The sequence below is a fragment of the Pseudopipra pipra genome, chromosome 4, assembly GCF_036250125.1.
Source record: "Pseudopipra pipra isolate bDixPip1 chromosome 4, bDixPip1.hap1, whole genome shotgun sequence".
Lineage (NCBI taxonomy): Eukaryota > Metazoa > Chordata > Aves > Passeriformes > Pipridae > Pseudopipra > Pseudopipra pipra.
Window position 1 is genome coordinate 69,529,880 of NC_087552.1, and position 71,567 is coordinate 69,601,446.

General features: G+C 37.3%; 3 protein-coding genes and 1 long non-coding RNA gene across 6 annotated transcripts; 3 read left to right on the top strand and 1 right to left on the bottom strand.

Annotated features, from left to right (window-relative positions):
* Window positions 1-12,984: 12,984 nt before the first annotated feature.
* SPON2 (spondin 2) lies at window positions 12,985-19,688 on the top strand. 2 transcript variants are annotated; one of them, XM_064653471.1, is made up of 6 exons: window positions 12,985-13,405; window positions 14,192-14,424; window positions 14,788-15,011; window positions 15,278-15,469; window positions 16,477-16,651; window positions 18,665-19,688. In XM_064653471.1, the coding sequence occupies exons 1-6, from the start codon at window positions 13,245-13,247 to the stop codon at window positions 18,841-18,843; spliced, it is 1,164 nt and encodes a 387-aa protein (XP_064509541.1). In that variant the 5' UTR covers window positions 12,985-13,244; the 3' UTR covers window positions 18,844-19,688. The 2 variants fall into 2 exon arrangements, with proteins under 2 accessions (XP_064509541.1, XP_064509540.1); XM_064653470.1 differs by having other exon boundaries at window positions 13,306-13,411; window positions 14,199-14,424.
* A 543-nt stretch (window positions 19,689-20,231) lies between these two features.
* Window positions 20,232-33,370, bottom strand: LOC135413575 (uncharacterized). Of its 2 annotated transcripts, XR_010430298.1 has the most exons (4): window positions 33,076-33,370; window positions 32,436-32,538; window positions 22,398-22,576; window positions 20,232-21,215 (listed from the first exon to the last, which is right to left on the bottom strand). It is a non-coding gene; the product is annotated as an uncharacterized LOC135413575 (long non-coding RNA). The 2 variants fall into 2 exon arrangements; XR_010430299.1 differs by lacking the exons at window positions 20,232-21,215; window positions 22,398-22,576; window positions 33,076-33,370 and adding an exon at window positions 30,962-31,917 and having other exon boundaries at window positions 32,436-32,686.
* LOC135413574 (transmembrane emp24 domain-containing protein 11-like) lies at window positions 23,919-30,870 on the top strand. Its single transcript, XM_064653473.1, has 5 exons — window positions 23,919-24,172; window positions 25,057-25,157; window positions 25,892-26,017; window positions 28,214-28,360; window positions 29,243-30,870. The coding sequence occupies exons 1-5, from the start codon at window positions 24,043-24,045 to the stop codon at window positions 29,390-29,392; spliced, it is 654 nt and encodes a 217-aa protein (XP_064509543.1). The 5' UTR covers window positions 23,919-24,042; the 3' UTR covers window positions 29,393-30,870.
* Window positions 32,803-52,240, top strand: RNF212 (ring finger protein 212). The gene is made up of 12 exons (XM_064653472.1): window positions 32,803-33,029; window positions 34,740-34,801; window positions 38,657-38,731; window positions 41,342-41,398; window positions 44,372-44,430; window positions 45,100-45,164; window positions 45,254-45,323; window positions 46,137-46,182; window positions 47,435-47,498; window positions 49,067-49,139; window positions 49,786-49,973; window positions 52,093-52,240. Exons 1-12 carry the CDS (start codon window positions 32,918-32,920, stop codon window positions 52,128-52,130), a joined length of 909 nt encoding a protein of 302 aa, XP_064509542.1. The 5' UTR covers window positions 32,803-32,917; the 3' UTR covers window positions 52,131-52,240.
* Window positions 52,241-71,567: the final 19,327 nt, after the last annotated feature.

A 71,567-nucleotide genomic window follows, 5' to 3' on the forward strand; every position in this document is an offset into this window, starting at 1 on the left:
TTTATATTCTCCCACAACATCTGACAGTGGCACATCCCAAAGACTGTTCCTGCTTCAGGAGAGAACTTCAGCTCATACTGATGTCACATTCCTACAAAACCCACATTCAGTAGTAGCCAACTCTTCCACTGAGCTTTGCTGAAGTAGAAACTTTCTAATGTTATGCTTTTTTCTTTCCCACGTGCACATATTGGAGTTAATCTTGTATGTTATTACTTTAGGAGTCAGTCAGATGCCATGGCAACAGGTAGCAGTGTTATAAGCCGGACAGACAATTATTCAACAATTTTGAGAGGTGACTAGAGAGGCAAAACAAAGAGGTGGACACATTTTGTAACATCTATCCATCTGCTTTTTCTGTGCTGCCTAATACAAATACATTCATATCATCCTTGTTCCGGACTATGTTAGTGTGATCCAGACTCTGAAAGCTGAGGATGATCATAAGCCTGAACCATTCTGGCTCATATATTTGCATCTTCCCTCCCCAGAAACCAGGGCCTAAGGAGAGTTGATTAATCCAGGTCTTACCTGAGGCAGAAAAATGAAAAGGCTGCACATCTGAGCCTGAAAACTAGGAAAGGCTTTTCAGTTTAGATGGAGGCACTACAGAGTGCCTCCAATTTCGACTGCTTTTTACCTTTATGACAGATGACAACACTGAATCTTCCCTTCATAGTTTAGTCTCTATTTTATCGTTGTTGGGTTTTCTTTTTCTTCTTGTTTGGTTTAAAAGGGTGTGATAGAAGGGCTGCCTCTGCTTTTCCTGGCTGTGGCAGTCTGTGTCAGGTGGATGGAGGGGGAGGAAAAGGAGGAGATTGCAATGTCTGCATGCAGATGGAAAGACTCCTGACAAAGCACATGGCTTGGTTGTTGCAAAGGAGCAGATCTATGGCCAAGTCTCAGAGGTCAAGGAGAGGATACATTCCTAGAGACCCAGAGGGAGACTGACTGCAACCCAGGAAGGAGTGCAAATTGCTGGACTCCAGAGCATCTGGAAGGAGAGGCTCATTCTGAAAGGAAATCACATACAAGGGGAAGATTTGTTCTCCAAACTTTTGTTTATCTGCATCATCCGCAAGATGTGCATTTGGTGTATTTTAATGGGTTGTCTGTGCTCTAACAAAACACAGAAGTTAGAAAGACTTTGGTGTTTCTGGGGGCTTGGGGGGTTGTGTTCATACTGCAGATAAAATCAGTTAGTACTACCTCGAGGCTCAGACCTCCTGAGAGTCACATCGAAACCCCACAAAGGCAAATATTTTTATATAATCTTTCTGGGATGGAGGGTCTCTCTTCCTTTTTTGGCAATTACTACAACAACATTAGTAAATTATGTCTGGTGTAATTTATTTGGCCATTTGGCTGGTAGAAGAAGACAAATAGCTACCATAATGGACTAGAAACCATGGAAAAATAAGCTTGGTGTTTAATCTGTTGAAGCTGATCTAATTAGTGATGACAACTTGTCTTTAGTTAGTACAAGAGATTTAAGAGCACAGTCTAATGACGATTTCTGTTTCCCTCAATTTTTGCCTGCTTTTTCTATCTCTAGGTGCTAAAATCAAACATTTCAGTTTTCCAAGAAAGCAGTTATCATATAATATGCACTGCAAACAAATTATACTTGCTATTCTGTTTAAAACATCATTTATCTACAAAATATGTGGCTTGACATTAAAAATTCGTGGACGTGTGGGCTCCAATACAGTCAGCCAAACTCTCTGCTGTCCTCTCAAGCTATCCCAGGACAATCCAGGAAAATAAATGCATAAGTTATAGGACCTAACTATCAACAAAAGATATTGATCCCTCTGTAAACTGAACATAAAACATTATGCATTTTTTTATATTGGCAGTGTCACAGAACATGAACAGAAATCCAAATAGCACATGCTTTGTAGAAGCATTGTAACCTAAATAATATCCACATAATATTGAGCAAGTCTGCACCATGCTTTGCTTTGTTAATGTGTTGTATTACACTAGCTAGCTGAGATGCTAATGGATTGGTGTAAGAGATTAATGGTTGACCATAGATATAAATCTGATCATCTGATTTGCTGTATTTGATGGGACTTTGTTGATGTATACAACAAAGCAAGTGTGTAAAAAGTCTGATACCATGAAATGATGAGATACCTGTTAATAGTTTGATAACAACTGATAAGAGTATGAGGTTTGTGATATAACATATGCATATAACATAACATTACCCTCAGAAATTACTATGAATTGCACAGTAGATTTTACAAGCTGCTGTTATCAGAAATATGTTATTTTATTATCATGGGGAAAAAGGCAGGTCAGACAATACTGTCACCATTGGTAGCATCTGTAAAGGTAGCATCTCATGCTAAGAATCAGGAAAGACATACTTACCTGTAGATGTAATGAAATGACTGCTTGTATTTCTATGAGGTTTTATAACACTGTGATAGTTATTAAAGGAAAAATATTTATATTGTTGCAGAGGATGATCAAAGTTTGACAGCTAGATGCTTCTGACAATTCTTTCACTGTTGGAATCACTGTATCTCTGACCATTTCACTCACAAGTTGTAAGCTGCTTCCACACCTAATTTGACAAAAGTTGGGTAACCAAGAGAAGAGTCAAAATCACTCTTAAGATAAAGACATATGCTTCTGCTTTAGAACAAAAGGGATAGCAAATGCTGATGTAGTTTTCAAATTTGTGAACATGAAAATAAGGAGATGCCTGTTAAAAGAAGTTCCAGAGAAAGACTTCAGGAAAAGGGAGAGGATCCACACTTGAAAAAAGATAAAAGTATTTTCTTTATATCATACTACAGTGTGCTATAAACATATAGCACTTGATGAAACAAGGAACTGTTGGCAAATTTATGACAATTCTAAATCAGCAGAGTGACCAACAAGGTATACAATGAATCTACTCTTCAGGCAAGTCTTCATAACCTGAAGGAGGCAGCCAGCATCAAAAACTTCAACAAGGAATACACAGTTCTTTCCCTGGGGCAAAACAACTCCAAGCATCAACTCAGGATGGGAACTGACTGGCTAAATAGCAGCAATACTGAAAAGAATCTGGGAACTGTTGTGAATACCAAGTTCTATGAGAGCAATTGGTGCGTCCTCATCATGAGTAAAGCAAAATGCATATGGGGCTGCACAGGAGCTGCAAGGCCAGCACACTGAGGGGAGTTCTTTTCTTATACCCAGGACTCACCACTGGTGAGGCCACACTGAACACTGTATTCAGTTCCAGGATTCCCAAATCAAGAGGGATATTGAGAGACTGGAAAGGGTCCAATGGAGGGCTATTGAGACAAACTAGACTAAAGGATATTATTACATGAGGAGAGGCTGACAGATCTAAGCTTACTTAGTCTAGTGAAAGGAGGGCAAGGGCAACCTAAGGGCAGCCTGCAATCCCTCAAAGCATGTTTTCTGTCAAAGACAGCAAATCCAGAACTCCACTTGGTAATGGCAGATGACGTAGTAAGGGACAAGAGCCATATATTGCACCTTGGGAGGCTGAGTCTGCTAAAGAGGAAAACTTCCACATGGAATGTGGTGTGGCACCGGAACTGGTTGCCCATGGAGGTGGTGGGAATCTCCCCCCTGTGCTTTTCATGACTCAGCCAGACAAAGGTAGAGCTGGCCTGCCTTAGTTAGGTGATAGCCCTGCTTTGGATAAGAGGCTGGACAAGAGATCTCCAAAGGCCCCTCCTAACTCGTGTTTCTATTAATCTAGAAAGTAAATTGATATGTATTATTGAATATGTAGTGAATGTAATTGAATATTGTTCACAAAACACTCAGGAATAAATTCACTCCTTACAGAATATTGTGCCTATTATTGACATGAGTAAATCAATGCTTTTTAATTTCTGGTTTTGATTGTTCTGGCTTTTCCTATTATAGCAATTCTAGAGACAGTTAGAAATGTGCCATGTTATAATGATCATGTAGGGCTATTACTACTCATATAGTGAACTAAGTGTGGGGACAATGAAGAAAAGTATGTAAATGATTACTGAGGTCTTTCCCCAGTTCTGTTCTTATTTATCCTTAGTTTTAAAGATAACTGTAACATGTTAATGTAAATTCCTTTTTTCCCCCATTCTTCTAATCATGCATTTTATTCATAATTATGAAAGGTTATTCAAACAACTGCTAGAACAGTTTCTCAGGACCCATAATTTATAATATATTCAGTAAACTGCACTGTAACTTTGAAGAACAGGTTAGGACAAGAAGTGAAGAATATCTTTCCTTAATTGAATCTGCAAACAGAATTTAGGGTAGTTAATTAAAATGTGATCTGGGAAAAGGCTTTTCTATTGACAAAAGGAATTACAATATGAGCTTTACATCTTTCAAAAGAATAGGTGAGATTTCGATTATGTTCACATCAACATAATTGTAGAGTGTTTCTATTGGTGCTAATTCATATTTATACCAGTGCTTCAGAATTAAAAATCTGTTCGAGCATTTCTAGCAGTACAGTGTGTCCCAGCATGATGCTTGACACTGATATAGTTTTAGAAGTAAAAGAAGCAAATGAGCAGCACAACTCCCTGAGATATAAATTGATATCAATTTATCCTTAATTTGTAGTTAGTGCAGAATATAATGGAGAAAAATTAAATTTTTCATCTCTTTGTAGAGTTCACTTTTTCACTGTAATAATTGATAAATAAAATTCGCACTCGGGTATTATATTTATTAATAATGCAGAGATTTGAAATACCAATAAAAATTGCAAGAAATTATATAACCCATTATTTAACCAGCAGCTTTCTTCAATTTCAAAACAGTAAACTCATTTTTTAACATAATTTCACTTTCTTCAATGTTGGCAAAAATACTGACTTAGAAAATATTTGTTCTTACAGTTCACATTCCCCTGACTTTTGTTGAGAACCAAAGGGTGAATAGAGCATTTTATTTCATTCATTATTTCTGGAGAAGACCAAGTTTTTTGTTGTAGACAAGTGATATTGGCCTGTGGTCAGAAACAATAATGTCTTACATAATAATACTCTTGTTTCTTGTGTTCAGTACTACTTTTAAAATCTTCGGTGCTCTCGGGTATGTGTGTCATGAAAGATACTTTTTTTCTGCTGTCAGGGTGGGTAATTCTGTTGAAAGTTTCTTTCTGTGCACTGGGGCATAGAGGTATAGACAAGTAATAAAATGAATATTTCTATATGCAACACAATATATCTATGATAACCTTCCAAATGGTTTAAATGAGGATGGCTGACAGCATAATGATAGGAGTATTGTTAATTAAGATTACCCATTTGATGGGAGTTGATTTCACAACATTTATAAAAGACTGTAAAAAGAAAAGCCTGGTTGCTTAATGTGAGGAGGTCATAAAAGACTTGAAAGTTCCCGTAATAAACTCTCTGTGGCCATGAATTTAGTGTTATTTGTGTTTCAACCAGAGATCCTCTACAAGCACACCAACACTTCTGTGGAAGCTGCTGTCATTGAACAATGTGCAGATGATGAAAGGGCTTTCCTCAGAACCCAAAAGAAACATAACTGTGTTTGTAACCCTCTGTTTTCGAATCTATAGATCCCATCTCTCAGTCAGCTCCATATTCTCCATGTTCATTTAACTGTAGTATCTTGAGTTTTGGAGAGAGATTGGTTCATGCTAACTCAAGGAATTCTGCACTGAATTTCATTGTATGGCATAGTCGCATTCATGTCATCAGCTCTACATTCCCCTCCTCTGCAAACCTTAATTTTGCAATTATATTCCCTTTATTACTTATGAAAGAGAAATCCCATATGTGGGCAGGGCCTATGAGATTATTAGACAGGTGAGAATTTCTTGCCATTACCCGAAGCATTGAAATACTATCAGAAACAAATTTTCTTCATCATATAAGATCACAGGATAGTTAAGGTTACGAGGGACATCAGGAGGTCTCTCATCCAATCTCCTACTCAAAGCATGGTCAGCTTTGAGATTCAGTCAGTCTGCTCATGGCTTTATCCAATCTCATCTTAAAGCCTCCAAGGAGGGAGACTGCTCTGCATCTTTGGGCCAACTGTCCCACTACTTGACTGTTATGATGGTAAAAACATTTTTCCTTATATCCTGTTTGAACCTCTCTTGCCTCACTGTATGCCCATTGCCACTTATCCTCCCAGTGTCCACCACTGTGAAGCATCCACCTTCCTTCTGGTGATCTCCTTACAGGCACTGGAAGGCTCCTATCAGGCTCCTTTGATCACCTTCCCTTCTCCAGGCTGAACAAAACTTGCTTACTATCCAATGAACTCACTCAAGTTTATCAGTGTCTTTCTTGCATGGAGTTTAAGTGGGGTTGGAATACTAGAGACAAAATTCTAGATGAGGTCTAACAAATGCTGAAGGCAACACTGCCAGTGCTTGAGGTCTGTACTATAAGATCTTCTTATGCCCTTGAACGACATAACCTATTATTTATCATCTGTCATTAAATTGGAAATTCCTAGTTTTTCTTAGTGTCATTAGATCCTATTTATAATCAGCCTTAGGAATGATGACAGAATTATATCTATAAACAGGAAAGTTTTACTGATTTTCCTATATAATTTCCATGGCAGAAGGTAAAAAATTGTATCTTGGTCTCAAAAATGTGGTACCACTCTGCCAGTGGACCACAACTCTTCGTTCCAATGTGACCCCTATTCTACATTGACTCCTCACCAGTCTTGGGGTGGGAAAAAGATATTGTGCTATGGTGGCAATTAATAGATCTTTTACTGAATTAGAGCTATGTGCAAACTGTGATATATGGATAACTTCCCAGAAAAGACCAATTCATTTTTTCAGTACCTCATTATTCACATGAATTAAAGATGCAACTCTAACAATTCCACAGCAAGCATTTAATAAATTTAAGACCTCTGGAAAAAAATACAAGATAAATCAACAAAACTGACTGTGAAGCAGGACATAATATAAGCAAAGAGAGGCCTTGATGGCAATTATTTTAGAAATATAATTTGGTGCCCTTCTGCAGTGTTGCCAAGAGATAAAGGACTGACATTTCTACAAGGCAAACAAAGCATCAAATTTGTCAACACTTTGAAAAGTAACTTTGTAGTGTTTAAATCTTTTTCCAGTAGAAATTCAATGGCAAACAGAGTACAAATGTTAATGGCACAGGTTCATTTCACTTTAGAAATGAAGTGAATGACATAATAGGAAGATTGGACTTGTCGGAAGATGCAATCCATATTTTTCACAACAGTGAGAATTAATTTTTATTCTTTTAATTATGCTGCTTAGTTTTGTTCCTTGTTTCCATAGCCAGTTCTCAGCTTATTCTTAAACCTTTGTATAGATAGCTATATTAAATATTCTCTATGATATAGTAGAAAACTATTGAATTTATTAACAACTGAGGTTTAGAAGTAATGACAATTCCACTAGCAACAAAAACATCTGAAAAGAATGAAGCCCAATCAAAAAATCCTACAATCCTTTACATTAGAAACAGTGGAATAAGAAACTAAAACTGGTAAAATGCCATGTTGAAATAACCACAGGGATTTCTACACAGGCTGTCTACTCAATCTTACTGAAGAATGATGGAATGAAATGCTATGGTAAACAAAACATTTTTCTATTTTGTTTACATTGTGTGTGTGTGTGTGTGTGTGAAATTCCATAAAAATATTCTGCCTTCTACTCTGATGAAACTATAGTGCAATACATACTAGATTCTTTATTTCAGTTAGAGGTTTTCCTGCAAATATCTGAAGCAAATTTAAAAGCAGGGATTCCTTCAAGTGTCCAGCTCAGGTCTGCAAGATTTGCCTGCGGCATCTTATAAACATTCAGCTTGTTTCAGAGTTTTGTTAAGTCATGCAGGTTGTACAGTCCAGTTAGCTAAAACTGCTGGTGCAGGCATGCCACAGGTTAGCACAGTGCTCTGAAAGCTGACCCTCATCCACGGCTCAGAATATCTCATTAACAAGTCAAAGAAGCTGTTTTTTTTCCCTCAGATCTGTGGAGTTTTGGCGGATTAAAATACAGCATGAATTCCTTCTCCAATATCCTGCTGCAAAACCCTCTGGAAACAAGAAGAGGCAGTGGCACTACCAGCTGGCTGTTGCAGGTATGCAGTGAAGGATGATGAAGTCCAGGATAAAGGAGCTGCCTGAGTGTGTAATCCTTGTGAGTTTGCTTCATACCTACTCTAAGCATTAGCCATAGTATAGGCATGAGGCTCCCAATTTGTGATTTAGCTGCCGAGCTGGCAGAGAGGATTTAAATTACTTGTTTCCAGATGAGTTCATTGCTGCCAAGATAACTCTTACTTACACATAAAGGAGCTTACAAGATTTCATGGTTTCTGCTACAGATGAATTGGATAGATAACCTTGATGGTTAGGGCATCAGGATGCACTTGGGAGAGCCAAGAATGACCAGCTTTACATATTGTGCCTGGAGGACTGTTGTGAAACAGGAGAAAATGGCTCTGTAGTTGATTTCTGAAGGATACTGATACAGTGGAAGACAACTTCTATGTTCGTATGATAAATGATAGATTGGGAAACCAAAAGTGTTGGTGAAGGTGACTATCCAGAAAAGTCAAACACATTGGGTACTAGAGAGCTCAGCAACCTGCAGTAGCCAAAGAACCTTCAGGTTATGGATACACTGACAGATCCCTAGTCTCACTGACAGATGCAATGCCTAGTCTCACTAACTAATGTATAAATCACATTCTCATGTGTGAAACACTTTCATGTCAATTGAAACCCGTATAATGTGTGCTCCCATCTTCTTTTCTGTTGGGAGCTACTTGTTCTAGTCTCTTCCTTGTGTCTAACAGTGAGTCAAGTGCAGGAACTAATTTGGCTGAAAGCTAAGTTAGAGAGATTTGCTATTAACTGGGTCAGTTCTACAGTTTGTCTCACTGTGTGGACAACTTTTACTGGTGTAAAGGAGGAGAAAATAAGAAGCTGTGATGCAGAAATGGGTGATATTCCAGGATCTTCCTGAAAAATGTTTTTGAAAGGAGAAAAGATGATATGTTTGCTATTTTTGCACAGGTTGGGTGAACCCAAGCTGTGGGTAGGGGAAGAAGCTGAAAGAGAAGCATAATCTCTGGTCCTTGTCATAGGGAACCTTGACTTGGTTAGCTAGGGCTGGCCTAGGTTTTTTGGTACAAGAAGTTACTCGAATACAACTGACAGAAGAATGCAGAGGATGACTGAAGGGCTTTTTGTTGCTGATCAGTGTCATTGTGGTCAAGAAGACTGGTGTTTTTCCTTGTCCTTTTCCTTATCTTGGCTTGAATTCTCAGCGAGCCCTGAATAAAGATAGAGATGCCTGAATTTGTTACTTAGGTGCAGATGCTTTCATGAGAGCTAGGATCAATGGAGACCTTATCAATACAGTTACTGGAGACCAGAGGAGCTATTAATTTGGTCAAGTATTGGTATGGATTAAAGGGTGAGCTGAACAGTTCTCTAGATTCTATAGACTAAAATGATCGAATTTCCATTACCTATAGTGGCAGTTTACATATCTAGTTTGCATGTTTGTACTTACTTTAGGTGCCTTAATCTGCAAACTAAATTTTTATTCCAAAAGGGTAATTAAAATTAAAGCTGCCCTCACTACTGTTGTACAATCCAATATCAGGAATACTTTATTCTCCTATGTAAAATTCATTATTTTATGAACACTTCCAAACCAGCACCACAATTTCTCCATCATAAAATATTCTGCTGTTTGCCACTCTGGTGCTGAGATTTTACAACTTAGTGCTCAGAGGGTTTTGACTGAATGTAAACCTTTGGCATTGCCATGGCAACTACAGGAGAGAAAGTATGGCTGTATAATCCTTCCTAAGTAATACAATGTTGTGTTTTTCTTGGTAGACAAAGAGATTCTAGGTAGTCATAAGCATATTAAACAGCCTGTGAATATCAAAGTTGCACATATACTCCTTTTCAGAAAAATGGAAATTGTTTTAGCAAAATTGTAATGTGTGGTAATACCTCAGGAATATAAATACAAAATTTCTGGAGCTTCTGTTTTGAGTAAAGGTGGGCAAACTAACTTCAGGACAATCATTTTGGTAAAATTTCCTTTGCCTTAGTCCTACAGTTTAATAGAAAAGTAACAAGTAATCATGGCAATCTGGTTGCTTACCAGAAAAAGGGCTAAATTATTCTCTTACTAATCAAAATGGAATTTACACCTTTTAATGTGATATATTCCTGTGTGATAGCCTAAACATGTTCATGTAAGTGTTTTTGTACAGTGCAAATGATACCAGAACCAACATGATATTGATGATACTGCTGTATTTTTAAGTAGATTTTTTTCTCTAGTTTTCTCGTTTCTTTAATTATTTTTGTTAGAAAAATACAGAATATTGTAGACAAGGTTATGACTGTTATTTAAAACCCAAAAATATCTGAACATCCTTTTTGTTCTATGCTTTCCAGCTTTCATCCTCTGAATCTTGGTAAAGACTGCAGGAACTGTAAAACTGTTGTCTTATTGACAAGAAACAGCAGAAGTTGCACACTTCTGCAAGCAAAACTAAACCCAAGGTACATTTTGGCACAGTTGCTTAAGTAAAACAAGTTTTATATGCCTAATCCCTGCAGCATCCGGGGTCTGTAGAGGTACATATGTGGATAGAAAACATCTATACCTGAAGAGACACAAACTTGAAAAACAAAAGCTATTTTCCTGTAAAAGAGAAAGAAAAAATATGTTCTGAATGGAAAGGGGTTTTTTCCAGTTTTCCATGAGTTTTCAGCAGCTTCCTAATGGGACATACAAACTGAAGAAGGAATGCAAGCATAGGTTCTGATCCCTCAGAAATTTTTTTCTCTAACTGCTGGCCCACAGAAATTTGGCATCTGTGATTCTCAGTCATGAAAGTAATCCATTAAGTGGAAATTTTTTTCTGTTTTTTTTTTTCCTTCCCATCTATGAGATACATTTGGTGTTTTGATGTCCTTCACAATGTCAGAGACTGATTACACTTAGCACAGTTTCTATTTAAAGAAACAAGATTGTGAATCCTCAAATTAATATTTTCTGACAACATTACTCTGCATACTGTCTTTTTTTTCCTCTTCTTTCCTCTCTCCCTCACCCATGGGAGGTAAGGAGAGAGGATAACTAAATAAATTTACACTATTTTGTCCAACAATTTCATTAGAAATCCCACAAAGACAAGAGTGGGGCTCTAGGTCCTGAAGAATTTAATCCTGAGAAATCTGTCATAGTAAAGCCCTCACTGTAAACAAGGAAAAGTCCAGTGCCAAATCATGCAGTCTGCATGTATTGTCCTGTTCCTGGGTACATTCATAACACATAGCCATGGAACCAGAATAATCTAGTTTGGTGATGTGCCTTTTGCCAGAAATTTATCTTTGAAAGGAAAAGGCCGGTCTGATATATTACATAATTCTGTGCCAGATCCAGAGCCAGTTGCTTTGTTCCCATCCTGGCAGTGCCACATTTCTCATGTTTCAGCATGAGAAATTCATTGGCTCAGTAATTGTGATGATAAACAACAAAGCCTACTGAAGTTTACAGCTGCTTAGTAATATATATGTAAGCCTTAAGTATTTCTAATAGTGCTCTGAGCAATGTACTTTTAAACCTTCGTATAATTCTCCTAGAGACTGCATGGGCTGGAAAGATCACCCCCTTCTTATTTTATTAAATTAAAATCTCTAAGAAACCTGTGGATCTGGAATGCTGTGCGTAGGAGGGAGTGAGATGGATGTGATTCAAATATCATCCTTCAAAAAACACTCAAATAACTTGTATAAAAGTATACATGAAGGCTCTTTGCTCTTTTTCTTAGTGGAGTCTGGCTCCTGGAACAGAAATCAATTATGGAAAACATAGCATTAACATAGGATGGAGGAAGAGACCTTGGAAATAAGGGCATGTCCCTTCCTAGATGGCTTAACGTCCTACAGGATTCCCATAAGCCATCCAGATACAGAGGAATTGTGGCTACAGGTGCTGTCTCCATCTATGTTGAAACTTGCAAGAGATTCCATTTTGTCAGCAGAATAATCAATGGAAATTCCATTCAGTAATCCCAGTTTGTTCACCTCCTGGCTTGGATTTACCACGGGTGAGGGGCAGAAGGGAAGTTTCCAGTTAAAGTGCCACAAAGCTCTAACATGTTTGGTAACTCCCTCCTGGTGGACAAATGTGTGTCACTTCATCTATATGCTGTGTGCTTAACCTGTCATGGCCTGGAGGTTTCATCTGAAAAATAACTGGTCTTATTTGTTTTTTTCCCATATGCTGTACCATCATGTTAGAGATCTGTGGAAATACTTAAGTGACATTCCTCACAATTTCTAAAGCAAACTCGATGCAATATTATCTTCATGGTTCACTGTAAAATTTTGAACTTAACTGCCTTTGCTGATCAGCCAAGGACCTTATAGAGATGGCACAAAGCCCTTCTTTTCCCTTATTTGAAAGGTGATGGGGAAAACAACTTAAAATAAAGATTAAACATTATTTTTAATTGGGTCACTATATAATGCATATTTTTTCATAGACAATTTAAATAGTTTTAGTGATGTAAGTATATCTACTGTGCTACAGAGGATGTATAATTTAACCGTAATAATAAGATTTTTATTTGGGGTTTTCACTCTGAAGACAGCTAAGAAAAATCTTCAAGCTTCCCAAAACCACTCTTTCCAAAGAAACCACAACGTTACAGAGCCCTTTCATCATCCAGCACACAGTCCTGTACAACACAAAAATGTACACTGTACTACTTTAAATTAATTCATATTTGCAGGAGACACAGTCTGTGTCAGTATGTGCAATTATGAAATGTAACTTTTTTTTTCCTCTTGACATTTTTAGCTGCCTCACCCCTTTTATTTGAACACATACATATGGTGTGTGAGAGTGAGCAAGCTCTCTGTAAATGTTTGGAAGGAGCATCTGTCAGACAATAAAACTTACAAGAAAACATGTTTCTCATTTAAAGTGTATTCACCAGAACTATTTCAGTGTTGGAATCAGTTCATTTGTATAGCTTGGAGGCATTAATAAGAGCAGAGAACTGTAAAGGCACCAGAAAACTCGAACTGTTACTAAGAATCCAAGGTATTTTTTAAAAGCAATTTGTCTTTTCGGTACCCCAGTCTTCTGATAAGGAACCTGAACCAGTTGACAGACAGGAAACCTCTGCTAGTCCTTCCAAAGAGATTGCAAACAAGAAGATGGCATGATTTTTGCAAACCTGGAAAGTCTAAAGATTGCAATAATTGTTGGACCAAAGGGACCCTCTTCAGGCATAAATAGCAAGACTCCTACTGTCTTCTCTTGCAGACCAACTCAGCTGCCAGCAAAAGCAGGTGCTCTCCCACTACCAGTGCTCCAGAAGAATATTTAGTGAGTATTCACAGCTATTTTTACAAATTAATATATTATTAGAGATTTAGTTATGTTTGTATAGTTTTCTCAAAGGTAGAAACATTTAAAAATCATTTTTAAAGGCTGTTATTTTAAACAATTGCTGGAGTTCAACAGTCTGATGCAATTACCATGTTAATTTAAAAACAAAATTTGCACAAGCTATGACAGTAACTTTTAAAAAATATTGGTTTTTAGAACTGTGTAGTTTAGACAATCTAAAGGAATTACAATCTATTTTTAATCCACATTATGACAGCTAAGTAATTTATATAAATATGAAATGCATTTGATTTTAAATGTTATGCTATAAAACAGCCTTTGTAGAACACAAATTTAAAATAAATCATTTCTTTTGGCAAAGTAACCTGCAATTTAATCTTTAGAAGAATAAATACACCACTAATGTTTTCCACAGAAACAGTTGCTACTCTAATTAAATCAAGATGTGACTCTAATCAGATTTCAAAAGAAAATCAGAAACAGATTTTTCTCAGAGGTAGTACTATGGACAAGGATAAGATATTTCTATTTTCATTAGAAACACTTGTCCCAGGTAAAGCTACAGATTTGTTCTATATAGCATGGAAATTACAAATCTGAAAGCATTATAGTAATGCTTTTAGAAGCATAAAAATTTTTATTGTTTCAGATATCTGCTTTCTTTTAGGTTATAACTGATGCTACATTAGATTTTATTAGGTAACTGTTATTAATTTTGAGTTTAGAGTGACTAATATGGCTTTTTTTTCTTTTTGTGTGGAAGGGAATGGAAAACCTGATGTTTGTCTACTGCTCCTGTAAAGTTATCTGGACAGTACTTGTAACTATACTAGGTTATGCCAGCAGCTTGCCTGTGGGGGATGACTCTATTTGCACAGCAGAGGAACTTGCTAAGTACAGGATAATCTTCATAGGGAAATGGAGTCAGACTGCTTTCCCTAAGCAGTATCCACTCTACAGGCCCCCAGCACAGTGGTCATCCCTGCTAGGTAAGTCAAGTATGCACAGTTTTAACAGCAGATAAATCTCTTGACCTCTGTGGTGTTTTTTTTCTTCTTAATAGTCAAATTTAAGATAACTAGTGGAAAAGGAAAAAATTGCCAAAGTTATTAAGAATGAAATTCATAAAATGAAGTATCCACAATATTTTCCAAAAATCTGCAACTGTTTTCAATTGACTTCTGTTTTCAATTGGCCACAGCTGAAACAAACAGTGATAAGCCAAATGTTTTAGTGTTCACTCAATTTTATACACATTTTTTTTTTAACCTCAGAAATAAAACAGAAAAAATGAAGAAATAGGGACATTGTAAATCAGACTTTTATGTCATGCCATGTATTCACTCAAATAGGTGTTACTCATAGTCCTGACTACAGCATGTGGAAAAAAAATGAATATGCCAGCAATGGTGTACGTGATTTTGCTGAAAAGGGTGAAGCATGGGCATTAATGAAAGAAATAGAAGAAGCTGGAGAGAAAATTCAGAGCGTACATGGAATCTTCTCTGCTCCTGCAATTACCAGTGGTACAGGACAAACCTCTACTGAATTAGAAGTGCATCCAAGACATCCCTTAGTAAGTAAACATACATATTAATTTCAAAAGTTTATTTTATGTCATCAGCACCCAAAATTAAATATTTGACTTCTCACTCGTGGGAACAATATAATGCAAAGAGTTATGAAAAGCATGTCACATTGCAGGGAGCACTGTACAGTTTCTATAAAGTAGAAGAGCATAATGAAATTATTCCAAAATTTTTGAGTTAAAATCACTGTAAGCAGGACCGAAGCATTCCAAAACGAGTGATGCAATCCTGATGGATAATTTTGTTTCATTAGGTTTCATTTGTTGTACGAATTGTTCCAAGCCCTGACTGGTTTGTGGGTATTGACAGCCTAAATCTCTGTGAAGGAGACCGCTGGATGGATGAAGTGTCAGTAGATCTATATCCATATGATGCTGGAACTGATAGTGGTTTCACATTTTCCTCCCCAAACTTTGCCACTATTCCACAGGAGACAGTTCAAGAGGTAGGTATATGTTCATAGTTTAGCACTCCAGATTGATATGTTTTGAGATTTCCCTTTAAAAGATAACTATTCTATAATTGTGAAACTGATTTTAGTATTTGGAAGTACTGATGCTCTCTACACATGGATTTATTACACAGCTGATAAACTCACTGGTTTTGTTTATTTTCTGTGTCTTTGAAATTTATTAGGTAGATGCAGATGGTTCACGAAAACTTGTCTCTACATTTTAATTATTTTATAGAAAAACGGTCAGGTTTTAGATGACATTTAACAATCCTTAAAGCACCAGGAAAATAAAAAATACTTGCAAGAGTCCTGACATTACAAAATATGTATCTAAACAGGAAAATTCTTAGTAGTGAATACTGATGTGAGGAGGAGTTTAGTTGAAAGCACTGCTGAAACCTAAAACTTGCATCAGAGGGAAAGGACCTAAAGGAAAGCAAAGAACTTCACTGCTATTGCAATGACCCCAATCTCTTTTGCTCACTTGCCTCATACTTTGCTTTTGCCATTTAAAAATGGAGGGGAACAGAGGATTTTGATTAAAATGTTTTGAATACTATAAGTATTCAGTTAATCCCTTCTTAAAGGTCAGTTTTGCTCGAGACAAATACTGTCCTAATGAGTAATGAGAAAAGGTACAGAGAATCTGGAAAACAATGCATTTGGCCTCCTATATCCATATGACAGCAGACTTAATATTATTATTTAATACTCAGCCAGTTTTTTCCATCAAACCTTCCATACATTACTGTGTTTTCAGTACCTCCCAGCACAGTCTGCTATCCAAAGTGGATGAAATTCATTGTTCCCTGTCTCAAAGCATTCTGCATAAAAGTTCTGGGACTACCAGCACAGTTATGAGAACTGAAGTGCACAGAAACTGGTTCTACTCAATTAACTTGCCAAAAAGTATTAGCATGATGTATAAACATGATTTTACAGATATCTTCCTACTAATACGATGTCATTTGGTTAATATTCCCCTTTTAATTTTGCAGATCACTTGCTCCTCTCCAAGTCACCCAGCAAACTCATTTTATTATCCAAAACTCAAAATTTTGCCACCTATTGCTCAAGTAACAATGGTGAAATTAAAGAAAAGCCAGCTGGGTCTTTCTGCACCTTATATTAATCTTCCAGCCAAAAGCAATGAAATAATAGACTCTGTCTCAGGTAAGTGATTAGTTCATTGATGTTATCAATTCTGTTATTTTCATTCACTCAGAAATATGTGGAAATCTGGCAGGTGATGTGGATGAAACAGGTGATCAGGCAGAATATTCTCCTATCTGCATAGGAAGAGTTTCCAGACTCACACATGGGAAATAAAACAAGCCAGTTGACATAAAAGAGAATTCCTGAAAGAATAAGGGAGGGATTGCATATTTGAGCTGTGGTTCAAAGGATTGGGTTGCATCCACAGTTAGAGCTACTCAAGCCTTTGTATCAGTGTAGGTCAGTGAATTTTATGAGAAACAAATGACACTTGATCAGAATCAGAGTTCCCAAAGTAAATATTCATCCTTAAGTTTTTATATGATGATGAAGCCAAGAACTATTATTGTTGTCTCTTTCTGGGTCACAAGGCTTGACAGTTATGTGCAATAAAAATTGATATAATTCAAATGTTTTGGACGTATTCGCAATAGAAACATAAATCCTGACAACAAAAATCAGGTTCTCATTTTTATTTTCTTAAAAATAGTAGCTAATAACCTTGACCAGGTAGGAAGATACACAAACTACTGACTCAAGTCAGTCTTAAGGGTGATTTCCAAATCCCTGAATTAAAAAATATATGGTTAACACAATATATGCTCCAAGGGAGCAATGCACTCCCAGAAGAGTTGCCATGTTCCAAGAGCTTCTCCAGAATGTCTGAGTATCGCATGGGTCTGTGCTGGACACCTCATAGCCACTAAAATAAAGCTCATTCTCTACACAACTAATGCGTGATTTTTACCTTAATAAAGGTATTTACCTTAATAAATGTATTTCTGTTAGTAAACAAGACACATTCAAAGTGACTGTTACATATCTCATTTGCAGTTATGTCTGTTCCACAGCATTCAAAATGAACATTTGGCCCTCTTTAGGGTATAAATTTAAAACAATGCATTTAAAGTATGGTATTTCAAAATTAATTTTTAATCAAAAATCCCCACTTTATGCTAACCAGTAAATCAATCTGCCTAAAAACGTATTCCAGAATCAAGAGGACAGATTTAATTACCAGAGGTCAAGCTGTGTCCCTCATTCCTTCTAGAAACAGGAATGAGTGATGACAGCAGAAGTGGTGAGTTCACTGTAATGCCAGAAATTTATACCAGGTGTCACACACCTAGTGTGGCATTTAAAGATGGTTTTGTGCACATCCATTTTACCTGCAAATGCTGTAACAGGAAGTGTTGATGCGACTTCCTGTGACAAGCAATATTTTAATGTAACCTGCTAAGGAATACTCAGCCATGCTTTTATGAGAGATATTTTCACCAGAAGCATACACTATGCAAAGTACTTTAGAGTTTCTAATTTCTTTTCCTGAGGCAAATTATACTGAAACCCCTTTTAGTATTAGAAAGCTTACAGTGACAGAGCATGTTTATTGGCAAAAGGGGGAGTAGTATACACACCAAACAATAGTAAGATGATTTAATGTAAGAAATGGGACTTTATTTCTGAAGCAAAATTGCAACAAAATTAAAATGGAATTTGATATGACCAACTATAGGAACAATAGCTAAGAAATATAAATATATCCAAACAAACCAGAGAAAAGCTTTAATCCCAGCATTCTTAGTAAGCCATGAAAAGGCAAATGAGTTATAAAATTGACAGTAAATGTTTTTTAATTCAGTCTTTTGGGTGCAATTATTTTAAGCATAGTTTTCTTTTAAAGGAATTCTGTATTTTCAATTCAATAGATAATATGCTGCACTACTGATATAATATCTCAGACATGCTCTAGATTGCAATAACAATAATATCATTGTCCACGAGCTTAGGAGGTGAAACCAGACCTTTTTTTTAATTTATGAGACAACATATGGATTTTATTATTGTCACATGTATTTTTTGTATAAGAAAGGATGCTATTTGATCAAAATTCCTTAATGCTTTTCCAACTGTGTATTTGACTCAAGTACAGCTTCATGTAAAGTTACGTTTTTGTTGTGTGTATTGCAGAAACACCCCTGGACTGTGAGGTTTCTCAGTGGTCTTCCTGGGGTCTCTGCAGAGGCATTTGCAGAGAAACAGGGACCAAGATCAGAACTCGTTTTGTGCTTCTTCAGCCTGCCAATAATGGAATGCCTTGTCCAAACCTGGATGAAGAGACACCATGTGAACCAGAAAACTGTGTCTGAAACAAAGAAAAGATAATAACTTAGATAATTTAAAAGTAGGATAAGTTTAAATCTAAACTACATGTCAATCAGTGTTCTTTAGAATTTGGATATGCTGCACTATTTTGATGAAAAGGTGTATAAGAGTGGTTTTGAAAGTTTCTATTTATAGTCAACATTTTAGGGGGTTAAATTTCTAAGGTTTAGTCTGACAACAGTACTCGATCACTTACAGACCAAAAACCCCCAAATAAATCCTTCCTACAATACACTGTAAGTTCTTGGAGTACCCTCTAGTGGCAGAAAAGAAGACATTTGGAAACATTGTACTTCACATGAATAAAAATCAATCATAACATCTAAACTAATAGCCTTCTTAAATACTGTAATTTGATTATCTACAGATATTTATACCTAGAAATTAATTTTTTCATCTAAATTATGTTTTTATAATTTATTGGCATTTTTCTTGTCTTTCTAAATATGCTTAACATGCATTTCTTCAGAAACTACTTACATAAGTCAGAGTGACCAGATGTTTGCAGCGTGGTTAAGACAATAGTGGAAGTGAGTAAACTTGTCTTGAGACTTACGAATATATGAAAATGTCTTTTTCTTTTTTTTTTCTCAAAAGCGAGAAGAATAATGAGGACACTCAGCCAACAAAATTACTAGAAAAATATAGAAGTGTGGATACTACTAGAAAACTTCTGAACTGAATTAAATGTGTTAGTTGAGATTCAAAAACTGATTGTTGGTGTGTGTCACTCATGAGACAACTATCTCAAAATAAATGCTGTTGACCATAACATAAATTATATCATTACCTTTATATATGCAGTAAATATTGTCCATGTTTCTTTAAATGTGTTGCTGCTATTTATTTGCTCTTTTTCCACTTTTTACAGAGAAAATTTAGCAATTTTTAATAGTATCTAAAATTCAGGTATACACAATGATAACAAAACACAACATGTCAGAAAATGTTCCTGACTGCAAGCTTTAATGCTCGAATAACTGTTATAAAATGAATGTAACATATGGCTTATGAAGAGTTGTGGCTACTAACCAGGAAAAGGATTTTGGAATAATACTTACTCAACAGAATAAGTCTGCAGTCAGCTCACAAAACTTTTACAGCACACTGCAATTTTACAAATATACAGTGTAGATATTGAAAAGGAGAGTTGATTTGAGAAGGTTCTTTTAGGAATATGACAAATACAAGAAAATTTCTCATGTCCTTAAAGGAGCACACTGTATTCTCCATAGGGCTGAAACATTCAAAAGGTTCTCTGTATTTCTTTCCAGGAGATAAATCTTGCAAAGACTCAAATAAATTTGAAACTTTATCAGACTAGAATTAGTTGCTCCTCCAAATGCTGTTAAACACACTTTTTAGAGCTCATTGTAGGAATTTCTAATCTCTTATTCTTCAGACTCCCACTCCTGCCCATTGTTCAAAATTGTTTCACTTACTCTTTTTATCATGTCTGGTTGTTTTTTTTCCAGGTTCCCCTGTTTCCACTCTATAATGGGAATAGTGTAACTACACTATTTTGTGTTTAGTTAACTATCAATATTTTTTCTTCTTTTTATGTTAATCATTCTGTGTTTTCTGTTACACCTATCTACTATATTTTTACAGATTTACCATCATCTCAGAAAACCTATGCATGCATCGAAGTATATATTTAAATACTCTCTGAGGACAGGAACTAATTTCAAATGTATTGATTGTTGAGTGACAAATTAGGCTCAATAAAGGCTTTGGGCAGATCTCAGATTCAAGTCTAAATCATGCCTTAGGAAAAATAAACCCACAAACCACAAGGTATCCTTGGAGGTACACTCCTGGAAGTTCTCTTAATATTAGAGTTTTGCTTCTTCACGTGCCCAGAGCAAATAAAGGGCCAGGTCCAGTAAAAGAATACCTGCATTTGCAATTGTATATATGACCTGAATCTGGGATTTCAGTCCTGCAAGAAAAGAACTGAGAGTGGAGTAGACCCAGTGTTTACTCGAACTCCTAGAGCCAAAAGTTTCCCAAAGGACACTGAAGGAGAAAGGATGAGAGGGAGTGGTGGAGTAGAAAGGGAAGTGAATATACAACAAGCCAACACACTTCAGGAAACTCCAGTCAGTGATATATAACTTTGCTACTTTAGACTGTTTACATACATGAATATTCACTGAAGCTTCCTTCAAAAGCAGAACTTTTCTATCCAGCCAGTTACCTGGATATGGGATTTTTTTGTATGCTGTGACTTCAGGAGACCTTGATACACATGACATTCTTTAAGGATGCCCTTGTAGTTATGTAATGTTTGGCCATAGATCATTCCAGGTATTCCCTTTGCAAATCCCAGGCATGGATTCATTACTTGGCAAGACTACGGATACAGTGAGTGAAGCACATTCTAATGATGGAGCATATTTCTCAAAATATATCATTATTAAACTGATTAGTGAGGTACATTATCCCTGTGTGGATACTGCTAGGACCTTGTAGCTTTTACTTTCTGCAATCTTGGAATTCTCTTAAAAGTCTGGGGACAGGGAAGAAGCACAGAGAAGCTCTTCCTTCCTTTTCCTTTACAACTGGTGTTACAAATGGCTGGCAGCCAAGATGCTGTGGTCCTAAACACATGAGATTTAGGGAAGGAAATGGGCAAATTAACTCCTGGGTTAAGCTAATCTCAGAAAGCACTTTGGGAGGAAGCTTGAAACGGATTTGTAAAGACAATTTTTTTCAAGAATGTTTTATAGGAAGGATCAGCTTTGATGATAAGTGTAAGTGTAGTAGTCAAGGTAAGTGTAGTAGTCAAAAATTCACCACAGAATTAAACTGTGGTCCTACAGAAATAATCAACACCAAACTAAATTCCTATAATGGAATAAGGTACCTCATTACTGAGAACAATTTTTTACAATACCTTAAGGAGTTTAAAGATGGTGAACTGTGAACACATGAAAGATTGGAGGATAACTTCTTGAGCCTGGGAATAGACAGCCCTACCAGAGGGGATGTGATACCAGACCAGATGGCCACCAGTTTAAGTGAGTTAATTGGGACATCAACACTGGAGGCAGCCCGGGCTGCAAGGAACATGCAGCATTGGAGATTGCAGACTTGAGGGATATGGGTCAGATAAGGAGTAAAGTTTGGCCCCTGAACTTTAGGGGAGAGAAATTCCAGCTCATCAAGGAGATAGTCAATAGGATCCCCTGGGAAACTGCCCTTAGGGACAAGCAAGCAGAATAGAGTTGGCAGATCCTTAAGGAAGTCTTCCATAGAGTGCAAAAGCTAGCAATCCCCGGGAGCAGGAAATCAGGCAAGGAAGGCAAGAGACCGGCATGGCTGTGTAGGGACCTGCTGATCAAACAAAAGGGAAAGAAGCAAATGCACAGACAGTGGAAACAAGGACAGGTAACCTGGGAGAGTATAGAGATTAAGTTCACTTGTATAGGGATGGGACGTGGAAGGCCAAGATGAAGCTGGAACTGAACCTGACAAAGGACATAAAGAATAACAGGAAGAGCTAGAAAAAAAAGATCAAAGAAGGTTTACTCACCCAGTACACAATGCTGGAAAACAGGTTACAAGGAGAAGGTTGAGGTACTCTTAGATAACTTTTTTCCTCAGTATTCAATGGCAATGTCTCTTCCAGGAAAGGCTGAGAGGATTGGGATTGTTCAGCCTGGAGAAGACTTCAGGGTGACCTAATTGAGCATTCCAGCACCTGAAGAAAGCCTATAAAAAAAGATGGAAAGGGACTTTTTACAAGGATATGTAGTGATAGGAAAGAGGAAGTTGGTTCAAACAGAAAGAAAGCAGGTTTAGATTACATATTTGGAAAAAAATTCTTTACTGTGAACATGGTGTGGCACTTGAACAGGTTTCCCAGAGAAGTTGTGGATGCCCCATACCTGGAAGTGTTCAAAGCCAGGCTGAATGGGGCTCTGAACAACCTGGTCTATATAAAAATAAAACATAAAATAAAATCCAAATTCCACCTTTTCAAGCAAAATAAATGTTGGTAAAATTCCATCAAGGAATGTTTTCTATCTGTGGCACTGTGTCCTACATATATGGCCCATGTGTGTGCAGCTGAGGTAGCGTCATCCCATACCCTGAAGTCAAGATGACAGAACTCAGAAGTCAAGTGAGAGGTTCATCAAAGACACATTCAAGGACATCACTGAACCATTGCCCTGTGAATGCCAGGTGCTGCTGAGGACAATGGCAGGGCTGGCAGTCTGTGATCAAGCTACAGACCCTTCAACAGGAGCTTCTGAAACAAAAAATGAGCTCCCTACTGGAAATGATCCCACAGGTGGGTCCTCCCTGCTGGAAAACGACCACATATCCTCTGACATTGAGGCCAACCTTTCAGACACAGTGATCTCAGTTTATAAGACAAAGAACATTTGAGTGATAGATGAGTTTGTCATCAGGCAAATACATTGGTCTATATTAGTACCAAGGATAAAAATAAAAACCTCAATCTTTGTTCAAGTTACTCTATAGCTTTCTCTAGAGAATTTATTAGGCAGTGACTAAGAAATAGACATTCGTATATTAAAAAATCTTATTCTGAAAGTGTTAAGGTTGTTATTTTTTCCCGAAGTATCATATTCATTAATGTTTCAGGTTCTTTTACTGTTCTTTTGACTTCTTTAAATTTCTTCCAGACCTTTTATGTAGTCCCTGTGGTTTTATGCAGATGCATACATTTGTCCAGTGATTTAGGATGGAAATTACAAGACTTCTTAATAAAAGAGGAGTGAAGCTCTGGAATAATCACCCAGAATAAATAGGAAATACAACTTAATAACTTCATTTAAGTTGAAAATTGAGCAGTTTTTGGAAAGAGATAGCCATTGTGGTTACTTATAATAATCTAGGGAACTGCTCTCAAGTACCTGAGAGGCCCTTTCAGTTTCATGCTCTTAAAAGTGTATAAAATAAAATTTTAATCTAGATGCTGGGAAAGAAAAAAGATTTTACAAGGTGTCTTTTTCATGTTATCTCATTCTCCAGAACATATTGCAGTTATTTATAAATGTGTAACCACCAGCTGCCTTTTCTCACAGTTTTTTTCTCTCTCAAAAATACACCGATAAGAAGCAAACAAGGAACAACCACAGGACTGCAGGGGTTTGTATGTAACTATTTCTCTTCAATAGCAGTACAGCAGGGATATATAAAAAAAAACCATGAAAAGCCAATTAATAGGATTCTTTATGAACTTATGGATTTCTTTTTCACTTGCTTTGTATTTTCACATTGGAGAAAGAGAAGAGAAATGTATAATTGAAGATCTTCCCAGCGACACGTTGGTATTTGGTAGGTACCTGTCAGTGCTCTATGATTATCTAACCTATGCAATAATAAAGATAACTTTTAATGTAACAGGAAATTCTGTGGCTGATGAATATACTAAAACATTAGTGCTAAGGAAAGGGCACACTGAAAATTACTCTCCACAGCAGGGAGTAGGAATAAAGTCCTCACGCATTGTGTGTGTCCATCACTCAAAAAAAGTGCAGGTTTTCAGAGTGCTTTACTGACTAAACAATGTGTTTTAATTCTACAGCTGCAGAACTGCTGCTTCCATGTGTGTTTCTATACATTCTGACTGATGTACTCATTCACAACAGAATTTTTGTAACATGGTTTTCCCCATATGAATGAGAGAGTTACTTTTTTGATTAATGTTGGTCTGGAAAGAAACAATTCAAGATGTACTAAAGTTTCATTTCACCTGGGATACCACAAGCACATTAAATTAATCTACAAGACTGTACATACAAGATTTCAAGGGAATAGCAAAAAAATAATACAGAACAATCTTTTTCTTTAATAAATAATGTGATAAATATGAAAAACAATCTGAAAAATGTAATTTGACTACAGCACATAATGCTTTTGGGGGTCTCAGCATGCCTTCTGGAGGTTAATCTTGCCAGAGTTTTAGGAGTAATCAGAAAGTACTTCTTGTTAATTAACCATTATTTGTAGTACTCTAGAACATTTTCTGGTGTAGTAAAAATTTATTGCATTTCACGGTAATGTAAAGTGCCCCTGAGCACTTTTAATCATAAACACATGAAATACATATATTGTTTTAATGTTAATCATTTATTTTTATATTTTTCCTGAAAAAGCAATGAAGATGTTTAATGTTAAGCTATGTTTTATTTAATGGATTTATCCATGTTCTTATTCAGGGAATTACAAAGTACAACGCTGGGATATACAAAAACACCATTTTCTTGAATCTGCTCCTGGTTTGGGAATGTATGTGACTGTCTCAACTCCTTCTGGTGAGGTAAATATGCTCTATGAATGTTTCTGTAGGATTTATATGTTGACTTCTGGCACTGGCAGGCAGCACTATCTAAAAATAAAAGACACTTCTGGAGAAAAAGTAAATCTACAGTTTACCAGCTGGTTTGGTGTTTTGATGCGGAAAGGTTTAAGAACCTCGTGATTTCTATCAAGGTAAAGAGAAATTACAATATTTGATAATTATGTGCATGGTCAATTTTTGCATTACTATCAGATTTGGGAAAGTGTGTCATTAAGAACAGTGAGCGACAACTGAGGAAACAAGTTAAATGAAAAAAAAAAAAAAGAAAATTCACTGATGAAGTAAAACAGCACAGAATGTACTTGAGCAGCAGAAAGGAAGACTGAAGATAAACAAAACTGTGAAAGTTGAAATCTTCCTGAGGCTGGATGGGGCCCTCGTGTAGAGCAGCTGCCTGTGTTGCCATGAGGTCCTGAACGTTTCCAGCAATGGAGCCTAGATGAGGTCTTAGTTTTCAGACTTTGCAGGCTTTAGAGAGCATTGGCTTTGTACATTGCAGAATTCTATAACATTTCAGTGTTCACTGTGAACTAAAATAGTTTAATTTTCTCTAAATCTACCCTGAAATTCAGATAAATTTAATGTCATGAGGCTAATTGATTCCTTTTTGCATCCAATTCACAGTACTGTCTTGATAGTTTTATTGGTATTTACAATTTACAAACCCAACATATATAAAATTTAAATTGCAGGTACTATTGTCAAAACTGTATGGGCCACAAGGAACATTTTCTTTTACATCCTATCTCTCTGGGGAGCACGTAATCTGTTTCCAGTCAAACTCGACAAGACTTCTGGCAATTGCAGGAAGTAAACTGGTAGGTATATTTCTTAAATATTCTTTGTTGTAACTATAAATTGTTTACAAACCACAGAGACTACAAACTAGTTTAGAAGTTGGACTAACTTCTAGCAGATAATCTGACATTTCCTAGTGATTAAAGAAGACAAAACCAGAATTATGTAGATCAAGAGATAAAAAGACTGTTCTCTTCTATTTAAGAAGTCAGCTTTCAAGAGGCAAGACTAATAATGATAGAGAGACTTAATGTTTTTAAAGTGCTTTGAATGTGATTCTGATCAATAAGAATGACTAATTTGGTTCAAAAAGACTGATATGAATGATTGACTAACACAAACATTTGTCATAAAAGTGTTCCATGTCTTCACTAACTTAGATTGAATTCCTAATGAAAATGTACATTTCAATTTTTGAGAGATATTCAAAGAAGAATATATTAGCATTCTTGTTATTGTCCACTACCAGCAAAGCTGGTCTTAACGCAGATTTTGGGAAGAAAAGAAAAAACCCATCAGAGGTGGTATCATGGTTCTAATCTATTCCAGCAAAAAAATTTATGAATTCTGTTTTGAAAATATATGCCTTAGCCCAAAAGATAGTTGAACAGATGAGAATTACTCTTTAGAGTGTTTGTTTGTTTGTTAACTAAGTTGACTGCAAAAGAGTTAGATAAATGTAAACATCTTGTAAATGTCTTGAGGTAGGTCAAATTTCATACAAGCTGTGTACTTTGGGAACATGTAGATGACACAGAAATGAGAAGAACTAACAGTACAGAAGTGGGATTATTATACTGGAATAACTAGGTGTTCTTACAGACTGATAGAAATGAATGGAAATTTAATGGAAATTTAAGCATACACATTGCAAAAGCACTCGGGTTCTAATAATAAAAACAATTGGTGGAGCTTATCAATTAGAGAGGGTAAGGGTGATAAAGCTTTGGTTGATCCTAGTCAACTACATACCATGAATGTGATTCTGAGGATATGCATGTGATTTTTATCTGGTATAGATGGAGCTGTATTAATATGATTTTACATGATACATGCATTGTAGAGTTCTGGTCATCCTATTTAAAAGAAGTGAACAGATGTGGGGAAGGAGAACATTAACATCACAAATATTAAATGAGGTGGTTTGTTCAGCTTGAGAACACAGAAATTAAAAAGGAAAATACTGCTCTTATAATCATACTTGCAGGAACAAAGGTCACAAAAGAAAAACATCCTTTAGTTAAGTTAAATTTTTCAGTGGTCTTCTGTAAGAACCAGATGGTTATCTGAACTCCTTCAAACCAAAATAAATAAATTAATGGATGATAAGGTTGTGAGATGGATAGTTATACAGTTAGCTAACTCCAAGACAGCTGAAAGATCTGCTCTTCATTTGTGGTTGATGTCTGAGTAGATCCAACTTCTACCATGGTAATATCAAGTTCTAGGTTTTGGCAGATTATTTGCTTGGCTAAAACCTTTTTATTTTCTCTTAGGCACAAATCGGCTTCTAGGAGAAATTCCTCCTGTTAGTTTTAGCAAAATTTTTAATTCATGACAAAATAAGTTGCATAATATTGCAAATTCTGTTCTTCGCTCTTCTTTCTGTGGTTCTGTTGCTGAGCTGGGTTCAGGTATTTTTGCAATAGAAAATACAACAGCTTACAGGATATTGGGAGATACTTCATATTGGATAAATAGTGTGGAGAAAGAAAAAGATACCCTATGGATACCCATGTTAAACTGCAAATAGTGATTCAGCTCATCTCCTTCCAGCCTTACAGTCCCAACAGTTACATGAGGAAACTCAGAAAGGCATCTACAAAAAACTTCCTGCAGTACTATTGAAGAATGTGATTCCTGCAATATTAGAATGGAATGTGAAATATAATGACCATTCCTTATGGTCTTTATTTTTTTAACTATTTTGGACAAAGAAAACATTTTCATGGTGGTTGAATCAATACTAGCAGAAAATAATGCCCTAAGATTAGTGAAGTTTGTAAATATGTATAACTAATTTAAAAATAAAATTAAGAAGCACTTTAAATTTACCACCTGATTCTAATTTTAGGAAGGATTTTTATAAGAAATCAAAACTATTTTCCTGTAATGAGCTTAAAGGGAAATTATCCATTGGTTCATTTTTAATTTGAATTTAGGAATTTTGAAAAAGCAGAAGACACAGAAATGAGCATATATTTTCTGTTTTTCAGCGTATGCATTTGGACATTAGAGTTGGAGAGCATTTTTTTGATGAATCTGCTGTTCAAGCCAAAGAAACAGTGGATGAAGTTAATATCAGACTAGAACATCTAATTGAGCAAATTCACCATGTATCCAAAGAACAAGACTATGAAAGAGTACGTATGTTCCCTAACGTAAACATTAAAAAATACTGTACATAGGCTTATTGATTTATTAAGTATTATGAGGTTTATTATTCAATTGCAGTGTTATTTAACTAACACATAAAAATCTATTGGTATTTAACCAAAATTGTCTCTATTACCTTGCAAAATATTTTTAAGCAGTAACCTAAAAACTAATTAATGACTGAGAACTCACGCTTATAGCAACAGGTGTTATTTTACAGCAGCAGGTGTTATTTTAAAGCAGAGTTTTCCAAATAAGAGTGTTCTTGGCCAGAGTCAGCCCCAGCAGCTGAGCAGGTGGCAGGTACCGCTGTGGGTGATGTCTCCAGGTGTTGTTTCCATGTTAGTCTATGTGCATAAACTTTATTGGAGTGGGGAAGGAAATGACTGAGTGCATATTTATAAATCTCCATGCAGTTAGAAATAAAGCCCTCCTTCAAACAAGCGTATACCCCTTCTCTTCACTTTTCCATTCATACACAGGCATTCAGACTGTGTTTGAAATATATCGACTAGTTACCTAAAAATAGAAATTTGGCTGCAAAAGGGTTCTTGACAGCAATATGTGACTGTAAACCTAAAAAGGTTAAAGCGTGTACTAATGGAACATATTTAGCACAGTATATTTTCTGTGAATAAAGGAAGTTCTGTTTGCCTTTCTGCTTGAGGATACAGTGTGTCTGCTTCTCAGTTTTGATTTGTAAAGATACCCACCATATGGATAAATACAAACTTCCATTTTTATCAACATGAAAAAAAGTGTTTGTTCACCACTATGCAGAAGAGGGACGCCTGTCTAGTTATCTGGATAGCAGCATGAAACAAGTAGATGCCAAAAGGTAATAACTATGCTTTTCCTTTATTCTTCAGGAACGTGAAGAAAAATTTCGAAAGACAAGTGAGGAAACCAACAGCAATATTTTGTGGTGGGCTATACTACAAACACTGATCCTTGTCTCCGTTGGAATCTGGCAAATCAAATCTCTCAGAGATTTCTTTATAGCTAAGAAGCTTGTTTAAATTCTATAAAGTAAATGCACAGATTCAGAAATTGCACATCATGTAACACTGAACATCATAAGAAACCTTGCAACTAAAAGAAAATTGGTTGCATAGAACTCTCGAGCTTCTCTCATCTTCTACTCTGATTCTAACTCTGGTTTCTCCATCTGTGTCACAACCTTTTATACCCCCTTACATTTTATTCCTTTAATCCAATTTTTTATAAGGTTTTTTCCCCCATACAGATGTAAAGCTAAATCTAGAAGAAAGATTCAGTGACTAAGGCAGCATTTAAGTTCAGCTCAGGATCGTTATATCTAAAATAGAAATCTAAAAAAAAAAGTTTCCTAGGATTTAAAATTTCTCTACTTGCTTAGTGATGTTACTTGGTACTACCACAAAGAGTTCAGCACTTCAGACTGACCATGATTCAGACAGTAGGCAGAGAAATAACCCATATCCCCTGTGGTGATTAATTTGGTGAGAGTGTCTTGAACTCAATCTATATATGGGTAACACCTAAATGTAATTGTGACTGCCTTCTTTCAAAATATTCAAAGTTTGAACTGATCAGTGGCAGCAGCAATTATCATGCAAGAGAGAGACCCAGACAAGCAATTTGGAGTTGTACTTACTTTTCACTTCCAGATTAGGCTATAGAATTGTGATCAGACACCTCCCACAGTTGCTCATGTAAATTATAGTCTTTATGAAGTATGCCAAAATAAACCAAATTACAGGGTTTTTTTTGTAAACAATGCCTACATTTTGTTCTAATTCATTCCTGCAGAAAATTCTTCAGTCTGTTTCTGTGTTGAGAATTTTTATTACTTTAATTATTCAGCAACTTCAATATGACAGCCTAAGGAACTTACCAGGTTTTGACTTAATTTTCCATTTCACTTATTGCAGCTTGGTTGCATATATCTTTATGACTTAATTTACCTAGTTTATGTACAACTAGCAGTGTAACTACAGTATCACACAATGAGAAGTCAAAAGCTCTGGTTAAAAATCCAGATAATTAGCTTGACAAAGCAGCAGTAGTGTAAGGAGGAGTTGGAGGTGGTTACATATAAAAACATGAAACTCGAAGAAGTTTCTAGAGCACTGTGATAACAGAATATTATGGTTTGTTTTCCTACTTCTCTTTCCAGACCCTTTGCTTATCTAAAAGGTAGCGAAAGCTGGAATATCTGTAAACAATTACTGTTTTAAAGGCACTGCTTTCTTTCTTTTTTCTATCTTCTCACTTGTTGTTTTCATTAGTGAGGAAATGACAATGCCCTATGAGTTCACTTACATTTCCAGTACAGTAATGAAAATACAGCTGTGAGAATCCATAAAATTGATACAAAGTAGAGACAAAAAGCAACGTTCTACAGACCAAATCAATCAATAAAATCTTGTAAAGCTACTCATTGAGGTGTGTCGTACATTAAAAAATTCTGAGACTTTAGAGTTGTCACTTGGAATAACCAGTAAATAAGTTTTATTAACTTTACTTTCATAGATCAGTCATTCACAACCTGTCTTTTAAAAGTATCTTTGGTGGTGGGAAAGAAGGAAATATGTGTTACAACTATATGAAGTCCAAGAAAAAAGTTTAATAAAGTGTTGCTACAAGCTTGTGTTTCAGACTTTAGCTGATATTTAGTGTAAGGCTTCTAACCACATCCCAATGCCAAACTTAACTCATCTCACAATACACTTAGGCTTTTAAACCAAGACAGCCACTACATTAGAATTTATAAAGGGGCTGATTGTATTTCTCTCTATTAATTAGGTCTATACTCCAACTAGCACTGAGACTCAGAGCCTTGGATACAGCTTGAGAGTGCTTAATTCTTTATCTATAATAATAATAATAGTCATTAAATATCTTTGCTTTGATGAAATGTTTTCAGTCTCCTTCAAGATTTTTAATTAACTCTATAAAGCAGAAGCTGAATTGCAACTCTTTTGGGAAGCACTTTGGGGGAAGTAGCTTTGATGAAGTTAAAAGACAGAGGTTCCTCCTCTGCAGTTTGCGGCTCTGCCATACCCAGAGCTACAGCCTGCACTGCAACTAGCTCTGTAAGGGAATTTTTTCCTAAAAATTTCATCAAAGGAAACTAGCAAACTATGGGTTTGAGTTTTGGTTTTTTTTTGTCTAAGAAATGAAAATCAAAACTCCTTGTTTTGCTCTTTTTCCTCATTGAAAGATGCCATAGCAAAGCTGTGACAGCAAATTAACAACCTTCCTGGATTCCTGCATTTAAGGGAGTGGAATCCACAACCTTTTTCCACACACCTGCTGGCCCAGGAGGAATGAGGAGGATGGGGCTCCTGCTGCAGCCCTTGCCTGGAGCACTGAGATCCCGGGTCACTTCCCCACGTTTGGGAAAGGGAGGGAGAATCTCTCAGAGGACCCTCTGCATGGGCACTGCTCCACTTTGGTAGTGAGAGGTGAGAAAAACAACTTTTTTTAAGGCTATGAGGGTCAAGCTCACATTCAAAAACTGCGCACCACGTAACATTGAACAGCCGAAGAAACCCCGCACCTGTGAGAAAATTGTTTGTATACAACTCTCTAGCTTCTCTCATCTTCTACTCAGATCCTAACTCTGGTTTCTCTATGTCACAACCTCTGTATTCCCCTTATATTTTTACCCCTTGAATCCCATCTTTTATCAACCCCCCCCCCCCCCCCCCCCGATGTAAAGCTAAATCTAGAAGAAGTACTCAGTGACTTAGGCAGCATTTTAAGTTGAAGTCAGGATTGGGATGATTGAATACCCACAGGGGGTTGAGAGCAGGGGAAGGTGAGATGATAAAAGAGTTACTAGGAGGAAAGCAGGAGCTGGGTGGTGGGGAAGGAAGGAAGATAAAAGATGGAAAGGCTAATGGGGAGAAGAGAATTTATAATATGTCATAAAACTAATCTGGAGTCCTTGATTTTCCATATTTATGAATTTTTTTGTTCCCAGGCTCATGTTTATAAGGGAACTTTTTAGATTTGCCTTGAGCATCCAGGCTGAGAGATCAGAGATGGAGGGACGGATTTGTGAGAAGTGTTCACCTGCTGCCAGCTGGGTCATTCCTGTGAGTTCATGCCGGCAGTAGTAGCTGCTCTGTTTCACCTAGTTAGGTCCCACTTAGGGACCTAAATCTAAAACAGAAATCTGAAAAAAAAAAAAAAGAGGAGTTTCCTAAGATTTTAAATTCCTCTATATTAAAAATTCTGAGACTTTAGGGTAAGATTACTGCTTTTAGTAATCTTTGGGGAAAGGAGGGGGAATCTCGCAGAGGATCCTCTGCGTGGGCACCGCTCCAGTTTGATAGCGAGAGGCCAGAAAATACAACTTTTTGGGGGAGGGGTTTGTGAGGGTCGAACTCTGCCGCCCCTCAGGCCCCGCGGCGGGTCGGGCTGTTCCCCGTCACCCGGGGCCGCCTCAGGCGGGCGGGCAATGGCGGAGCGGCGCCCGCGGGGCTCGCCCTGAGGAGGGACCTCCTCTGCCCCGGCCCCCGGCTCGCTGCCGGGCCCTCCTGCCCCTCCGGCCCATGGCCCTCCCGGTGTTCTGCAACTCCTGCTCCTGTGAGCCCCGCAAGCCCACGCCGCGGTTCTGCCTCACCAGCTGCGGCCACGTTTTCTGTGAGATTTGCCTCCAGAAAGGTAATGGCTGCTGGAGCGGCCAGCGCTGGCGTGCACACCCTCTCACCTTATCCTTCGTATTTCTGACTCGTTGTGGAAAAAAAAAAAAAGAAGGGCCTGAGCATTCCTACGTGTCTGTAGAATGTTGTTGATAAACCTTTTCAATCCTTGCTATTGATTTTCTTTAAATACTGAAGCCCGTCAGTGTCCACCTCCAGGTGAGTCTGGCTTTGAGAGCAGGCCTTGGGCACGGGAAACTGGAGGCCTTAATAAAACTGTCCTGGATGCTTATGATTCATAAGGTTGTTAAACAAACAAACAAAGGCATTCTCTTCTGGCTAATTTGGAAAAGGACTTGCTTTTTCATCCTGAGAATGGGTAATTTACACAGCGTAGGGTTTGTTTAGGGCAGGCTTTGCAAGTAGTCTTAAGATGTTTTAAAGGTCAGTATTGTTCCTGGAAATTTTTCAGCAGCGTCAGGGAGGGTTGGAGGTGATGTTTTGAAGCTCTCTTGTCATGTACAATTCCAGAGTCATATTCTGTGATATTCGTTATCAATCTACTCTGGCTGCATGTTTTGTTATTAATTTCAGTCAAAGAATATGTTGTCAAGGACCTCTGGATGTCACCTTGTCCAACACCTTGTTCTAAACAAAGCTTATTTTAAAGTGAGATCAGTCTTAAATTGCAGTATTTCACTTGATATGCTCAGATGAAGATATGTGGAAAAGACAGGAATAATGAAGTTGTTTTTCAAAAGAAAAGAGCAGCAGACAAATACCAGTGTTTTTCCCTTTGAGATCATGCTAAATGTCCTGTGGGTTTTTTTTAAGGGCACACAGAAGAAATTATGAATCTGTATTTCAGAATTAAAAACTTTTGACTAGATGCATTCACAGGGTTGCTTTTAAGGAGGAGGATCATAAAATGCAGCCTCTAAATCCAGTTTGCTGGATTTAGAGGCTGAATGTCTTTCCTTTCTGCTCTTAATATTGTTTGGCAGAAAAATGCCTGAAAGATTATGTATCTTTTTGCTGGGAATTCAATAATAATCATAATACCAGGTTTAAAATGTATTTACTCTGAAATGATGTTTATAAACATTGATCCACAGAATCCTCAGAAAGGATGTAGCTAGTAAAATTACCAATTATAAACATTGTAATAATATGCATTTGCTATAAATATTTTCTAGTATGTTTGCAAATAATCAAAGTCAGAGTTTAAAAATGATAAAGTTTTTAAAATTACTTTCTCACTGGAAGAATTCACAAGGTAAAATCATTAATTCTTTGATGTTAAGGTCTTATATATTTTATTGAGAGAACCATACTGGGCCCCAGTCTAAAAAGCCATATATCTGGTTGACTGTAAGTCATTAGTGCACTTAAGCATACATTTAATTAAACCAGGCAAGTAGTCCTATTTAAATCAACGGAACTAAAAGTCACCTGCATTCTGTGACACTAATGATATTCATAAAATCATTTACATGAATGCTTATTTGTGGGAGTAAGACCCGATGACATTCACACACATATTCCCTGTGCAACTCTGTGTAATGGTTATTAAAGAATCAAATTCTTTATTCATGTTTATTCACATTTCTCGTATAACCTGCAGATTTCTTCCACAAGGTCCACACAAAGGTTTAGGCATAGAGTTCTATTTACAAGGTATTCAGTATCTACTCACTTTGATGTATATTTTAAATGTGTCTTTACCTTACAGGCAAAAAAGATGAATGTTTGATCTGTAAAACTGCTTGTCAGACGTTAGTTCTTTCAAAACAGGTAAATGAAGCTTTAGTATTGTTGCATTACATTAAACTGTGGTTTGCTTAACAGCTAAATTATTTGCATTACAAAATGCTTCCCTTTTTTTTGCAAACGGTGACATGAATATTTACTGATAAAACGTTGTTAGTCTTAGATACTTGTGCACTAGACAGCTTTTAGTTGTATGTATTTCTTCAAATTAAAGCCTGAGGAGACTTTTTAGGTTTTCAGGTTCTGCTGGACTGCAAATCATTCTAAACTTTTCAAGAAATGTGACTGGCTACTACTGTGTAACATCAGTGACTGCTTTCAAAATGTGGGAAAATGTTTATTGGTTTTGGCATTTGTACATCAGAGAAGATGAACTGTATTGAATTATTTTGTGTAATGAACTGAATAGAAAATCTGCATGATGGCACAGCAATGTTTTCAAGTAGGTTTTTTTCCCCTGTTTTCTCTTAAGCTTAATGATTTTCCTCATGGACACGTGATTAAAAGAGGATCTGAAATGTTGTTGGAAATCCTTGTTATTCACTAGAGAAATAAGAGCTTTTAATTCCCTTTCTTGATAAATCAAGTAATGTTTAAGTTTTCCCTTTCTCCCAGGAACCGTCTTCTCCTTAGCTGATTTCGTAAATAGGTTGTGAAAACATTTATATTTTCCTAGACTGATGCCTACGTAAGAGACAAGAGCCTGCCTTACCAGGATAGAGGAAAAACACTAAAAATATTCTCTAAAATTCAATACAGCTAATACATAAAGCCCTCCTAGCCTATAAGGCAGTCATGTGTAGGAAATAGAGGACACCTGGGGACTAACCCTGAAGAGATGACCTTGAAGAATGGCATGATTTCTTTAGATCTGTTTAAAACTGAGCTGATGTATCTCTAAATACAGAAATTTCTACTCCTACATGCTGTATACAAAAAAGTAAAAAACTGTTGCACTGTATTTCATATTTGTAAACACAGAGTCTTGCAGAACTGAATTAGAGTGAAGACGACAGTGATACCAAAAATAAAAAAATACAACAAAACGACAAAATGCAATCATAATACAAAGGAACAATGCACACAGTAATCAAATATTAAAAAAAAATATGAAAAAGCCCCTCTTAAAAATTCTAGAAGATATATTTTAATATGCTTTCATTTTCAACCTACTGCAAGTTTTGTTATTAATTTCAGTCAATAATTTAAGTTGTCGGGTACCTCTGGAGGTCATCTTGTCCAACACGTTGCTCAAAACAAAGCTAATTTTAAAGTTAGATCAGTCCTAAATTGCAGTATTTCAACAGAACTTAATAATTTACTTCAAAAATACCAAAGGAATTAAAAAAATGCAGTGATTGGGATACTAACAAAAATATTAGATGTTTCATTAGAAGCTGCCACTGCTCTGGAGGGCTGAAAGGAAGCAAATTACCATATTCTTTAAAAAAGACATTAATGATGATTGCTTATCCTTGATTAAGAACAGATAAAATGATTGGAATGATAATTAAAGATGCATATAAAAAAGTCATGGCTCTATAATTCAGGAACCTGAGTGGAAATATACCTGGTAAGCTTTATGAGCTTGATGCTGTGGGAGAATTCCCAATGAGGAGGAGGTCCTATAAATGTGTTAGAACTCCTAATTAAATTGTATGTTGGGGCAATCACCATCTACACGTTAAATATTCTCATCTTTACAGTAATGCATTCTTGTCACCTTTATATCTTCCTTGTATGTCCCGTGATCCCCACTTGCTTTTCCCCAGAGGATGGTTAAGTGTTATGGTAAATCAGAATCTCGCTGCTCATTATTGTAGAATATCATATTAACATCTGCTACTCCTCCATGCAACAGATAAAATTTAAACAGTGTTATAGGAACCTTTGTTTTAAAGAGTTTTTACATCAGCATGAAGCTGGTTGGGTTTTATTTTTTTAAAATCTGATAGGTACTTAAACCAAGGTCATTGCTTTGACAGAATCCTAAACAGATTGCAAGAGCTTGGCTCTTATGAATACGTTTTATTTAAAGATGCTAAATGTACTTTTATGAATATATTAATTTTCTAGATGAAATATTATCGCCCTGTTTGTATTTTCTTTACTTAAATACCACGGATAGATTAGACTGTGCTGTCTGTCTGCTTTTCTCCATCTGTCAGTTCACCCCATGGAAATTTTTGAACGCTTTGGCTTATGTCAACCGAACTCAAAAGAGCAGAGGAAGTCTCAAATACAATTAATTACCTCCCGTGAGTTCTGTAAAAATTAGTAGCTGGGGAAAGCAAGGCAAAGCAGCTTTCCTTGCTCTCCCCTGGTGAGGGGAGTGCAGGTACAGCCCATCAATAATCAGAAGCGCGTTTGGGAGCCGCGTGCACGGCTCTGCAGTGAGGAAACAGTGCAGGCCACCAGGTGAATTGAGTACAGGACACCAGAGTAGCTGATGTCAGAATATGGAGAACAGAAGGTACAAATCTATTGCAAATCCAGGTTTATTAATTTAGCTCCTCGCATAATTGTTTCTCGTACGTTAGAGATTCAATGTCCCTTTATTATTAAAAAGATATAATTTAAGCACACATTGAAAATAGGTTTGGCAAATACAGTTGTTATTTAGTCTTGGATGTTTGACTTTATACCAGGGTTAAATTATTTTTGGTGTAGCTAAAAAAACTGTCTCTATCTCTCTAGATGTTTGTGCATTTTTAAGTGGAACAAAGCCTAACTCTTTGATTTCAATGCACTGTTTTTAATTTAAGTGACTGCACTCATCTCTGGTTTCTTAGACTCCCAGAAAACTTTTGCTTCATTCACAGGTGGCTTCCTTCTTATTTCTTTCAATAATTCCATACATGAAGGATGCCTTCTTTTATCATCTGAGTATGCTGGCATTATTTTTTGGTTTTTATTCAATTTTTGGCTAGTTGTAAGCCTGCCTTCTGTTATTTAATCACAATACATCAAAGAGAACTTTCCAGGTAGATTGTTTTCTCCTAGATTAATTACTTTTTGAAAGCTGTTTAACTGTTTTAACTTAGTGCTATAACTAGTGTAACTATTTTGGAGTTGTATTTTCTTTGTTTTTCGTATGAACTAATTAAGAACACATGTATTCTGGATTGAAGTAACACTTAAGTTATCTACACTGCTTTGTAGTTTTGGATAGATGTCCAAATGTCACTGTCATTCTGAAATTCACTTTATATTTTGCAGCATTTTTTTCTCACCATAAATAATGACAACTATATCTTTATTACAATGATGGGTTAGGTGCAGAGCACTTGCTGAGAATTTTCTAAAAGCACAGAAGGCCATTTGTGAAGCCACATCATGATCTCTGATTGAAAGTCTCAAGTCATAAAATACTTGAAAAATTCAGCTATGATTTAAAGGCTCTTTTCTTATTCCACAATGGCATTCTGCTGCCCAGTGGGCAGGAGAGACAGAGTCAGCATTGGAACTATTCTGAAAAAGGACTTTGAAACAAAAATGATTATAAGATGCACCCATGTGGCTGGGAATGGTGAGAACCAAAAAGGCTGAAGAGGGGCTGCCAGACACCTGGCTGTTGGTCTGGAGGCATTGCCTCTTCCAAAAGCCACAGCATCTTCCTTGAATGTCCTCTGGAAATTGTTACTATCTTAGAATAAGTATGTACGTGTGTAATATATTTAAACAAACGCCTTCTAGATGGTTGATAAGGGTGTTAGAGAAAACTGGGCTTGTTTTCAATTTCTGTATTATCCTACTCATGGTTTTCTGTTTTTTTATTTGTGTACATCAACCAATTTAAGCAACACTTTACAAAATGCTTTATTTAATATAACTGGCAAATAAAAATGCTAACCTTGGCATTCTTTCTTTTCGTTGTAGATAAATCCTGATATTCAGGCACTGTTCATGGGAGTGGATGTGTTATGCAATAAATACTCAAAAGAAATAACACAGGTGAATCTGCCTTAAAACTTTTTATCTCTGTAAAATAATCAGCAGCTCCTACTGATTTTTATGTGAATGGGGAAAGTGTATGAGTGAATGCTTGAAAATGAATGTATGCCCAATACCATCTTTACTTCCTTAATTCCACAGTTTCAAAGTTCTTAAAAAGGCATAAATTATGATCACTGCTTATTTTTTCAAACTCTCTCTAAGGAGCACTAGCCTGGTTATTTTAATGGTGTAAAATCACTTTTAATGCCATGCAATGAAAAATTAGATCTGCCATAAGCTTAAACATGCCCAGATATTGTGCCCTTATTATAGTAATAAAAAGTTACAGTGAAAACCCGAGCGGGCTACAGTTCTGAGCTGACTGTGCTCTCTCTCCCTTTTTATTTTTTTTTTTTTAAGTCAAAGCAGGTCTCTTTTTTGTTCAGATAGATGCATTAAATGATTCCAAGGTAAATTTCTTCCTTGTCTTCTCCAAACTCCATGTAGGACTCCTTCCTTCAGGCTTAGTTTCCAGTCAAGAACTTTAGGAGCTGTGTGGGTAAAATGAATGCATCCAAACTCTCATTGCCTCCTCATTTTCTGTGTCTCTTCTTGTACATTCTCCATGAACCCAGCTACAAACAAGTTTGATTTTTGGTGAGTTTCATCTTTTGGTGAGTTCCCTGATCTGCAGAAAAGTAACCCAGGGAAGATCACCTGTTTCCTTCAGCAGTGATCATGGATTCACGTTTGCTCTACTCTATGCTTCACAAACTTCTCCAAAGCTGAGCTTGTTCCCTTTCCTCAGCAGGGTTCCTCCTCAGGTGCCTAGGTGACACAAGGTAAACATGAAGCCTTCCTCTCTCTTTACAAACCCACTTTTTAACAGCATGATCAGCAGTTATTCTGTAAACTGAACAAATGCAGGCAACCACAGCATCAATCACATCTGAATATAAATCTCCGTAATTATTAAAGGAAGGAAATAGAGGACACAATCTGAAAAGAGTAAGGTGGGTTTTCTGTAGCCTGAGATAAGCTATTGGGAACACATTGAAGTATAATGAAGGCATTGAGGTATGGTCAGAATTTCTCCCAGCATCAAAAGACATAAGAGCAGCTTGTGCTCTGTTAGGACAAAGGTTTATCTAATCTAATATCCTTTCACAACAGTGGGTACTTAGGAAAGGGCATGAGAGCAAGGCTGGTGTGTAGTGATACATCTTCAGAACAGCCTCCCAGCTTTGAACAGCTTGTGGCACAGGGATTTCTCAAGGTGGGGTTGTTGCCTTTGCTTTCAGAAGCTTGTGGCGGATATTTTTCCCCACATAATTGTCAAGTTGTTTTCTGAATTTTAGCATCTATCTCATACTGTTGAAGGGAGGTGCACAGGTTGTTCACTGTGTGATAAGGGTTTCCTTTTTCAGGCTTTAACCTGCTAGATTTGTTTGATACTCTTGAATCCCATTCTGGAGGAAAGTGCACTCCATCTGTGCTAATCATAAGTTTCAGACTGCTAATGCATCCCTCCTTCAACTGTCTTTTTTCAGCCATGAAGCTTCATATTCCATGTGGTCATTCTTTTACTGAAGCTCTTACATACCTCTGATTAATCTTGAACTATTCCCAGACCTGCTGTATCCTTTCTGAGATGCAGACGCAGGATATAGTATTAGGCATTTTTAAAGAGAAATAATGATGTCCCCTCTACTTTTTTAAACCACTGCTAAGGTCTGATTTTCTTTTTGACTGGTACTGAGCTCTAAATTGACATTCACAGATTTCTCCTAGACCCAAGAACACATTTCTGAGTGAGGGGAGGCAGCTCTGAGCCATCACTTTCTGAGGGGATCTTTCTTCCATCAGTTCTTCTGAAGACACTTCTGATTCTTTGATGAGTATTCAATGGGAACCCCCAGGCTCTTCCACAGTGAATAAAAAGTAACCTTTTCAGTTGGATACTCCACTTTGGGTTTATATTCTTAGAATGTTTCTTCTTGGTTGTCCCTATTCCTACACGTTTTCTGGCAGTTTTCTAACACGTGAGAAGATTTATTAGAAGTTATTGCCTGTGGTAATTTGTTCCTCAAGCTCTTGTCTTGCCTTGTCTGTTTTTACTTTTAACCTCTCATGGTTTATGATCCTCATTTGGACGCCAGAAGTGCTTACACATCACCAGGCAGTGTGTCTAACAATTATTTTTTAATTAAGAGGATATTTTTACAAGGCATGTTATAATTGCCAGTAAGACAGATTACTTTTTATGTTGGCATTAATTTTCTGTGTTTGCTTAGCACTAATGAATAAGAAACACTGCAGCTAAACTGCCTTTCTAATGTCTTTGCCTTTTTATTGAACATAGTGTTGAAATATGAATCCAGTGAAATAAATCTACCAACTCTAGGGTAGGTCATATTAGATTTAAATAAACTTTATGAGACTTTATCAATGAAAATAAATTAAAATGTTTTGGGGTTTTTTTTGGAGAGAACTGAAAGAAGATATGGTAACTACTTATTAAAATGTAGAAGACCGTGAATACTGTGAATTAGTTCTGTTCCATCACTTCTTTGCTGAGGTATATAAATGTAATTATATGAAGCTTAATGTAACTGTACTTGTTTTCAGATTTCAGAATTTCAAGAAAAACACCGTAAGCATTTATTAGCATACTACAAACAAAAGGTAACTCTAATTGTGATTTTCTTACTTTTTCTTATGTTTGCCTTGTTACTTTGATTTATTTTTAGAAACTATATTAATCTTTTATTGGAATACTTAGAATAATTAATCAGGATTGACTCATTTCTGTCATTATAAATACCAGTTTTTAATTGTATACATTTTGTGAGGACTTTATTAATTGTAATTACTGTTATTTAATAAAATATTTTAGTTGTGGGGTGACCAAGATTAAATGGAGAATCAAAGGACAGGAAAGGAAGAAACCAATTCGCTGTATGGAGGGGGAAGTGGAAGAGGTGGGGAGAAAGTGGTGCTAGAAGATAAGCCTAGAGGGAAGGAAGACTAGAGACGTGAGAAGCTTGAGCTTGACATGAGAACAAGACTGAGGGCTAGTACCCTGAATTCAGGATAGCTCAGTGGGAAGAAGGGTAGGATTAATTATTCTGTGGAGAATAGGTGCTGAGTTTGTGACTGTGCTTCTTCCTTTGTGAAGTGGAAGTTTCTTTTTCACTTTTCAGCTATTTCTAAATATATGATAAAATAGTTGGCTGTTTCCTTCATTTCTAAGGACATGGACAGGGATGTCCCTGAAAGCTACTTGGCAGTGTTGGTGACTCGACCCATCAGTAGGTGTGCCATGTATGAAGTGACAGAGGGCAGCTCACACAGCTGATCAGTTGGCCATTCTGTGTGTAAGGAGAGCTTCTGCTGTGGTTGTCATGGATAGAACAGCTTGGAAACTTAAATGCTCTGTGGCTCATTCCTCCCTGTTTTCTGTGTCTGCATTTTGGGATCAGTCCTAGAACACTGTGGGGGGTGTAGTTTTTTTCAAGGTCCTGTGCTTCTGCTTTCAAAGCCAGGCCATGGAGGAACCCTGATTTCATTCCCCTTCTAATCTCTTGTACTGACTCCAGATGGTAAAACTGAAACCTTTAGAAAAAGTAAAATGAATCTCTTAATAGAATTTAGCATAAATAAAGATGTTATCTCCAAAAAAGAGAGTTTTGATACCTTTTGATGGTAAGTTTCTAAGTTATTTACTGTTGAGACATGAATTTAACAGTGGTTTTAAAGTACTCAAGGATGCTGATTGACCTAAGGAAGGTGTTTAGGTGACAGTACTGGAACAGTTGAAAATATAGTTCGTTGCTGCTTCAGTGAGCACACTGTTTTGGGTGGTTTTGTTGTTTTGTCCATTCTGTGCATTTCTTAGTATGTTAAAACTGCTTGCATTGGATCAGGGGCAGGAGAGACTGTCTTAAACATCCACTGAGCAGCTGTGGGTAACACTGGTGGAGAAATAGTTTGTCAGTGAGGCTGAGGTGAGCAAGGAAGAGAAGAGTGTCCCTGTGCAATGATAGACCCATCCCCTCCCTGTGAGTGTTGGTTAGCAATGCTCCCCCTTCCAGAGCTACTGGGAGACAGTCTGAAGGAGCTGGGGAAGTCCTCCTGCCGCTGGCTTTGAGATGAAGGTGGGTGGGAAAAGGGTGGAGCAAGAATGCTTTACAGTATAAATAGTTTGGCAGATGCAGTGATGCCTGGGGAGGTGACAAAGGACAAATCTGCCCTTTGACACAAGTGCCTCTTCCGCTCTCCACTCTGTGGGTCTTGGCCTTTGGGAAGAGTGCAGTACTTACTGCATGAGGAAATTCTATTTTCTCCTGCTTGGCTGTCTTGTTTATGGTCCCCTTCCTTATTTCTAATGTGTGATCCTTGTCACTGTCAACCAACAGGCTCTCATGACCTTCATAAAAGTTGCTTTGTTGCTGATCTGGGGAGTTGTGCAGATATCAGTGTGCAGGTGATAGTGTGTGGTGTGGGAACTTGTGTCCATATTCCTGGCAAGTCTAGACCTCATGTTGTGCCAGGACTCCAAAATACTGAAAACCAAATAGTCCTTCACCTTCTTTAAGGCATTTTGGTCTTAGAATTATCCAGTCCTACAGAGTGACAGTACATTCTTCCTGACATCTATACTGGCCACTTTCTTAATCAAACCCAGCTCTCATTAGGAAAAAGAAAAAAGAATACTGAAAAACAGATCTTATGTAAATTACATTTTGCTTTTAATCTGTTCTGCAGAGTTTTACATCTGCAAAAAGAGCATAATATCTCCCACAGATGATATGATTTTATAAAGGTGTATCAGGTAACGTTATTAAAGGACTCAAATAATATTATGAGGAGAAGAATGAGAAGTTAAGCAAATTCATAATTTACCTTCAAATCAAAATGTGAATAGTGTGAAGGATTAAGGTCACACAATGGAAATTAAGGATAAAATAGAGATGCAGTTTTGAGGCTACTGAGTAAATTTTTACATCCTTCATAAAATATAATATATGATCGTGTCATGAAAGACTGTAGAAAATACACATAATAGGGAGCTGACCTAATGTTTTTGACCTTAATATTCTTCAATTTTGCAAGCTCATAACATTCTTTAATGGAGATATTTTGGGTTGTGTCTGTAACATAATAGGAGATACTTTTCACTTAAGCTTATTACAAATAGATGCTTCCGTGAACTGAGTACATTTTAAATCTTAAATGAGAAATATGGGAACATCATATTTGGTATTTTATACAGTTATTGGTAGCTTTTTCAGATAGTTCCATATTAAACATAACTTAGCTGTTATATCAGATATGGAAAAGAGGAAGAAAAAGAAAACAAAACTATTTTTAAGCACTTTCTTAGTATTCATTTATCCAATATTACCAGCACACTTAACAGAAGGTAATCAAACTAAGTCTGTAACTGCCAAAAAGAAACATATCTCTTCCAGACTGGCTGTTTGATGGATCTGTATTACAGCTACAACAGCTCCAATGAATCTAGAATAGCAATGATGTCTTAAGATTAAAACCAATAGAAAGCGTCCTTTCAACACTTTAGAAGACTAGTTGGATCAAAACGAAGTTGTATATCATGACAAATAGATTTTGTTTAAATCTATGATTATCTCACAGGCAGCAAAGCTGGAAGAATCTCTCAAGAAAGCAACACAGCAAATACAACAGATACAATGGTAAGTGGTTTAATGCAGCAAAAGTAAATGTAATCAGCCAACAGAAAGGTTAATTGTTAAAAAAATAAAGAAGTTGTGCTTTGTTTGCCTTTCTCATATATTTGTACATAGTTTTACAGAAATGCATGAATAGTGATTTCTGACATCAGAACCATTTTATTCACACTAATCAATCATGTCAGGAAGAAATCCTTTTGTTTTAAAATTCAACTCAGTGGTTACTCTAAAAATGAACTTTCAGTAAAGTCTATGACATAGATAATCAGTTTTAAATTTTTATTTGCAGTTGCATAACCATTCTGTGTATTTTGCAATGCGCTTTCTAGCATCAGCCTGGAAAGTACTATAATACCTTTCCTAGTGCCTAACCCATTTACAAAATTACCAGGGTTTTGTAACATGGTCCACATCTTTTCTATTTCTAGTAAAAATTAACTTCTGTTTGGATATTGTTGGGTATGCTGCAGACATTATGGCAAAGTACTTTAGGGAACAGCTTATCAAATAAATTCTTAATTTGCTTCATGGCAGTTAGTTAATTTGCTTCATGTTAAAACTAGCTGTTGATGGATAAAATGCTTTGATTTTATACTTCATTGATCAACTAGACACTTAAACTAATCCAACCAACTCTCAATTTATATCTATTTTTTCTTGTTTCTCCTTTAGTATGAAACCACCTGAAAAAACTGCGCAACTGCCATTTTCCAATACAAGCCGAAATCCATTTTCCAGTAAGAAGTGTTGGTTTAAGATCTTAACTATGGAATACCTATCACTGGATATAGCTATGTTCTAATATTAAATTTCTTAATGACTTCAGTTCCTTCAAGAAAACAGAATGGTTATTCTCCATATCCTCTTCATTCTAGTCATCCTTCCACTTCTGAAATGTAGGTACAAATTAGTTAATTTTCAACGAAAATCTTAACTGATGTTTATACAGAAAGTAATTTTTTCTGTAATGAGTTTAAAATATTTTCTGATTTTGTGTTCTGTTTCTGCAAACTGTTTATATATGAAAGAACTGAGGAATGTCGTATCTATCCAAGTGTACTTAATAGTTACTTGTATAGATTGTCTTTGTAGTCACTGGAAAAAAATCTAAGACATGATGGATCTTATTCTAAAGAATTTCTGAATGGATGGATAGATAGACATAGACTAGAGAGATAGATTAATTAGTGGATACATTAATTAGTGAGAAACTTTCCATTTATTATAGGGGAAAACTAAATTACTTGTCTGCCTATAGAGTTCATCCCATCTAAAGTTAGATGGGTTGAACTCTAGTAAGGCTTATTTAATTTTAAATAAAATGAACATACAGCTTGCTCAAATGAAAATATTTCTGTACCTATGATTGTGACTTTCTTTTTTATAAAAAAATAAAATTTCAGAATCCTCCTTGTTGTGGAGACAAGTGACAAATATATAAAAATACATATTTATTCAGACTTAAATACAAGAATAGCAAGGCTGATCATAAAATAACTTTCTCTGTAAATGTCTAAATCAAAGCTCAGAATCAATTTATAGATTTTTCTACTGCTAGTGGGTTTTGGAATAAGTCCTAAATACTCATATGCATTATGCTTTTTCATTATTAGTCAAATTTAACATCAGAATCTAACATAATTTTAGTTGTTATAATGAAAATGTTATTTTTATTACAATGTCATACTTATTTTGACCTTTCTTGCAAGGGTGGAGGCAATGGAGGTTGATCCTGTACCTTCACCAATGAGGAAAGTAAGTGTTTTTTAATGTATGTTTATATATGTATATAAACACACATACATGCTTTTGATTTGTCCTGCTTTTTTAATGCTGCAAAAAATAGGATTCTCCCCCCATCCTCTTCAAGAAAACATTTCTAATGTACATGCTGATTTCAGATATGCTGAACTTGTGATGCCAAATTAAATGGAAAATTCTTAAAATCTCAGTATGTTTGTATTACAAAAATATATCTGTTTAAAAAATAAATGTTGCTAATCCTTGCAACTGAGAGTTGCAGTTAAAGTTCTAACATATTAAGGAATGGAAATATAAGTAAGATTTTCACCTTTACCAGACCTCATGTGGGTGGCTACAGTGCAGATTTGTGCTAGCATCTCAGGGTTTCCTTTGTAACCTATGGATAAATTATATCCATAGATAGGCCTATATCCATGGTTGGGCCCATGGGCATAACCTATGGATTATAATATGTGTGATTCATCTCTTTCTAAAGGAAACTTTCTGGCCTCATTCCTGTTTCTCTTCCATGACCATAAGGGGAATTTGTGGGGATCAGGATGTATGTGGGGATCTGTCATTGCAGATGTCTGGAGTTAAAAAAGGTGAATCACTTGGTACTCTTAACTTCACATCACACTGACTCTCAAAACATTAATGAAATTTCATTTATGATTGATAAAAGAGGTTTTTTTAATCCAAAAATAAAATCAGTCTTTATCTTTCACTTTTTGTAAACGGTTCTGTTTGCTGCTTGACCATGTGATCTTGCTTCTATCTGTGCTCAGGGGCATCAAAGTGTGTGTAGTATCTTCCCTTGGTAAGAAAAAGCCAGGTGTGGAGCCAGTGGTCTGAAAGCACTGTTAGACTTTGATATTTGAGTAGGGAATTGCAAGCTTTGAGTGACGTTGCTAACATGAGAATGAAAGCAGGAGCTTTTCACTGTATTAGTGTCCTGATTAGGAGAGGTAACATCCAGGAACAGATGCTAGCTTAGGAATGGAATCTCACCGTAGAAAACAATGGGAGTGTCTGATATGTTTCTTATCTGAATGTGACAGACAAGAATAAAACTAAAATACGTGTGCTTCCCCCTTGCCCATAGATCTCTAAAAATAGTAACTTAATTCTTAGGTTTTGCATTTTAGTGATATGAATAAAACTGGCAGTGGAGAGTTCCAGAAATCTGTAACACTATTGCTTAAAATGCCTTTATAATTAGTATACTTATTACACTGTGGTTAATGACTTGCCATTCATTTAGCTCGAGACACCATCTGGTCCCACAAGGTTATCACTAATAACTCCACCACAGGATGGACGTATGGGTGAGTAACAGTAAAGTTTGCAGCTGAATAACATTTCTATTACATTAAAAGGATGAATAAATTAAAATCCGTACATTAGCAATTTACTAAAAAAACCTGAATTGTGTTAAGGTGTAAGGAACTTGCCAAGTACACATCAGTCCAGCAGATGGGAAATGCTTAACATGAAGTATGAAGTGTCTTTCTAGTACTTACCTCTTCTATTCTGTAAATTATTACTTGTAGCCAAAAGGATTTTTGCCCAAGTCAACAGCTGCAAGGAAAATACTGTAACAATGTGTATGGTTGAAGAGAACGGGAATACTTGCAATATACATTGTTGACCCTCTTTTAACCTTCATAATTGTATTTGTTTCTAGTTAACAGAGATTAACATTGTCCATAATGTCATATGAAAAATCACATGAGGAAAAGGGGGGAAACTAAATGGAAGTTAAAAAAGTATTTAATAGCAAAAGTAAGGTAGTTGAGTTGAGATCAGGAATTTATTGAGAAAAGTGATTCTTTGTTTCACTCTATCACTGTAATTGGGTCTAAGACCTTTTACCTGCTAGTACTTTCTTTCATTCTTGGGCTGTTGCAGAGCTTGGGTAACACTCAGATGCAAATAAGACATGAGTAACAGCCTACTAAAATCAGTGCAGCCTCTTGAGAACTGTTTGTGAGGAGTTTCCCAGAATTCCTGATACTTTGCAGATCTGCTGTTCATGTGTTCCTCTCATTCTTGGTTTTACATTCAACATGTTTCTGTAACAGTGCATTCCCAGGCATGCTTTTACTTGGCTTCAGCAGTTCATAGAATCCATCTCCAGCCACACAAGAAGCTTTTAGCACTCCTGTGTTTTTACATGGTGTAAATGTTCTGAAACAAAGACAAATGCAATTGCAATGCAATTTCAATGAAGGAGGAAAAATTGCTTTTTCTATGTTGTGTGTGATTTATATGCTCAGATCCTCCCTAAATACATGCTTGCCTATAAATTTATGGATAACAAGATAAAGGGAGCTGAGGTTAACTGTTTTTTTTTATTGTGTCTAAAAATAAATAGATATTTATTAGACAGTAAAATTATATGTAGAGCAGTTATGTGTTCAGCACATTTCAGAACCAGCCCATAAAGTTTGGCAGTGAACAAAGCTGAATGAATCAAAGTGTGCGTGCAAAAGGAAGGGCGAGTGGAAACAATGATTTAATGATGCACTAAAGAAAATTTCCTTCTCAGAGGTGGATGGGGCAGAAAAGGATTAGCTGAAGAACTGGAGCACCTCAGCACAGCCATCTTGACAGTCTAATAATAGTCTAATAAATGAAAGAAGGTGAAAGAAACCAACATGTGTGTTTAACTCAGAACAAGATTTGCAGGATGATGCAGTAGGATGGTTTTTTGTGACAGCTAATCTCTTTCATTGACTATGTAATTGTGCACCATTTTTAACTCTTCAATAAACCAACCATGAATTTGTCTCAAATCATGCAATTAAAGTACTAATCTTTGTTTCCAAAGATGTCTCTTAAGGAAAATGGGTAATTCACTTTGGTCCTGTTTTCATAAATCTGATTCTTACAGGTAGTGTAGCCTACAAAAGTTCTCAGTCATCTCTAATAATGTCAAGTCAAAATACTGGAGCAGGATCTACAAGGTAGTTAATTTGTACATTTAAATGTTATATTCTGTGCCTGAAGAAATGTTATTGTGCAGGCTGGCTATCATCTACATGAATGTGTTCTTGGTGGAAGGTTTCATTTAGAAATCACTTTTTTCAAAAATACGCAGAGATAGTCTGAGTTTCTGTAGCTGTGGACATCTGCAGTCATGATACTTCTATATAAATTGTAGTAATTTTATAGTAAGAAAGTGTAACAATGTGTCTGCTTTATCATTCTTATAAAAATCAGAGCTGACAGCACAATATTTACTCAAGAGCTATTCTCTGAATAACCCAAACTTTTCAGTGGCTGGAGCAGGTGTTTCAGGCTTTTCATTTAAAAATTGAAAATATCTCAAACTGTGAGAATTATTCACATGAAGAAATAACTTCAAATGGTTCCAGAAAAAGTAAACTCTTTTTCCTTATAATCATTAAACCAAATATATCTTCCTAGGTATTTGCAAAGACAAATTTAAAATATATGTAACAAAGTATCTATTTTTTTCCATCTTTGATTCTCATATAATTTTTTATGTCATTCTGGTAATATTTTCTGTGAATTTAGGTAATTTTGAAATCTCTGGTATTATTATGACACTAGCCTCAAATCACATGCAGGAATTCATTTCATCAACAGATCCACACCTATAGGATTATCACTTAATGGATGTCCGTCATCGTCTGGATCACAGAGTAGTAGAAGGGGATCATGGGCTAATTCTGATTTAAGAACCCCTCAACTGTATCCACTTACATCACCTTCCCCACAGCTTTCTGCAAGACATCCAATCACCATCTCTGGACTTCTGCAAAGACAACACTTAGGCAAGTATATTTATAAGATAACATTTAACACTTCCTGAAAAATTTTCAGCATAACGGCTAATTTTTTATTTACAGGAGACAGTAGATTAAAAATAAATTAAGCAACATTAAGATGATATTTCAAAATTGGAAGTAGGCTATCAGCAAAATATGAAAAATGCTGATCTTTATGATTGCATTTTGCCTTAGTCTTATTTCCAGTAGAGTATTTGCTGTGAAAATGTGTTATTGCTTCACCTCAGAATATTTTAACAGAGATTTAAATCTGATAATGTCCATAAATGTTTTCTAGAAAAAAACTCCACAACTTCCAAAGAATGCAAAAGAATACAATAATTTGACAAAAACTAATTGTGCAACAAATCTCAGTTTAAGGAGTAGAGAAGAGAAAAACATGAGTGGAGGAAGTGCAGTGGGAGTCATAGCAAGACTGGGATACTCAACGGGAGTCCTTTAATAAAGGAGAATAATTGAGCTGACATATGGGAAAGGAGTAAAAAAATGTCTGTAATGAAAAAGATGAATAGGAGACAGTTCCTGCATGACTGAAGAGCATGTTGAGAACGTGGGTGAGAGCTGCCACCTCACTGCATCCAGCAGGGAAAAAAAGGAAATAGAAGGAAACTGCAGTACTCTGAGAGTAAGAAGTGAAGTATTAGTCATCCAGTTACTAGGAATTAGGGAGTGTTAATGGAAATGAACAAATCAGTGAACTCATTCTGAAAATGAGCAATGAATAGGGAATGAGCAGAGGATGAGACAGAAGAGGAAGGAATATGTGTTAAGGAATAGGGGAAAAGGTGAGAATGTTAAAGTGGTTGGGAGTGGAAAAGGAGAGCAGAACGGTGCATGGGACAGAGCAAAGGCTATAGAGGAAGCAGAGTAAATAATTTATGAAGAATGGAGATAAGACTACAAAATACTAGTGTAAAAGAGGAAGCAGGATGGACCAAAGGAGAAAGGTGAGAGGACAGTGAAGGCTATTTCTCCTGCAAAGCAAGAGAAGTAGAAAGACAATGTTCTGCATAGTTACAACAAAAAGACTAAACAAAAAAGCAAAGGATAAGGAAATGATGGGAAGAAAATTAAGGCAAAACCATTTCCTAATATTTTATTTTTATGTTTTATAAATAATGTTATTCAGTACGTGTTACTTCTCTGTCATATGATCTGCATCTTCAGTTTAGGAGGGAAAGGCTTAGATATTAATTATGAACGTTTGTTGCTGGTGTTCTCCCCCATATTCTGTGATATTAACTTTATTTCTTTTATAATTACCTACTATCCCATCACAGACTTCAGTAGTAATCTTCCCAATCCCGTGATTTTTTCAGTCCTGGTACTGAGGAGGTACCTGGATGAGGTTATTTAGCACCCTGACCAGTCACATCTTGCAAACCTAATCCTCTGTATTGCAGAATTTGCATCACAAGTTAAAACTTTTTTTAAAATTTACGTTAAAAAGCTAATTCATCTCTAAAGCACTTTTTTAGTTCATATTAATAAACGTGATCTTTCTATTCCGAGAGTAACCCATCCACAGCAGTTTTGAGTTCATGAAACTTCATGAAAACAAAATAAGAATATTGTAAGAAATTCAGTCCTGGTCAGTTACGAAGGCTTACAGCTTGTGGAAGCTCACCTCATAATTGTTTTACTTGTGAAATTTCTGGACAGTGATACAGCATATGAAATAGTGCCTGAACCTGATAGAATCTCTAAAAAATGTAGGAGCAACCCTACCTTAGGAGAAATTAAAGTTTAAAAAGCTGTATTGAACTTAAGGATTAATTTTCATTGAACTATATGTTTGCGAGTTAATTGCAGTTCATATACAGAACAATGGCTTTGGAGATTTGCCCTATGTAACTGAAATTGGAACATGGCAAAAATGCTTCTATGGAAAGAGAAACCTAATTTTTTATATAAATACAAAGGAGCATATTTACATTCATGAAAATAGCTATAGAAGAGTTGTCATCAAATTATGTAGGTTGTATTTTTAATTTTTTATAATTTTCTTTTCCTTGTATAAGTTCCCAAAATAAGTTACATGAATAAAATTTTCCTTTAGTCTTACCAAGTTTTTTTTCCATTTGTACTTGTATTCTTATTCTAGGATCAACTAATTTTGGAGGACATTCAGCAGAAAGATAAGCAAACATCTGTGAATTCTTTTGGTTAATAAGCATCTGGAGAAGCACTACACAGTCTTTGGATATCAAAGTATTTGTAACTTCAATAAAATGTCAAATTGGCATAAGCCAGCTAATTGTTCAGCGTGAATACTGTCAAACATCACTGATCTTTCTGATTAACATCTACAGTAGCTTTGAACAGAAGTACAAAATCTTCTTGTTTTTACAAATTCTGACTTCAATTATATCATACAAATAAACAACCTTTATTACCTAAGTGTTAAGACAAAACTTGATTATATCCTAAATGAGCATTTTTTGGTGTGAATGCATTGAGCTGCAGCAGAACTTTGTAAATGGTCGTGCCTGTATGGTATTACAGATGGAATGCAGTCCTAGAAAAAACATTAATTTATGAATTTTTCATTTCGGAATTCCAAAGTTTGGTTCTTAATTGGAAAAGGACTTGGCAAAACAGTTTGCACTGTTGGAAAGGGATAAGGTTTGAGGGATATCACATTCTAGAGGGCTCTGCCAAGCTTGTAACACAGTATCTATTCCACACTCCCAAAAGTTTACCATTTGATTTAGGTAGCAATGATTCCTTTCTGCAGTGGAGTGAAATAGGAGGAATGGGATGAAGAGACACAACACAGTGAAGATTACCTGTACTCATGCACAGGGACAGTAACTGGAGACTCTGAATGAAGGGGGCCAGAATGCAACATTTTCCTTCTGAGAATAACTCTTAAATTCACATTTCCACCATTACTGTGCATGTCTGGCAAAATTTTGGTATGACTGAGTCATCAGATACCTTTGTTTTGACCCTAACTTTACCTGGGATCACTCACCAATTACCATCACTGGTAAAACAGTGGAATCTCACAGTAGATTTCTTTTCAGGCAAGCTTTCATTCAAAAGATTTAATTTAACAATGCCACAGACATATACAAATAAAGATGTGTAGTGTAACTCTTGAAAATTTCTGCTCTCCTTTAGTTCCAGATGAGCTAGAATTGCTTGAAAAATGAGATTAGTAAAATATGATTGCACTCCTCGTGGTTCAGGTAATCATCAGGTTACCTTTTCTGGTAAGCAGTCTGTGCTTTTGGCTGTAGGTAGAGAAGAGAACTTGGGACATCACATCAGTAAAGAGAAGTGTGTATGGGTATTTACATTATTTTACTTCTGCTTTGAACTACTTTATAGTATCTAGTAGCAGCTTCTACTTAACCTATATTGCTTAATCTATTTGAGCCTACAGTCCAATCCTCAAGAAAAAAAAAACCAACAACCTCATCTTCAGAGATGTTATAGCTATTTAGTGCATTTTGAAGAGGAACCAGAATGTAATTTGTGTAAAGCAAAGGCATGGGAGCTACCCATGCTGAGCAGAAATGCTTTTGAGTGACACCCTCTTGCTTTCCAGTTCAGAAAAAACGAAAATTTTAAAAGCAATTAATGCATTAAATATAATGTGAAAGTTTTCAAAACTTGCATCTAAGTGGCTGTTACATAATGCAAAATAATTGCTAGGAAAAAATAATTTAAAAAAGCTGTTTAAGGAATGTCATTTGCCAAGTTCAATGCTTTTAGTGTTTGTTCAACAAAAGTTGAAAATACTAAATTCAGTATTTTATTCTTTAAGAGGAGAAGAAGGAGGAAAAGCAAGGTTTCTTCTATCTTCCAATAAGCCCAGAAGTTTGCATGTTACTCTCTTAGGCATCTGTCTTCACAGAATTTTTCTTGGTTTTGTGAGGAATTAGTCCTTTTATCTGTAAGGAAATTTGCAGTACACTAACGAAACACCAGAGGGTGCTGACTTACCTCTAAACAAATTAGTCACACCACTCTTCTGGGCAAGGGGAGTAAAATCGGTACTACTCTGGCTTTTTCACTTTGGAATTTGTATAGAAAAGCTACAGACATTAAAAAGAAGAGCAACGATGTGATGTAGAGTCTGAATGTAAAACATCAGAAAAGCACCTGAAGATGAACAACGAGTGTGAGGGACTGAATGAGCTGACCCGGAACTTAAAACAGTGATTCAGGTACAGTAGTGCACAAGTACATGAAAGGTAAAAATGGAAGCAGGGGTTAGTCATGCTGGTGGGGTAAACAGTAGTGGTCTGAAGGAAGACATTATTTAGGCTTGATTTTGAGAGACAACTTTGGCAACACACTTGTCTCTCAGGATGGGGGCAATGCACCATCACAGTGGATATTCAATGCATCATCATTAAGAAGTCGTTGCTAAAGCTGTGCTGTATAACTTTGAGAGACAGAGACTGAACTGACCTCCAGTTCTTTTCAGTGTTTCTGTCTGCAGATTTCTGGCTTTAAGTCATAAGAGGGCTCTAATTTATCTTCTGCAGTTTTCTCTGAGAGAACACGAGTATATATTTCGCTACAAGGGTGTTTTGTGCACACACAAACAATAGCAAAGGATTTTATTACAAGTCAGAATCGTGCTATTCATGCAGTGGGGTCACCTCTCATGCTGAAGGTATCCTCTTGTTTGCATTATCGTTGCCAACTTCAGCTTCATTTCACAGTCATCACTTATCTCTCTCACAAGGTGACGCTTAGGCCATATAAGGTAGCATCATGTCTATTTATTCCTTTGTCACACAAAGGAAGTCTGTTGCAGACAAATGCTTGGTCTGTTAGACATAATACCTGATACTTGCCAAGGAGCATTTTCTACAATTGTGCCAATTAAAATGTGAAATTGCTACCACTTATTTTTGAACTCTCTTGTCCTGGCAGTCAGGAAAGAATGCCGTAACTCATCAAGATGCAGCACTGTCGACTTATTGATGATGGTCCTTTTTTCCCTCTAGAATTTAACCTGCTCATGACCTGAGGAAATGCGATTTGATAATTCTCTCCTTCTGTGGTCTCTGTGTCAAAAATGGCAACATGTTTCAGTCTGTAGATCAGCTTTGTGTGCCTTTGGAGCACACGCTGTTTCTGGTGGTCGGACATGTGCCGTCGCGCCACTCTTCCTGCAAATCTTCCATGCAGATAGGAAGACACTTCTCAAGTCCATGCTGTAGTGTTTGGGGTTCTTTCATATTGCACCTTTAGGATTGCTGGGTATCCCATCAGCTCCAGAAAGCTTTAGCACTATGCAGTCACTAAATCATCTTCATTACAAGAACCCGTGACTGCTACAACACTTTGTAGGGAAAACTGCCTTTCCTAGCAAAAGGATTGGATTGATGTGTGTCTCCATGGAGGTTAGTGATGTCCTGCCCCGATGATCCTTTGGCTGGTGTGCCCTATGGGCTCTGGACAGCTCTCCCATTGATTATGTCTAAGGCCCTGATACATTGTCCCTTGGAATGATATTAAATATTTGTCCTGGACTCGTGAGAGTACAGTAGTAGCAGGGACTGGGGTGCCAGCTGGGCACCTGGTGTCTGCATGGGATAGGGAAAGAACTTTCTGAAGACAAAGTGATATTAATGTGGTGATGAGGTGGGGAAGGACGTGACTGCGTGTGTGAAAGAAAAGCTTTTCAATGTCAGGAGCAAGTGAACAAGCTTTGTTGTTGACTTACTCAGTTTACCACTAGCAAAAGAGGAAAAATCTTTCTATTCCGCAAATAGAGAGTGTTGCTTTCCTTCTCGATGCAGGACATGGGAAAGGTCCCTCACAGTCCTGCCCACAGCAACCAGCAGTTCCCTGACCTTGCTGCCATAGAGTGGTCCAGAAGCCACCAAATTGAGAAAAGTGGCTGTTCTACGTCCTGATCCACCTTGCAATAGTCTGAAACAGGCACTGTGCCCAGCTGTGCTGCCAAGACTCACAACTGAAAAACCTCTGCAGAGAATGGACAATGCTGAGAGATTCCACTTCGATTCTGGCACTCCAGAGAATCACCCCATACACGTGGTGTTCTGTCTGTCCTGACCAACATGGGGCCTCTCAAATAAGGGCACACAACACATTTCCTATCAGAGCAGTCTCCATCACAAGATCAAGGGCTGCCTATCCCCATATTAAGGCATCTGGAGGAAACAACACAAAAGAGAGGAGGAAATCAGTCCCACTAGACATTCCTAAAGGCTTTTTCTGGCCCCTGCCTTAACTGAGCACACATTTTAGCCATGTTTGACATCCTTGCCCAGCTCAGTGTTGAGCCAAACAGAAGCTGACTTTGGAGATGGTCTAAGTACATCTGTGTCTTTATGCATTTGGCTGTGCAGAATGTGTTACAAAGTACATATATCTCAGCCATCTCCAGCTCCTCTGAGCTCAAATGATTTGAAACAGGCAGGCTAGAGCTCCGAGAGTCACTGTGGGTGATGACGGGCAAGGCTTGGTGGGATGGGAGTGAGGAACAGATGGGCCATTTTCAATTATGGTCCAGTTCCAACTATGTTTTTGACCTCCATTTGCACACAGGACCCAGACTGGGAGGGAGGCAGCTGTCAGGGGGTTATGTTATGCTAGGAGTCACCTGGAACATGGGAACATTATAAATCAAGATGGTGCAAGAGAGGGAGAGAAAGGCCTAGCTGGGAGATAGAGGGTGGAATAAAGGGAGGAAGAACAAAAGCAGCCAGGAGTATCAAGGAATGTTTTCAACACCAACTACCTCCCAGTCTTGCTCAGCTTTTCTCCTTGTGTGTACTCAGATGTTCATGTATGTTCTCCTTTCTGCTGTTGCCCATACAATGTTAGCTGTAGGTTAATCCTGGAGGGCTTTTAAAGCAAGGAGAGACAGGAATAGCAAAATGAGAGCTATTTAAATGGCCCTGATCAAGACTTCTGCTTTTCTGTGCTCTGATATTACTCTTTTTGGAATAGATGTGGAGACATGGATACCTTATTTATTTGTTCCATTGTAAGCTCTGAAATTTCCAGCTTTCTATTAGAATCTCTGCAGTTCCTAGTAATGGCAGACCATTTGCAAATTATGCAGCTTTTCTAACTAAGTAATAAATATATAAAGGAATAAGAATCAAGGCAAATAACCTTCATAATGCAGAGGACTTGCGCTTTCCACAAGCGCAGTGCAGTTGCTGTTTCTTCTGACAGCATTTCACAGTTTAACCATATTGAGCCTATAGAGTGTGTGGGTAAAAATAACACAGCCTAGCAATGTTTCAGCCCCATACATTAAATCTTTGCTGGAACATAAAAATAGAGCTCTAGTTTGCCTATGTGAAATTACCAAGTTTGCAGATTATTAGCTTGAATGTAAAAAGCTTCCAGCACAGCATACGGTAAATGCATTAGTGCTATATTCAGGAAATCATCATTTTCCCAAGCTATAGGTCTTGCTGACATATGTGGTGGAAAGGCTAGTTCTGCCATTTGTCTGCTCCCTTCATATCCTCTGATTTTGGTGCAAGTTTAAACCAATATGCTTAATAGCCTCAGTCTAGTATTTTGAAAAGTTGCAATCCTATCTATCTGTGTGGAAAATCACATATCAGTGACATTTGGTTGGCAGAGTGGGTTTGGAGAAAAACGGCAACGGAAACAGTTGGCACTGAGTTTTTAGGAAAAAAAAGAGTCAGAAAATGTGAGTCTGTGTGCAGTAAACTCAAATCGTATTTGCTCATATATCACTTTGTCAGGGTTTTCAATAGCTCTTGTGGAAAATGTGTAGATGAAATATAAATCAGCTTCCACCTATAGTAAGGATTTTTCCTTTAACCAAATTGGTGTTCTCCCAACCTATGCCATGCACAGTATACTGGGTAGTACAACATTGTCCTCCCAAAAGAATGACGTGAGCTCCCAAAGTAATTTCTTTGAGAGAATGAGCGCATCCATTCACATTTTGCAGGACGTGTGAGGCAGGAGGGTGTGTGTATGTATTGGCAGAACGACTGATACACTGCCATGGAGGCACAGGCACATGATAGATCTGTATCTTCACATGCTCATGTAAATATTTAATACCATGGTTGTAGATTTAGAGGAAAACTGCCTTATATTTCTGGTTCAACTCCAATTGGAAACCAGCAAGCCACACTCCAGCCATGGTCCTTCTCCTTCACATTGTAAATCACAGACAGCTAATAACAATAATAATGCTAAGGCATCAGTCTGCTGAAGCATTTTTGCACACTGGGTGAGACAGCAGCCTCTTGGGGTTCAGAAATAAGGAGTTTGGAGTCTCATTGGTGGGTTGGAATTGGCAGCTTTTGGCAGTGTTTGCAGGACTGTGCAGAGGGGACAGAAAATTTACTCTGTTTTAGCATAGAGAAGCCTCTTTGGAGTCCTTTCATGGTGGTGCCCCTGCAGTTCTCCTCCCTTAACACACAGAGTGACTTTCCTACAGCCTGTGATTAATTGTTTTAACACTTCAGCAGTGAAATCTGCTCCATCCATCCTGGCTCTGCAACTCAGACCAAGGGGTGACTTCATAGGCATTTTTCATATGTGCAAACATTTTATTACATTTCAACTTAAGCCCTCTTTCTTGGGAGCAGTCTTTGTTCCAAACTACTATTCCCTTAAAACTCTTAACCTCGGTTGTTGATGATGGAGCTACAAATATTGCCACTAAAGATACAAGCTATAAAATAAATTACACAAATAAACATACACTGTATATGAACTACACACACATTGAAAGCCTTCTTGTTGTTTCCTGGGGTTAATTCCTACAATATTCCTTGAGAATCAGTTGAGAAAGATATAAATCAGAAAATAGCTTCCAACAATATGCTGTTGGGGTAAGAGCAAATTTTTGACATTGATTGTTAATATGGCAACAGAGTGTTTGAAGGGACAAAAAAAGAATTGGAGAGAAGGGAATAGCTCTTTTAAGACTCAGCTGTGCCTGTCAGAACTGTTAAAAGAATAAAAGTTTTTGTTAGGCATTAAACTGGAATCTCTGCCGTGCTTCGTTTAGTTTCCAAAATTCATAAATGCAGCCTGTTTCCAAAAAATTAATTAGCTTATGAGTAAAAACAAAAAAAAAAGGCCCAGAAGTTTGTGTAGAGTGCTTTAGTGCTTTCTTGTGATGTGCTAATATATGTTTTATTTTACTTAATTGCCATTCAGCAGTATTGAACTTTTTGAATACACCGTATGTAATGTCACATTACTGCATAGATCACATCTAATGAAATATTGCTGTACTAGCTGTATGTTTTCCCCAATTTTATGTAATGTTTAATCCATGTTCTTCATACCTCAAGACAGTGAAAATTGTGGCTATTCAGAGTATGATCTCTTACATTTTCCTTTTAAGCAGTAATAAGCAGATCCTGAAAGAGTACATTAACACAGCACAGCTAAAGCCAAGTCAGTGGTCACAGGCCAGATTTTGCCATCACAGAGCCTGTCACCCAGAGGTGAATTTAGTCCAGCAAGGACTGTCAGCAAACAGCTTGTGAGCCAGTGGTGTCTTACTCACACACCAAAAATACAACCAAGTGGGGCAGAAGTGATATGTGAGCCCGACCATCTGAGCAAGTGGGAATTTTGTTATTTGTGAAGCTTTTTGGACAGAGGTGCCTTGAATACAACTATTTGCTGCCAAAAATTTCTTTTAAAGCGGAGAAACACGTCTCTTTTTATACTGAAGGGTGAGAAACCATTAAGTTGAGCATGGGTGAAACACCAACAGCCATACTCACAGTTCCTACTGACATCCAGGGTTTTGGTGGTATGAAAAAGGGGTACGTGCATGTGTTTCACCACATATTTCCTAAATAACCAAACTTCTCCCAGTCAGATTGTTGTAACTGGAAAGACAAGAAATACAAATGTTTGCTCGACAATTAGTTGGGGGTTATGTCTGAGTTCTTTTCTGTAAACCTGATATTATTGCTTTGGCAATAACAAATATATCTTTAACTTCTGATTGTTTAGCCTTAAAGTGATATTAAAAAAATAAAATAAAAAAAAGAATGAAAGAAATACAACTCACTTGCACTTTACAGTTTGTTTAGAGAAGTCAGACAAAAAAAGTTATATTAAATATGAGGTATTTAGTAAACTACATAAATACATAGTAGCTATGTATATCCATTCTTGGGGTCCCAGTTATGCCTCGTTATGCTGTTCTGTCATAAATATTTATGTGACATGTAACTCCGATATTTTTAACAGAGTTCTCAGTGATTTTCCAGTAAACATTATGTGCAAACTGGGAGGGGAGTGACAACACTTATTAGTTCACCACTTAGGGAAAGCCACCAGCTGGATGCAATAGTGTTCAGGCTTGTAAAAATCCACCCCAGTGCAGCTCAGTCGTATAAGACACACAAGAATCCACTTCACCATCAAGGTTGCTTTGCTGTGAGCAGCCTGGGATGTCTAATTAGCTGTGAACTCTGTCTGAACTTTTCCTTGAGCTTAGTGCTATGTTGTGTAGCCTTCCTAGTGTCCAATAAGGGTGAAATCACACTGCAGCACTAATCTAATTGAGGTAAAAACAAACAAAGCCTGAGATAGCGCCTGCTGGAGGCCAGGCTTTCACTAGTTCCTGTGCTCAAAGAGGTGCTTGTCCATTTAACCCAAAATAGCCCTTTTTGTCTAGTACTTGGTTAAAAAACAAGCAGCAAATAATTTGTAGCAGTGATCTGCAGTCAGCCAAGGGACATTAGGTATGCAGGCCCTGGTCTTGAGCGGGTTTTCAGCAGCAGAACTGGTTTTCGGTGAAAAGAAGTGTTTTCCAAGCTAGTGATCTTCTAAAAGTTCATGTTCAGTGAAATATATGTAGGTTTTTCATATTTTTCCTCTGTGAGCCAAAAAATAAAGATCACAAACCCAAAATGTTTTATGTGAAATAGTACATTTATTACTCAGAGGACAGGTAAAACAGGTATCCTGGCTGCCTCTTCTCCTGTCCCTTTCTTCCTGGGAGAGCACGTAGGGCCTAAGAAAGCCAGGATGTCACACAGCAAAACTTGGGCAAAGAACTCTTCACTGAGCCTGCTACACCTCAGCAGGATCAGTATAAGCACAGCTACTCACCAAGTTTCCAGGGAGCTGAGGTGGCATCTTTTCATTTGGTAGTGTTCTGTTTTCCTTCCAAGGATGTCCATATAACATAAACAGGGAAATTAATTCAGCCATTTGTTTTCAGAAGCAAAGAAGACCTTTCTGTTGTTGCTTCTACATCCATGAAACCATGGTAGAATCAAATTAAAGCAACATAAATGAAAAATAAAAATAATTTTTTTTATTAACGTAGGTCACGTTTCTGGACTAATTTTCCTATATAATCAGATGTTAAACTTACCCAATCCATAGGCCTGTTTCTGTGCAGCACAGTGTGAGATCTTAGGATCTGAAGTGGAATAACCAAGTAATTTACTTCATTTTCATTTCTGTTTAATGAATGCACGAATTAAATTCTGTGAACTTTCCAGTATTCAGTACAGCAGAATGGAACTAGTGTGAAACCAGATGAAACCTCTCCCAAATCCTTTACACAACACAAAATATGAATCTGCAGCCTTGTGCAAATCTGAATACAGCTTGGAAACCCTGCAATGAATGGGAACAGCATTTCCTTGTGGCAGTGGTAGAGATAACAGGATTGAGTGGATGTGGAAGCAAAACGCACTCTAAATAATGAACTGCTGAGTAAGAGTGGAGTTGGGATTACAGTACATTCCTTATGGCTATCAGCAAGCAATACAGTGAGTGGAAATGGTCTCTGAAAAACGTATTCAATCAGGGAAATTGCCCCGCCTGTAGCTCATTAACAGGATTAAGTCCTGATACAAAGTGACAGTCAGTATTATTTGTTTAGGCAAAAAGCTCTCTCCCTTTGTAGTTTTTGGCATATCCAGCTGGCTTTAACAATATGGATCTGAGACAGCTAGTGTAGCTTTAATGTTAAATTAGCCAGGGTTAAAAGCTTGCCAAGGCCAGGCAGGAACAAAGTGTTCTTTTTTGCAAAGCTGGCACATGGGGCTAGTTTCATTTCAGTAGCACCCATGTGGTAGGTACTCCATTTCCCGCGTCCACAGCAGTGTTTTTCCAGGTATTAGATGTCGTTTTGTCACCAGAGCTGCTGACTATTACAGTGAGATCCTGCTCTCTGGGCCGATCAAACCGTGTAAACACCCCATGACTTGCTAGGAAAAGGTCCCTGTGCTCAGTGCTCTGAGCACGGGAGGAAAACCCAGAGATCAGCCCTTTGTTCAGAGGAGACTCACGCTGCTGAAATCTGAGGTCTGTTCTGAAGTCTGAACTAGAGATAAAGGCTCAAGTCCTCAGCTGGTAAAAATTAGTGCCGCTACTGTGAACTTCTGGAGCTGCTGCAGTTGAGTTTATTGTGAGACAGCTGGAGTGTGGTGTAACTGATTCATTGCTGAGGTGTTCCAGAGGAACCAGCACTGGAGAGGCAGCTCATGCTCCAGTGCTTCCTAAATATGGATGGTGGTCTGGATTTAGCTTCAAAAAGATAAATATCCAGGCTATTACGACAGTTATTAAACTGCTATTTTAAAATCAAAACAGATTGTGGTTTATCTCCCTTTTTATATTTGGAGGCTAAGGTCTGTATTTGTGGGTGCTGGACAGCAGAGGTTGTGTCAATGTATTTGAGGGAATTACTTGTGTATTCCTGTACAGCAGCATGGCATCCAAAGTGCAGAAATGTGTTTGTTTCTAGAAATCAGTACTTTCTTTTTCTAGATGCAGCTACTGAATGATGCTCCCTTGCCCCTCTTGCTGCCACTCCACTCCTATGCTGCCCAAGGCCAGCATAAACCTCTTCTTGCACTAAAAAAATAATGTGGAACTAAAACATAAAAAAATACATTTCTCTTTCTCCATAATTATTTGTTATGCTTCTTTTTCAGAGCCTAATCAAATGTCTAGGCCTGCTGGGTTAGGAATAAATTTTCTTTGAAATTTGCCCCGAATCTGCTCATTTGAGCCATTTTTTTTCTCAACAGCTGGTTTAAGAGCTGGGAGTCAGAGCTGAACCAGGCACTGTGCTTCTCTCCAAGAGTGCTGCAGTGCCTATACCCCTGGGGTTATCTGTCCCAGTGATGCTTTAGGTAATCTGGGTTTGAGAACTGCAGTTTATTGTGTTTAAGAGAAAGCAATGCTAAACCCTCTAACATTTTGCAATGTCAGAACATGGTATACTAATATCTTAAATAAAATGTGAAATAAACGTAGTGATTTAAAATAATTGAAGCACTGTGAACTTTGGCAGTAAGGGGGCAGAAAATGTTGGAAAATTTGCTCGTGTCACAGCTTAGGGAAATCTTAATGATTAAGAATCGGGCATGCAAGATAAAAGGAGTAGTGTTGAAAAAAGAAGGCCGATGTATTTAAGAAGTTTGATTGAAGAACATAATTTGTGGATCAAGCTGCACCAAATCTTTATGAAACAGACTTATTTATGCCTTTTGTTCTAGCACTGAAAGTAAATGGCCAATATAGCTATAAGAGGCACTAGAATCTGTCATCACTTATGCCAGAATAAGGCCATGGATAACGGACTGTAATGCAATCTAAGTAGCAGTACCATGAAACCAGAGTAATTTAATTTAGATCAGAGGATTCAGTTTGTGTGGTATAGACTTATGAATATAATAATTCTTATCCATGACAGATTATCCTGCCAATGTACTGCAGCACTCTGGGCTTTTACAGAAATGCCATCCTCAGTTGCACAGTTTGTTTTAGTCTGTGCCCCGTGATATGTATTAGATTTGTGGTATATATGAGCCACTAAAGACCAAATTGAAATCCCTAAATCCAGTATAGTCTCAGAGATCATAACATAAGCTGAAAACAACAAGAAAAAATTGCCCCATTAACTCAGAGAATGTAGGTGATCATAAATAGTTTTTTGAACAAGTGAGAAATAAAGTCATGAAAGGCCCGAGGAACTGGGAAGAATTATCCCTATTGCAGGAGCATGTCTATATTCAGCCAAGGAAACTAAAATATTGCTTAGAGTAAACCATGTTTAAAAGTGTTGAAGAGTAGTGATACCACACACATTTGTTCTTATCCTTGGGCAACAAGTAGGAAACCAGGAAAAATGAGTTTCTCCATCCCACAGACATGTCCTTTTCCAGATCCTACAGGTTTTAAAAAACTTACAGTTTCTCTTCCTTCGCTTTGCTTATCTATTTGTGTTAACATTTGTTAAACAACAGGTAGACATCATCTGTCCATCTCCTTTTGTGTGAGTCCTGACTCGTAATGATCAAAAATGAGATAAAGAATTCCTCTTTCTGGGCTTTAATACTCCAGCAGAAAGGATGTGTGTTCCCAACCAAGGAAGATAGTGCTTGTTGTTCCTCACAAGATCACATCATCCCTATCTGAAAACCTTCACCTTGGCTTACATAATGTTCAAAAAGTTTTGAAGCACGAGATGTGAAGAGATGTCTTCAGTTAACACTTGGACTTGGTGATCTTTAAGGTCTTTTCCAACCTAAACAATTCTGTGATTCGATGATTTTAAATTACTCGGTCAAGTGTACTTTAAGGCACCTCCATGATCCTGGTTTTGACCAGAGGAAATATCCTGGTGGATCTTGCTTTGATGTCCTATCAACCCATGTGACAGTGTCCCAGAGGCTAGAAAATGAGGTCAAACTGAGGGAGGGTGGAATAAAAAGATGAGCGGGAATTTATGCCAGCAATATTCCATGTATGGGAGCTGAGACATAACTGGAGCTCATCCTCAGAGTCCAAGAATTGCTCCAGGTTCCTGCACTTCACTCTCAACCCTGGTAGCTCCATTCTTAGTGTGCAGACAGAGACATCATGAAATGTAAGCTGACATTTCTCAGCAGTGGCTTTCTTTGGAGTGTCAAACCAATTCATGGGTTTAAGTTTTGCCCTGAAGTGTAAGGAAGCCACTAGTGCCCATATCCATGTTTTATCATGACAACTGTCCAAAGGTTTTGTAACTGTGTAAAATACATGGAAAAAAAATAACCTTGAGGGACCTAGGGCTTGCATAGAAAAGAAGCCAGTTGGATTTATTTAGCTACTACATGTTGGATCATTGAATAGAAACTTAATAGTAGCACAGGAACATAGTAACATCTTTTTAACTTGTTTTTATTCCATGTATTTTAACTCCACAGAGATTCAGAAAACAGACACTGTGACCCACAAGTGTAGTTGGTTCTCAGCTCGTAATGCATATGTGAAAAAAGCATTTGTCTGCTTAGAGAAGGTTCACTTGCATTCATGGCATATGGAGCTGAACTTTTCCTGTTTTCTCTTCTGGCCAAAAAGCATTGGGTCAAACATATCTGGTGCAAGAATGTTGATTTCTGTTACTTCAGCAATGAATAAGACCCATAGCTTATTTTTAGGCCAGATAATAATCCCAGTAAAACAATACTGATGACTGTAAGTTTGGCTCACATTAATAGATTAAATGTGGGTAGATGCAAACAGATGGCATAGTTGCTTTGTCGCTTCCTGGCAGAACTGGACTCATTAAAACAGCAATTTTGCTGAAGCTTTTGTGGCTGTGATTAAAGTTGCCAGAACTTTTAAATAGGCAGAGTTTCAAAGTGATAGTTGGAGTGGTTTCCAAATGTATCTGGCATGGTACAGCACTCTACATTAGACTTGTAAAGCTGGATGTTTTTGAGAATAAAGGAGATCTTTCATTTACCCAATAGGCACTTTTATAATTTCATATGTCATCTGTTGCATTTGCAAGAATGTTTGTTTCCCTCCAAAGAAAACAGTCAGTGGGAAGTAATGAAGAATTATTTAGTAAACAGTATGCTAGGAGGCTGTACTGGCACTGATGCTTCTTCTCTGAGCTTTGTCAGAAACAGAACAGAGTGAAAATGTTCGCACAAATGACAATTCACAAATGAATGTGGGGAGAGGGAGAGATGAGTGTTTGGAAGCTGCTGTGCAAGAAGGCAGAGTGCTGACAGTTTCCAGCTCTTATTCAAACTGCAGTTTGCTCCTTTTGCAGTAAGAGGTGGTGCTGCTGGCAGGAAGAGCAACACTTCTTGCAGGTTGAATTCATGGTTATTTGCAAAAGCTTTGGTATTTATTGCCTGAGGGAAGGGTGGCTCTCAATACTGCACTGGTGCTACAGAGAAGTGCCTTATCCATGAGCAAGTAAAAATAAAAAACATATATACAAAAATTATTTAACCTTTCTGTCCCCTGTTTTTTTCACTGTTAAAGTGGTTTTGGCTTTTTTTTTCTGGGAAAGGCAAAGGATATAAAATTTTCTGAAGATTAATTGCCGTAGGATGCTAAAAACCCTACCTGCTGGTGTCTGTAAGAGGGATAGATATAAGGGCAGAGGAGAGAAGTGGTCTGACATTTCTGAGTTGAGGCTGGAGCTGGAAGATATTATATTAATAGAAAATATTTTGTCTACCTGTAATTTTTATAGAACCATGGAATTATTAAGGTTGGAAAAGACTTAAAGTCCAATTGTTAACCTAGTACCACCGCCATGTTCACCATTAAACCATGTATTCAAATGCCATATCCACATTTTTTTTATACTTCCAGGGGTGGTGACTCCACTACTTCCTGGAGAGCCTGTTCCAATGCTTGATAACCCTTTCCGTGAAAATATTTTTCCTATCTCCAATGAAAACTTCTCCTGGAACGACTTGAGGCCATTTCCTCTCATTCTGTCACTTGTTACCTGGGAGAAGAGAATGACTCCCACCTGGCTACAATATCCTGTCAGGGAGACCAATATGGTCTCCCCTGAACCTCCTTTTCTCCAGGCAAGTTAAAAATAAAGGGATTGGGTTTTGTTGGTAATTAGCAGATTAAGACTTGGATCTGGTGGTGGAGGGTATTGAATGAAAACTCAGATGAATCTGCTGAGTGGAAAACATATTTGACATTTGGAGGAATGAACCCAATATTTTATAGGTCTCAAATATATAGCAAACACTTTAATTCCCCAGGTTCCAGGAATATTACAAACAGGCCACATAGAAAACCCTGAAGTTTGATATACAGTATGTGGCTTTAGGAAAGAGATTAGGCTTGCACATGTGCTGGTCTATTGCAGTTAATGATATATGAGAAACACAGTTTTAATGGGTTCACATATTATTTATTATGGGAGCAGAACATCATAAATTTGATAACCAGATCCTACTAATTTGCCAAAATATGTAAGAAACACAGTGACATAATTGTGTTTGTACTGTATTCAGTTGTGTAGAGTAGTTTAATTTATATTTATGGGAAATTTCCATTCAAAGGCAACTCATGCAACAGTAAATGCTTCTGTGCATACTTGTATAAGATCTTACACAGACATGCAAAATTCTACTACAAAATACTGGTGTCTCCAGGGGAACAAAAAAAGTATTTTACAATCACAGATTAGAAACTACTTATAGCTTATTACTTTGGCAAATCTGTGAAAGAAGAGTTTTGAACATGGCTGCGCTTCTGCAAATTTGCAGAAAAATATTGTCCCAGTAATAAAAGTAGTAACTAACTGAACATCATTCCACTGATTTATTATCACAGGTCCTGGAGACATAAAGATCAGTCTGTCAGATATAATTCTGTACCATCACACTGTTTGACCTGTCTTCTAAGCAAGAAGTCAAGAGCAGCTCAGCATGAGGGAGCTTCTAAGTACCCCATGAAATTTTCCTGTCTTTTAAAATCAGGCACTGATTCTAACTGTAATGTGCAAGGGACCAGTAGTGTCAGTGAAAGGTAATTTGTTACTGAAATGACACGTTCCCACAATACTGTATTTTTATAACAAATACAAAATCATTCACGAGTGGCAAAACCATCTCTAGTTTTAAAGTGAAGCCAGAGTCCCATTCGAAGTAGTGTAATGAACTGTCAGTAATAGTTATTCTCATGAGATTATTATTTTAGCTCTTTTTAGGAGGATCTGGCAGGAGAAGGGGTTGGAGGAAAGAACTCAACCAAGCTGTGCAAAAACTCTTATTTCCATGCAGTGAGTGATTCTTACATCCAATTCCTTCCTGCTTTTGCAAAGGAAGTTGAAAATTATTTGATTTGGACACACATGGTGTCTTCAGGAAAGAACTCATGCTCTCCTCAGGAAGGATGTTATTTCCTTTCACTCCCTCAAAACAATTTCACTGGTTTACAGGATGTGTGTTGCAAAAGCAATGGCACGAAGGGTGTTCTCCCCAAGAGGGGAACACATTTGAATGCCATGGTATATAATATCTCTCACTACTCGTGAATTCCCAGCCCTTTTTCAAGGATTGATTTTCATGAGCAGCCACAGTAGGTTCTCCTTTTTGCTCACATGAGCAATTTGCAGTGTCTTCTCTCTGATGAGAAAAAGGTGGGAACTCAATTAGATTCAGATGGTTCTGTGATCTCAGGTCTAGGTGCAATCAGCTCCTTCCAGGTTTCAAGAAGGAGATGGAAGAGTTTGTTTTGTTCACCAGAACTCAAAGACCTGACTCAAGCAGAGATGCAGCTCTGAGTGATGTGACTCCAACTACCCAGCACAGCCATGGACCTCTGTGTAGCCCTGGTCTGGGATCCCAGGCTTGGTCTTGCACTGAGAAGGTGACAGCTTACAGTGTGGAGATGATCTGCTCACCTTCCAATTCAGTTTTCTTGAAACTTATGCTCTGAATAAAAGCCACAAAGAACAATCTGAAGGGTTATAAGAGATCATATATGAGATATGATTTCCTTACCGTTTGGCTCCAAAAACTACGGAAATACTATTAATTAGGGAGCTGACCTGTCATCTCTGAGGGCTGCATGGAAAGAAGGACCAGGAGCATAGTAGAATCTCTCAGAGGTCACTGAAAACAGTAAGCCCTGTCACAAAATTTGAAGACCTGAAGGATTTCTTTGAGTTTTAAGGCTGAAGTCCTTGCTACCCTCTGTGTAATTACATGTATGCACAAAGATATGGATGTATATTTTCAGATTTCTGAATGCCAATTTATGTCATGAGTCTTGAGCAAATGTTAAGCCTATTCCATGTGAAAGTATGACTTGAGAATCAGGAGAAAGAAGGATTTAGTTCTTCCAATAACTACAAATAAGTACAGATAAAAAACAGATCAGAAATGAGAGAAAGAGAAGCTGAAAGACTATTTTCAGTGCTCCTTTAGGCCTTGAAGGCCCTTTACTTAAGGAAGCCTGTGATTCCTTTGGTCTTTAACAGCAAATGTCCCTTGATCTTAGTGGTGTTTTGTTAAGCTGCTATTTTAGACTTGTAGTATTCTAGGAAAAAGAATGGTCCCATAACCAGACTTTCTTACATCCTCTTTCCTCGAATATACGATGGTTCATTTGACACATGGTTGTGATTACTTGCTGCTATTATACACTGGTTTTATTGACTGCATTTTGAAATGATTGACTTCAGAGTAAGCCTCTGTGTTTTTCCTCCTTGCTAACAGAGAAATTTAAAGTCTGTGCAAGTAGATTTAATATTTAAACTCTTTCTTGTCTGATTTTTGTCCCTCAAAAGCCATATGTCAGCTTCTGCTTAATAGGTGATATTGGTTTGTCTCACTAATGGTCTGCCCGAAGTGCAGCGTGGGAGCAGCAGGGACAGCTGCCCCTCAGCAGCCTTTCAGAGCTGTTAAAAGATGGTCACATAAGGGATGGGCTGGGTCTCCTCCTTCCTTTGACCTGTAATAACCATGGCTTGCCAAACAAACACAAACAAGGCATTGTAGTCTGCCCGAAATAAAAACATTTGCTAATGGGAAAATAGAGCCCTTGGTGGAAAAATGAGACTCAGAAACAGCAGTCAACTGTATAAAAGCTTTAATCCATCACTCTTCTGGTGTGATAGGGTGCCAGGTCAAAGAGACAGGTGGGATATTTGTTGTTTGGAAATGCCATCCCTCCAGTGAGTAGCTGTTTTCTGCTGAACAAAAACCAACTTTACTCCACCCAAAAAACCCCCATGCTTTGTAATCATGTCTGTCAGAAACAGGCAGATTTTTTTGGTACTGTTTGGCCTTTGAAGAAGAGTGGACAGAAGTAAACAAAATCCTGATTTTGAAGGGGCATAGCAGTGCAATTTCTCCTCACTTCAGCACAAAAACATGTGAGAGGTGAGCAGTGACCACCTCAAGGAAGCCACAGTTGGTCTAAATTAGCTTCCACAACCAGTATAGCAAGGGCCAGAGGCACTGGACTAGCCCAGCTGCTGGTCCAGTGATCCTAAACCTTGTATTTTTAAGCTAGCATAGGTGTTTTGCGTCACTGAAGCATTACAAAGCCACTACTGTACACCAGTGAAGAGGAAATCCACCTCCTGAACACCTAGACACTTGGTTTATTCAGAGAAATCCCTGCCTTGAGCAGTAGTTCTCTTTATGAGGATTCCTGTCTAGGTGGATTGACTTTCATGGGAAGTGAAACATTTTTTCCAGATCCACTTCCATTTATTTCTATGTAGGGGAGAGGGCATCCAAAGCAACTTTGCAATAATGTGCATACTGAGTCCTTGTTCGTACAAAGGCCCTTATACATGCTGGGAGAAGCCTAAAGAGCTAAAAATGGATGTAATCCCTCTCCAAATTGCCAGAACAGTGCAAAGGGCCTCCTCAGTGTAAATAAAATTCAGGGCATAGCTGACTAAGTTGTATTTCAAGATGTTCCTTCCCAGAATTCCTTGCTCCTTTGAAAGCACCAGAAGAGGGGAGCTTGGAAGAGAATCAAGAGGGCAAAGAAGAAAAGAAACATTTTATAGATCAATATCCCTGTCAAAGGCAAATATTTTCTCCTGTTTTGTCTGGCACAGACAGCTTTGGAGGGGGTATTTTTAGAATAAGTAACATGAATTTTTGATTACCTTAAGAGATTTATTTTCTGCCAAAACAAAGGCATCATATTTCTCTAACCAGAATGTGGCACTTACTGTGAGGATGGCCAAATCTTGCACATAATCATTGAGGTCATATGCAAATAAAAGGCACCATACTTTGTGTAAATTCCCATTTTAACAATCCTTACAACATTTCTCGTTTATAATATTGTAGCTATTTTATAAAAAGCTCCTTGGGACCAGTCTATTAAACCGTAACCAGGCTATTTTCCTTCAGTTCCTGCTGAGGAACTGCCTTCAAGGAATATTTTGAGATTTAAAAATTAAAAAAAAAAAATAATTAAAATGCTTTTCAGCAGCTTAGTTTGAACTCATCCTTTAAATGCAGTACTATCCGTAACATCTTGTTCATCTGCTGCTGTCATGGTCCAGCACAGCAGTGATGGTGCCAGTGGGGTGGGAGACACAGGAGGAAGTCCTTGTGCTGGTTCTTCTTGTCCTTCAAGTGACCAAATGCTACCATGTGCAGCAAAAAATGGGTTGCCACAGTCCTGCCAGTCCCTCAGTACAGCCAGTGCTTTTCTGTCCTCACCATTTTATCACTCCCCATTCCGTCCTTCCTCTCGTCTCCCCTGCCCCAGGCTTCATCAAATTTCCTTTTTTGCCTATTCAATGCAAAAAACATTTGTCTGGGATGTTGAAAGGCTCGTGGGAAGTGCATTGTCTCATAT

What these genes read in the sequence shown, in the direction of transcription:
- SPON2 (XM_064653471.1), top strand. Translation starts at nt 13,245, where the DNA reads ATGATTTTTGCAAACCTGGAAAGTCTAAAGATTGCAATAATTGTTGGA. An exon ending in CTACCAGTGCTCCAGAAGAA is followed by an intron (nt 13,406 to 14,191) that starts TATTTAGTGAGT and finishes TTTTCTTTTTGT; the next exon opens with GTGGAAGGGAATGGAAAACC. An exon ending in ACAGTGGTCATCCCTGCTAG is followed by an intron (nt 14,425 to 14,787) that starts GTAAGTCAAGTA and finishes TCACTCAAATAG; the next exon opens with GTGTTACTCATAGTCCTGAC.
- LOC135413574 (XM_064653473.1), top strand. Translation starts at nt 24,043, where the DNA reads ATGAAAAGCCAATTAATAGGATTCTTTATGAACTTATGGATTTCTTTT. An exon ending in CAATTGCAGGAAGTAAACTG is followed by an intron (nt 26,018 to 28,213) that starts GTAGGTATATTT and finishes TCTGTTTTTCAG; the next exon opens with CGTATGCATTTGGACATTAG. An exon ending in AAGAACAAGACTATGAAAGA is followed by an intron (nt 28,361 to 29,242) that starts GTACGTATGTTC and finishes TTTATTCTTCAG; the next exon opens with GAACGTGAAGAAAAATTTCG.
- RNF212 (XM_064653472.1), top strand. Translation starts at nt 32,918, where the DNA reads ATGGCCCTCCCGGTGTTCTGCAACTCCTGCTCCTGTGAGCCCCGCAAG. An exon ending in ACTCAAAAGAAATAACACAG is followed by an intron (nt 38,732 to 41,341) that starts GTGAATCTGCCT and finishes ACTTGTTTTCAG; the next exon opens with ATTTCAGAATTTCAAGAAAA. An exon ending in ACCACAGGATGGACGTATGG is followed by an intron (nt 47,499 to 49,066) that starts GTGAGTAACAGT and finishes TGATTCTTACAG; the next exon opens with GTAGTGTAGCCTACAAAAGT.